Consider the following 72,089-nt stretch of genomic DNA (forward strand, 5'->3'; position numbering starts at 1 on the left):
GAGTGACTGAGTACACACACATGCACAAATATCCACAAAGAAAATTAGGAAAAAAAAAAGAAAAAACCCTATAAAACCAAAAAGTGAAAAATCAACTCCATGGGTAAATATTTTGCAGGAAAGTGAAGATGATCACATTGTATTGTATGGATCAACTAAGAAAAGTACATACATAAAAATAATAATCTAATCCTGGGTACTGAACTAAACAAAACTCCTTGATAAATATGTGGGGAAATAGCAATAGGAAATATGTGAAAGAGTAACAGAAAAAAAGGACAGGGACAGTGATGAGGTGGTGGATAAAAGAAGCCAATTTCCCTGTATTGGGAAGCCAGTGTATAATGTCTAAAACAGAAAAATCTAAAAGTATAATCATGCCACTTGGAAATTGTTGTGATTGTTTAGTCGCTCAGTTAGGTCTGACTCTTTGCCACCCCATGAACTACAGCGTGCCAGGCTCCTCTGTCCATGGGGATATCTAGGCAAGGATACTAGAGTGAGTTGCCATTTCCTTCTCCAGGGGATCTTCCCAACCCAGGGATTGAATCAGTTCTCCTGCAAGTCTCCCTCATTGCAGGTGGATTCTTTACCTCTGAGCCATCAGGGGAGCCCAGTTGGAAAATATGGACACAAATAATTAGCTAAAAAAGTTACAAGCCAGCTCCTTTAGGAAGAAGACAATGTCTAGCATGGGACAGGACCTCTATTAGTAAGTCGTATAACTATTTGATCCTTTTCAAATACATGCATATATACTTTTCATAAAAATTATATTAAAACTTATTTTCCAAGCTTCCTCTCCAAGACTTTTGAAATCTCTATTAACTGTCGTATATTAGCTGTTGTCTGAGTGTGTACTCAATTGCTTAGTCCTGTCTGACTCTCTGCGACCCCATGGAGCTTGCCAAGCTCCTCTGTCCATGGAATTCTCCAGGGAAGAATAATGGAATGGGTTGCCATTTCCTTCTCTAGGGGATGTTCCCAACCCAGGACCTGAACTGCATCTCTTGCTTTAGCAGGCGGACTCTTTACCACTGAGCCATCTGGGAAGCCCCAGTATATTCGTTACCTTTTGTCAATCGCCTTTCTTTGCAAGAACAAAGTATCCATCAGATCACTGAGTCTGATGCACTGTTTCATCTAGTTTCTTCCAATATTTATTAAATTGAAATCCTCAATACTAAAATGATGAAATGTTTCTTGACGTACTAGCTAAAATCGTCTAATGTAGTTGTTCAACAGTGCAGCCCACATCGAAAGCACTTTGAACAGAATCTCTCATGAAAGGCAAGTCACTGCTGTCCACTCACCACTAGAGGGAAATATTGGTCTTTTTACCAAACACTCACAGTCCAGTGAGGACCAGCTTCTTCCGGCAATGGATAGTCGTTATAAAGTCCTGACTTGTGTCGTTCTTTCCCTTCCTAGAGTGTGAAATACCTAAGCGTGAAGGGACCTTGGTGTCCATTTAGTCTCTGGCCTTTCCCTTTCCACACTTAAAGATGAGACACAGCGATGAATGGGGCTTTCTTAGGTCACGGAACAAGGATGTGAGAAACCCAGTTTCCTTATTTACTTCAACTGGGCAAATCAGGAATCAAACAGGAGAGTAACTCAAAAGAATTTGCTTTTTAGTGCAAGATTATTGAGCTGGAGTATGTTGATTTAAACTTTAATATCCGTTGAATGTTTACCATGTGCTGGGATTTCAGATTCTTTAATCTTCGTTCTTCATTCTTATCTTGTGAGGTAGGAACAATCCTTATCCCCATTCTTTAGATGATGAAACTAAGGCGCAGAGAGGTTGACTTACCTGCCCCAAATCACACAGGTAGTAGATAGTAAAATGCAAATTTATGATAACCATCATGTTTACTGATTATCCATGAAAGACGTGGCAGGTTTCAGTTAAGGTAGGATAAGCTACCTCTTCTCTCTGGGGAAAGTGGCCTCACTTCACTTTTTTGCTTAGATGAAATAATTTGTCCCATTGACCCCACAGATACGTCAAGATTCCATCCTAGTAAGCAGAGCTGTTTCTGGGTCTGATTTCCTTCTGTTCCCAATGCCTGTCTCCGTTAGATGAGTGAATAAACACGATTCTAATTATGTCACAAACAAATCAGTTGCAGAGAAAACATATTCATGACACGTCTCATAATTCATACTGTTTTAAGAAAACTCCACAAAAGCTATCATTGTCCTCTTGGTCTCTCTTAAGACTGTGGAGTTGATCCAACCAAATGCCTAATTCTTCCTCAGTCCTTCCCCCCATACCCCAGCCAGTTTGTAACACAGTTTTTCAGTCCATAAAACATAAGCATGTCACCGTGTACATGGGCAGGCTCCTAAGCCCACTGCATTGTATCATTTCATGAGCTGACATGTCACCGCTTTACAAAACACCTGGAGTCTGTATCATTTATTGCGCTGTGCCGGCCAAGCTCTCATCCTCCATGCTCACAGAACTTTGGGCTGGTTTAGCTCACCATCCTTCAGAACACTGGGGCTGAGGGAGGGGGAGAGCCCCTGTGCAAAGATGGAAACCACATTCAAAGAGAAGGGTTTCCTAATGGAGTTTACAGCCAAGGCATTTCCTCCCAAGGACTGGACACCTCTCTGCACAGAAGGAAAGCATGTTCTGTGAAGGATCCCTATAGATTTTCAAACACCTTTCTGGAAGATTTGAAGTCAGCCAATGTGTTTCTAGAAGTTTGGGAGGCTTGAAATATACCCTCATCTTGCCCCTCCACCGCCCCCCAATTCATCTTCTACATTCTTTTATTTTTTGCATGTTTTCAATTAATTTATTTTAGAAAAATGAAGTTTGACAATTGGTGCCTTAAGGCAGGATATCATGAATTCAGCAAGTTATTAATACAGACTTTCAAAAACCTCTACAGATTAGTCCAAAGCAGAAAATTATTTTTTGCCCATTCTTGGATTCAGACACATCAGAAAAAAAATATATATATATATTTATAAAAATAAAATGGCAAACCTAACACCTCCAATTAATTGATAGTCTTTAACATCCTACTCTTGTTTATTTGAACAATCTCTGTATAATAGGAATAGCTGATAGATTTTCCCCTGCCCTACCTGCATATCGTATGAGGCAATAATGAAAATACTTAAATTACTTTTGCAAAATCAAAATATGGTCTTTATTGGTATACAGCTTTGTGAATTGTAACACATGTATAGATTCTTGTAGCCACCACTGAATTCAGGATGGAACAATCCATCACCCCCTCCCAAAAAAATGATATTTCTTTATAGACACACCATGAGTTTTCTCTTCCCTGAACTTCCCTGATAGTTCAATTGGTGAAGAATCTGCCTGTAATTCAGGAGATCCCAGTTCAATTCCTGGGTCAGGAAGATCTGCTGGAGAAGGGATAAGCTACCTACTCCAATATACTGGCCTGGAGAATTCCATGGACTGTATAGTCCATGGGGTAGCAAGGAGTTGGACACGACTGAGCGACTCTCATTTTTTCTCCTCTTCCCTAGCCTCTGGCAAACATCGGTTTGATCTCCACAACTATAATTGGTTTCTTTTGTGACTGTCATATAAATGCAATCTTAGAGCACATAAACTTTGAGACAGAATTCTTTCAGTGTAATCCTTTTGAGATTCATTCAAATTGTTTTGTTTCTTCTACTGTTCTTTTTTTTTTATTGCTGAAAACTATTCCATTTTATGGATGTATCACAGTTTGCTTCTCCATTCTTCCAGTGAAACATATTTGGCTTGTTTTCAGTTTGAGTCAATTATAAACAGAACTATATGCAGTCATATGCAGGTTTTCTGTGTGTGTGAACATAAGGTTTTATGATATTAGGATAAATACCTAGAAATAGAATTGCTGTGTCATATGATAAGTGTGTGTTTAACTTTATAACAAATTTCCAAAATGTTTTCCAGAGTAGCTGAAACTTATTGCACTCTCACTAACAAGACATGAGGATTCCAGTTCCTCTGTATCTTCACCATAGCTTGGTATTATCAGTACTTTTTAAAGCATTCTAATAGTTATGGACAGTTTCCTCATGATGGTCTCTTTTTATTTAAATTTGTGGCCACACCCTGTGGCATCTGAGATCTTGGTTCCCTGACCAAGGATCGAATCCACATCCCTTGCATTGGAAGGCAGAGCCTTAATCATGGGGCCACCAGGGAAGTCCCGTCACATGATGGTGTTAATCCACCTTTCCCTCATGACTTATGATATTGAGCATCTCATAATGTGCTTGTCTTCTGTATACCCCCTTTGGCTAAATGTCTATGCAAATATATCAACCATTTTTAAAGGGTTTTTTTTTTAAATTTTCTCATTGCTGAGTTTTGTAAACCTCTTACGTATATTTTATACAAGCCACTTGCCAGACATGTGATTTTTCAATACCTTCTCCTAATCTGTGACATGTATTTTCATTCTCTTAATGATATCTTCCAAAAAGTAATTTAGAAACATTTTTGGCACAATTTATCTTTATAAAAAATTTTACGGATTGTGCCTTGGGAGTAATATCTAATAACTCCTTGTTAACCCTAGGACATATATTTTCAAACATTTTTACTGTTTGATGTTTTATGTTTAGATCTGTGATCTATTTTGAGTTAATTTTTATATAAAATATGAGATTTAAGTGGTTTATTATTTTACATGTGGATGTTCAATTTTTTCCAAAACAATTTATTAAGAAGATCTCCTTCTAATTGCCTTTGCATCTTTGTCAAACATAACTGACTACGTGTGTGTGCTCAGTTGCTTAGTCCTGTCTGACTCTTTGGGACTTCATGGACTATAGTCCACTTGGCTCCCCTGTGCATAGAGTTTTCCAAGCAAGAATACTGGAGTGGGTTGCCATTTCCTCCTCCAGGGGATCTTTCCAATCCAGAGACCAAACTCATGTCTCCTGTGTCTCCTGCACTGAGGCTGGATTCTTTACCACTGAGCCACCAGGGAAGCCCCAATGTGTGGGTCTATTTGTAGATTCTCTTCCGTCCCTTTGGTTTAGGTATCAATCCCCTTCAATATCACAAGGTTATGATCAGTGTAGCTTTACTTACAGTGAGTCTTAAAATCAAATAGTATGACTACTCCAAATTTACTCTACCTTTTTGGCAATTCTAGTTTATTTGCCTTTCTATACCAATTTTAGAGACATTAAATATGCACTACCGTTCGATTTTCTGTGTATGTCCTTTATAGGCTTAAGGAAACTCATTTCTATTCTTAGTTGGCTGAGAATTTCTATCATAAGTGATTCTACATTTTATCTTTTTTTATTGATATAAGGTTTTGTTTTTTCTTCTTCTTCTTCTTCTTCTTTAGATTTTAGTCTGGTAGATAACACTGATTGATTCCCAAATACTGAATCAGGTACCCAATCCCTGGAAAATTCAATTTGATCATCATGCATTACTTGTATATATTGCTAGATTTGACTTGTGGGTATCAGAGTAATTGTTGTTGTTCAGTCACTCAGTTGTGTCCGACTCTTTGTGACCCTCTGGACTGCATCATGCCAGGCTTCCCTGTTCTTCACCATCTCCTAGGGTTTGCTCAAACTCACATAAATTGAGTTGATGATGCCATCCAACCATCTCATCCTCTGTTGCCCTCTTCTCCTCCTGCCCTCAATCTTTCCCAGCATAAGAGTCTTTTCCAATGAGATGGCGTTGGAATCAGGTGGCCAAAGTATTGGACCTTCAGCTTCAGCATCTGTCCTTCCAATGGAAATTCAGAGTAATACCTGCAGCATAAAATAAGAACGGTTTTCTCCTCTATTTTCTAGAAGAGATTATCTAGAATTGGTGTTATTTTTCCCTTATGTGTTTAGTAGGACTCACTAGTTTATCTGTCTGGACCTATAGATTTATTTTTGGAAACTTTTAAACTATAAATTTAATTTACAAATGATAATGACACTATTTGAGCTATATATGTAATCTTCAGTGAGTTTTAGTGCTGGTGGTTTCAGAATTGATGTTCACAGAATTGTTAATACAACTATTTATTATTATTTTAATATTTGGGAGCTTTGCAATCATACTCATTCTTGATTAGTAAATTATGTTTTTCCTCTTTTGATATTGAGAGAAATATATCAACTTTATTGATCTTTAAAAAACTCCAATTTTTTGTCTGATTTTTTTTCTAGTTTTTCTATTTAAAATTTCATCGATTTCTTCCCCTATCTTTATTGCATCCTTTCTTCTCTTTGTTTGGTTGCATTTTATTTTTTTATAGTTTCTTAAGGTGGGAACTTAAGATGACACCACCTTTATGGCAGAAAGTGAAGAGGAACTAAAGAGCCTATTGATGAAAGTGAAAGAGGGTAATGAAAAAGCTGGCTTAAAACTCACCATTCAAAAAATGAAGATCATAGTATACAGTCCCATCACTTCATGGCAAATAGATGGGGAAACAATGGAAACAGTGACAGACTTTATTTTCTTGGGTTCCAAAATCACTGCAAATGGTAACTGCAGCAGTGAAATTAAATGATACTTGCTCCTTGGAAGAAAAGCTATGATAAAACTAATATGTCTCTGCATATTAAAAAAGCAGAGACATCACATTGCAGACAAAGATCCACCTAGTCAAAGCTAAGGTTTTTCCAGTAGTCACGTATGAATGTAAGAGTTGGACCATAAAGAAAGCTGAGCACTGAAGAATTGATGCTTTTGAACTGTGGTGTTGGAGAAGACTCTTGAGAGTCTGTTGGACTACCAGGAGATCAAACCGGTCAATCCTAAAGGAAATCAGACCTGAATATTCATTGGAAGAATTTATGCTGAAGCTGCAGCTCTACTATTTTGGCCACCTGATGCAAAGAACTGACTCATTTTAAAAGACCCTGATGATGGGAAACATTGAAGACAGGAGGAGACGGGGACAATAGAGGATAAGATGGTTGGATGGTATCACCAACTCAATGGACATGAGTTTGAATAAACTCCGGGAGTTGGTGATGGACAGGGAGGCCTGGCGTGCTGCATTCCATGGGGTCGCAAAGAGTCTGACATGACTGAGTTACTGAACTGAAGGTGGGAATGTAGATTATTGATTTGAGGTCTGCCTGCTTTCTTAATTTTTAAATAGTTAATGCTATGAATTCTTTTTCTATGAGCTAGTTTAACAACATCCCATGATTTTTTATATATTTTATTTTCACTTCTACTCAGTTCAAAGTATTGCCTTAATTATTGTGGGATTTCTTTGACCATGAATTATGTAGATGCACAGTGTTTAATTTTCAAGTTGTTTAAATTTTCTGCTGTAATTTTGATACTACTTTCTAGTTTAATCTATTATGAACAAATTTTGTATAATTGCAAACATTTTAGAGTTTCATTCTCCTTTGTAATCCAAGACATAATGATCTTGGTGAATGTTCTAGGTCCACTTGAAAAGAATATGTGCTCTTCTTTTATTAATTGGAGAGTCCTATAAATGTAAAAAAAAAAAACAGCTTATTGATGTGGTTGTTCATTTTCTCTATATCTTTGTTGACTTTGTGTCCTCTGATTCTGTTGATTAATGAATGCAGAGGTTGAATTATGCAAAGAAGAGGTTATGTATGCAAATACAATTTTGCACTTGTACACTTCTTTCAGTTCTGTCAAATTTTGATTCCTAAAATTGGAAGCTCTACTGTGAAGGCCTTTTTTTACACATTCAAAATCTATATATCTTCTTGATGATTTGGCTTTGTTTCCATTATGTAATGTCTGACTTTATCCCTGGCAATGTTCTTTGCTTTGAAGTCTATTTTGTCTGATATTCAGTTCAGTTCAGTCGCTCAGTCATGTCCGACTCTTTGCGACCCCATGGAATGCAGCACACCAGCCCTCCCTGTCCATCAACTCCCAGAGTTCACTCAAACTCATGTTCATTGAGTCAGTGATGTCATCCAACCATCTCATCCTCTGTCATCCCCTTCTTCTCCTGCCTTCAGTGTTTCCCATCATCAGGGTCTTTTAAAATGAGTCAGTTCATCACATTAGGTGGCCAAAGTATTGGAGTTTCAGCTTCAGCATCAGTCCTTCCAATGAATATTCAGGTCTGATTTCCTTTAGGATGGACTGGTTGGATTTCCTGGCAGTCCAAGGGACTCTCAAGGGTCTTCTCCAAAACCACAGTTGAAAAGCATCAGTTCTTTGGTGCTCAGCTTTTTATATGGTCCAACTCTCACATCCATACATGACTACTGGAAAAATCATAGCTTTGACTAAATGGACCTTTGTAGGAAAAGTAATATTTATGCTTTTTAATATGCTGTCTAGATTTGTCATAGCTTTTCTTCCAAGGAGGAAGTAGCTTTTAATTTCATGGCTGCAGTCACCATCTGCAGTGGCTTTGGAGACCCAGAAAATAAAGTCTGTCACTGTTTCCATTGTTTCCCCATCTATTTGCCATGAAGTGATGGGACTAGATGCCATGATCTTAGTTTTCTAAAATTTGAGTTTTAAGCCAACTTTTTCACTCTCCTCTTTCAATTTTATCAAGGGGTTTTTAGTTCCTCTTCACTTTCTGCCATAAGGTTGGCGTCATCTGCATATCTGAGGTTATTGATATTTCTCCCGGAAATCTTGTGCTTCATCTAGCCCAGTGTTTCTCATGATGTACTCTGCATTTAAGTTAAATAAGCAGGGTGACAATATACAGCCTTTAAGTATTCCTTTCCTGATTTAGAACCAGTCTGTTGTTCCATGTCCAGTTTTAACTGTTACTTCCTGACCTGCATACAGATTTCTCAGGCGGCGGGTCAGGTGGTCTGGTATTCCCTTCTCTTGAAGAATTCTCCACAGTTTGTTGTGATCCACACAGTCAAAGGGTTTGGTGTAGTCAATAGTACAGAAGTAGATGTTTTTCTGGAACTCTCATGCTTTTTTGATGCTTTTATAACGGATGTTGGCAATTTGATCTCTGGTTCCTCTGATATAAATACAGTGAGATATTAACTCTAACTTTAGATTAATGCTTGAATGGTATACCTTTTCTCCTTTTTCTACTTTTATTTTACAGTTATCTCTGCATTTGAATTGAGTTTTATATAAACAGAACATAATTGTTGTGGTTTGTCTGAAAAACTTCCTCGAGTGATTATTTTAGATTGGTTGTGATCATTTGACAAGTGCTCTTGGTTCTCTTTCACCTGAAGATGGCTTTATTTCACCTTCATTTCTGCAGGAATTTAAGGTTAATTGTTCTTTTCCTTCAGCCTTTTTAAAGTGTCGTTTCACTTCTTCTGGTCTCCATGCTTTCTGATGACAAATGTATAGCTATTGAAATTATTTTCCTTTTATTATTATTATTTTCTTTTTTACTTTACAATAGTGTATTGGTGTTGGGGGGGGGAGGTGGGGGGGTTCAGGATTGGGAACACGTGTACACCCATGGTGGATTCATGTTGATGTGTGAAATTACTTTTCTAAGTAATGCATCATTTTTCTTGGTCTCCAAGAGTTTTCTTCTGTTTTTAGTTTCTAGAAGTTTGATTGCAATGTGTTTAAGTGTGGATTTCCTTTTGTGGTTGGTTGGTTTGTTTGTTTTTAGTTTATTTCTTGTTTGGTGTTTGTTCAGCTTTTGAATCTCTACATTTCTGGCTTCTGCAAATTCAAGAGGTTTTTCTACCACTATTTCTTCAAATATTTCTTCTGCACACTCACATCTACTTTTGAGCCTTTTATTCCAGAAATGTTAGATAATTTGATATTGTGCCACAGGTCCCTAAGAAACTTCATTTAAAAAAAAAAAATCTTTCTTCTCTATGTTCTTAAGACTAAATAATTTCGATCAACTTCTGACTCTCCTCTACCACCTCAGTTCTTCTTTTGAGCTCATTCTATACTTTTCTCTCTCTTTAGTCACTAAGTCATGCCCGATTCTTGCAACCCCATGGACTGTAGCCTGGCAAGGTTTCTGTCCATGGGATTCTCCAGGCAAGAATACAGGAGTGAGTTGCCATTTCCTTCTCCAGGGGATCTTTCTGAGCCAGGAATTGAATCCGGTTCTCCTGCATTGCAGGCAGATTCTTTACCAACTGAGCTATGAGGGAAGCCCTAAAGTCATTCAGTCGTGCCTGACTCTTTGCGACTCCATGGACTCTACAGTCCATGGAATTGTCTAGGTCAAAATTCTGGAGTGGGTAGCCTTTCCCTTCTCCAGAGGATCTTCTTGACCCAGGAACTGGACCGAGGTCTCCTGCATTGCAGGTGGATTTTTTACCAACTGAGCTATTTCACTTTGGTTAATATGTTTTTCTGTTTTAAATTTCTGTTTAGTTCTTCATTTCTTTGTTGAGTCTTTCAGTCTTCCCACTAGTTTCAATGGTGTTCACCTTAACTTGTTGAAATATTTTCAAAATAGCTGTTAGATACTTTGAATATCTACTCTAGCATTTTTTGATTATCTGCTCTCCTGTGAGTTCATGACCTTGCTTCTTCCTATATCGAGGAATTTTTTGATTTCATGCTGGATATTTTGAACATTATGAGATGCTAGATCTTATCTAAAACATACATAAATTTTGAAATATTTTTGTGTGGGCAAATCTAGACATAGCAGCCAGGGAGCCCTGGAGTTCACTCTTTAAGTAAGTACTTCTCTCTGAAATCTTCTTAGAAAGCCCCAGTTCCTCGAACTTCCCTTTTCAGTCCTCCAACCTGAAAGCTGAGGCTTTATTTACTCCATTCCCCTACAGTTCTTTATAGTAGCACAAATTTCTGAGACTGAGATGTAGAGGAAAGAAAGAGATAGAGAGAGAAAAGGTGGGAGGGCTGGGGGTTGCTTCTTCTCCTTCTTGGAAGCACAGCTTCTCCAACCAAAAAGGAAGATTCCACTTCTTCAGAATTTTGGTTGTCCACAGCAGTATTAAAGAACTGATATTTTTAACAGAGTATTTATTCCATTCTTTCTGCTCATTAAGAAGTTAGTTTTCATATACCTATGGCTTATACATGTTGCTGCATGGCAGAAACTAACACAATTTTGTAAAGTGATTATTCTCCAATTAAAAATAATTTAAATAAAAATTGGGGAGGGAGGTGGGAGGGGGGTTCATGTTTGAGAATGCATGTAAGAATTAAAGATTTAAAAAAAAAAAAAAGCAGTTAGTTTTAACTACCTGAGCCAGAATTAGAGTGCTTCTTCTAGAGTTCTCTCTGTCCTCAACAGTCTAGACCGTACTTCCAAGATCTGGGCTGTATTTCATCCAGACTAGGAGACGCTAGAGTGAAAAGAAATGGAAAACTCACTGATAGGTTGGTGATACTTTGAATCTGGTCTTCTTCCTCAACCATTCTGCAACTATTTATTTTCTAGAGTTTGCAAAATAAAGCTTCTTCATCCAGTCTGTCAGGTTTTATAACTGCATTCCATGAGATAGCATGCTTATTCCATCTTACCCATATCTGAAACTCCCAAATTGTTTTTAATTTGAAAAACTTTCCTTTAGTATGTTTCAGAATGTCTTTCTATGTCCAGCCTTTGTTTATTTCCCCAGCCCTTATCTTTGCCAAACTTCAGTCAAATCAAACTGCTTGCTCATTGCTTGTACATTATTGCTACATTACACAAACCCAGAAACACTTAGAATAAAATGTTAATGGAATTTCCTGAAATTGTGAAATATAGAAGCCATGCAATTCAATCAGGTTTTGATATACACCCTTGACCATCCATGTTTGTCTGGTTAACTCCTTAGACAAAATTTCAGGTCAAGTGTCAACTTGAGATGGACTTACGTGCTCATCTTCTGGGTACACTCTAAATATTCTGGAATGACTGCTTAAGAATATTTATCTAACTAGCTGTGACTTCTTTGAAGGTTTGTGTCTTTTTTTAATCTGTGCATATCCAATATCTAGAAGAAGTGGATGTTTCATAAATGTTCATTGAATAAACGAAGAAGAAAGAGATGTAAATTTATTGAGTGCTATAAATATTGCAGTTCAGGAAGCAGCAGTTAGAACTGGACATGGAAAAACAGACTGGTTCCAAATAGGAAAAGGAGTATGTCAAGACTGTATATTGTCACCCTGCTTATTTAACTTATCAGCAGAGTACATCATGAGAAACGCTGGGCTGGAAGAAGCACAAGCTGGAATCAAGATTTCTGGGAGAAATATCAATAACCTCAGATATGCAGATGACACCACTCTTATGGCAGAAAGTGAAGAGGAACTAAAAAGCCTCTTGATGAAAGTGAAAGAGGAGAGTGAAAAAGTTGGCGTAAAGCTCAATATTCAGGAAACAAAGATCATGGCATCTGGTCCCATCACTTCATGGGAAACAGATGGGGAAACAGTGGAAACAGCGTCAGACTTTATTTTTGGGGGCTCCAAAATCATTACAGATGGTGACTGCAGCCATGAAATTAAAAGACGCTTACTCCTTGGAAGGAAAGTTATGACCAACCTAGATAGCATATTCAAAAGCAGAGACATTACTTTGCCAACTAAGGTCCGTCTAGTCAAGGCTATGGTTTTTCCAGTAGTCATGTATGGATGTGAGAGTGGGACTGTGAAGAAGGCTGAGCGTCGAAGAATTGATGCTTTTGAAGTGTGGTGTTGGAGAAGACTCTTGAGAGTCCCTTGGACTGCAAGGAGATCCAACCAGTCCATTCTGAAGGAGATCAGTCCTGGGTGTTCTTTGGAAGGACTGATGCTAAAGCTGAAACTCCAATACTTTGGCCACCTCATGCGAAGAGTTGACTCATTGGAAAAGACTCTGATGATCTTTTGGGATTGGGGGCAGGAGGAGAAAGGGATGACAGAGGATGAGATGGCTGGATGGCATCACTGACTCAATGGACATGAGTTTGAGTGAACTCCGGGAGATGGTGATGGACAGGGAGGCCTGGCGTGCTGTGATTCATGGGGTCGCAGAGTCAGACACGACTGAGCCACTGAACTGATATTTTTCTTATGTAATCTGCACAATCTTAAAAGAACATAATTGTATTAGACATGTTTTGCAAATGACTATCCTTCACATTTCCTGCTTATAAACCTTGTTAAAGGTGAATTGCCCTAACCCACAACCTCCGCTGTCACTGACAATTGGATCTGCACGGGCATTTGGGGCATTTGCTCAAATTCTGCTTAATCAAAGGTGGACTAACATCCTATGACAGGAAAGAAAAATATGAGCTAAGCCAATCATCATAAGCTTTCAGGAATTTTGGAATTAGAAAGCTGGGAAAATGTAACCAGCTGGAGCCAAAGGGGCACAGACAGTTGGGACCAGGATGACAGGAAGGGTTTTGTCCAACCTGATACCAATAAATTTGGTTATAAGGAAGAGAGAGTATATATAATACACATATACATTCATATAGGGGTTTCCCTGGTGGATCAGATGGTAAAGAATCTGCCTGCAATATAGGAGACCTAGGTTTGATCCTTGGGTTAGGAAGATCCCCTGGTGAAGGAAATGGCAACCCACTTCAATATTCTTGCCTGGAGAATTCCATGGACAGAGGAGCCTGGCAGGCTACAGCCCATGGGGTTGCGGAGGGTCAAACATGACTGAGTGACTAACAACAACATACACACACCTTTTTCAGATTCTTTTCCAATATAGGTCATCACAATATACTGAATACCCTGCAGTTTCCTGTGCTATACAGTAACTCCTTACTGGTTATCTGTCTTATATATGTCCGTGAGTGCATGCTAATTAGCTTCAATTGCGTCCATTTCGTTCATAAACCTAGTAAACACTACATACATATTCTGATTAATTTACTCAACAAAATTCGCCATTAAAAGACTATAATCCCACCTCACCTTTATTGACATATCTTGTTTTTCCTCCTGTTAGATCAACTGCTCCTCTTCAAGCCCACACCCTACATCCTCTTGCCCATATGAAGACCTTCCACTCAGGAAATTTTTAAATATTTGTCTGAGTATATGTCTGTTACCCAGAACTTTCCCTGCACCTCTGACAGCTTCCTATATTCTTAAGTATCTAACCCTTATGCTTTTGTTCTCATCCTCTTTCTCTCTGTTACACACACACACACACACATACACAGACACACACACACACACACACACACCCCTATTTCTCTCCTAATCTTCTCCTAACTAGCCAAAGTCACCCGCCTCCACCAAGATGTTTAACGTGAAAACCTAGGCAGCATCTCTGATCCCTCTTTTCCACTCCCATCTGATATTTAATCTATTGGACTGTGCGTGCTAAATCACTTCAGCCATGTTCAGCTCTTTGAGACCCAGCGGGCTGTAGCCCTCCATCCAAGGCATTCTCTAGGCAAGAGTACTGAAGTGGGCTGCCATTTCTCACACCAAGGGATCTTCCCAACCCAGGGATCAAACTTGTATTTCTTATGTTTCCTGTATTGGCAGGCGGGTTCTTTACTACAAGTGCCACCTGGGAAACCCAATCAATAAGTCCTACCAACTGTATTTACAAAACATGTTCCATATTAATCCCATCTCCCACTTTTCCCTTATCAGAGTTACTGAAAAGGACTTCAAAGTGATCTCTCTTGTGTTGACACTTACTCTTCTGCCACTGTGTTTTCCATTGAGCAGCTGGATAACACAATCTACATAAAACATTTCAAAGGTGTCCTAATTTTCATAGGATAAAACACAAAATCCAAAGTGCAAATGGTGTAGGAAAACAATGTCCAGAGGCCTGTTACTCCAGCATCCATATCCACCCCACCTGAAGGACCACAGCCTTGCCACAGCTTCTCAGATTCCTAAGACTCCACAGAACATACTGTGAAAAGCCTGCTTTTCAAAATACAATTAAAATGTAAAAATTGCTAAAATTAAAATTATGGTAAAGAACGATATTATAACATTCACAACATCAAGATGTAAAAAGTGCATTGGAATAAATCTAACAAAATGTGCCTGAGATCTTTATAGAGAATGTTGGTTAAATTTATGCAAATAAAAGTAATAGAACTTAAATGGAGAAAGATAACATGATTAGAGGTTAAAAGATTAAATATAATGAAGGTGTCAGCTCCCCTTTTAAATGAACCTGTTGTAAATGTAGCCACATGAAAATATCAACAGAAATTTCAACAAAATTTAAAAATCAATCCTAAAATTAATAGGAAAACATATAGTCAAGATGACCAAGATGATTTTTTAAAAGAAGGAAGGGGACTTAGCAACTAGATATACAGAGGTAGCTATCAAAATATAAGTGAAAGTGACAGGTAGCTATCAAAATATAAGTGAAAGTGAAAGCCATCGAAATACAAGTGAAAGTCGCTCAATCATGTCCAACTCTCTGCGACCCCATGGAATTCTTCTGGCCAGAATGTTGGAGTGGGTAGCCGTTCCCTTCTCCAGGGAATCTTCCCAACCCAGGAATCGAACCCAGGTCTCCCACACTGCAGGTGATTCTTTACGAGCTGAGTCACCAGGGAAGCCCAAGAATACTGGAGTCGGTAGCCTATCTCTTCCCCAGTGGATCTTCCCAACCCAGGAATCGAACTGGTGTCTCCTGCATTGCAGGTGGATTCTTTATCATCTGAGCTACCTGGGAAGCCCATGAGAATATAAAGAGTGCACTAGCCCCAAGCATCCAGTATCACGCATTGAACCTGGACTGGTGACTCGTTTCATATGTGATATTATACATGTTTCAATGCCATTCTCCCAAATCATCCCACACTCTCCCTCTCCCAGAGTCCAAAAGACTGTTCTATACATCTGTGTTTCTTTTGCTGTCTCGCGACCCAGAGGGATGGTATGGGGAGGGAGGAGGGAGAGGGGTTCAGGATGGGGAACACGTGTATACCTGTGGCAGATACATGTTGATGTATGGCAAAACCAATACAATATTGTAAAGTAATTAACCTCCAATTAAAATAAATACATTTATTTTAAAAATATATAAAGAGTCAATGGCTTAAAAGATCAATATTTCACAGTCCAGTAATAGACATGTATCTATGTTATATGTGTACATGTAAGTAATTGGATATATAACAGTCAACCAATCATTGGTATCTAACAAGAGCGTTGAACAATGTTTGTTCACTTATCAACTGCTTGACTTATTGAATAAACGAACAGGGGGTGATCACAGTTCTGTTGATTGCGGCTCACCTGGACTGCTAACTGGAGCCCAGGATTAGCTGTCACTTTAGCATTCCTTTCTTAGAAGGAAGGGAACAAAATAAGTACATGAGAGTAGAGCAGCGGGAAATCACAGAGGGCAAAGTCTATCTAAAGAAACTGCATATATTTAAACATGAGGACAGGGAGAGCTGCTTCCAAACCCCCAAGGTAATTAATTATTGAGTGGTTCCTTGGAGACAATTGCATGGAGGTTGATTTTGTCTTAGGGGGTAATGATAGCACTTTTTCATAACTGGAGGACACATGGAGTTGTGGAAATAGCAGATAGGGTTTAGAGTTAGTCAGGTTCAACTTACCATGGTGTGACCTGTGACCAGTCACGAAAGCTCCCTGGGACTTGATTCTCTTGTTATTAAATTCAGGATAGTCAGGGGCAGCAAAACATACCAGTAAGAAGTGTGGGTTCTGAATCCCACTGTCTGTTTTCAAATGCACTTTGCAGCTGTATGAACTTAAAACATTGAAAGTGAAAGTGTTAGCAGGTCAGTCATGTCCAACACTTTGTGACCCCATGGTCTGTAGCCCACCAGGCTCCTCTGTCCATGGAATCTTTCAGGCAAGAATACTGGAGAGGGTTGCCAGTCCTTTCTCCAAGGGATCTTCCCACCCAAGGATTGAACCCAGCTCTCCCACACTGGCAGGTGGATTTTTACCATCTAAGCCACCAGGGAATCCCCTATAAACTTTTGTTTAACCTCTCTGAGTCTCAGTTTCACTATCTATGAAAAGGAGAAATAAAAGTCCCCACCTCATAGAGTGTCTGAAAAAATTAAATGACAATATATTTAAAACACTTGAAAGTGTCTGGTCTGCGGTAAGCCTTGTGCATGATAGCAACAGCAGCAGTAGAACCTACCTCTAAGTGTCACAATGAGGAATCCATAACATTACACATATAAAGTTTGGGCACAGTGCCTAAAACATCTCAAGTGTCCTGTAAAGATCATTCCCCCTCTTTTCCTTAAGCTGTCTACAAGAAGAACAAATGCCGCTCCAGGGGTGGTGAGTTTCCCATCAACAGAAGTGTTCAAGCAGAAGCTGGTTAACCACATCTCCAGAATGTTACAGCAAAGCATTTGAAACTAGGTAGAGACTAGAACTGGGCGTCCCCGAGGTCCCCTTTGGATTAAAGATTCCATGATTAAATTGGAACCTTTAGGAAAGTCTGTCAAAGGGGAATTGTGGGTAACCAAAACTTTCCCGAAATTTCCAGCTCATTTTCCAGGATAAATGCAGCCCCCCATCTCCCTACGCAGCACATCAAATATTAACACACATACACACACGCACACACATAAACACACGCATGTACACAGAGGCATCATTCAGATGTCGTAACATAAATCTTTTCACCACAATGACCGCGGTTGTCAGTGAAAGAAATACTCTTGTTCAGTCCAATGCACTTGGGTAGCCCAAATAAACAATAGTATAATACCCAGCATTTATGCAGCACCCTTTGGGGCAAGGGCTCACACTCTATGCATATTTCTCGTTTATCATGGCCACATTCCTGGGAGACAGGCTGCCCCTTCGAGAGGCAAGGCGGCTGTGCTTTTGATTTCAAGCCCGGGCTGATGTAGACTCGTTGCTTTCTGCGTGTAAGAACATGCCGTACTTAAACGTCCTTCAGCCTTCTTTGGCCTGGCTAAGTGGCCCCTCATGACAGACTTCTGACACCCCACTGGGAGTTCACCGTGCCTCTGCTCTCAGCTGTTTCTCGTCACCACTGGGGCTTCAACCCTTGAGGGCGCAGAACAGCCAAGACTTAGAGAGGCAGCTTTGTGATGCCTTCCAACAAGAGCGCCCCCTCGAGTGGGCCGCGGTATATGCATCCAGCTTGGCCAGCCTGCGGGAGCTTAGGAGGTCAACAGGAATCCTAGCCTGTGCGGCTTATTAATTACTTAACCTCTCTTAGCTACTTGACCTAGAAAACAAGCCCCTTAAAGACATAATTTGCTAGGCTGCTATGACACTAACACAGCATATGGCATGTAAACTCCCTGGCATGTGGTGAGAACTAAATTAAAAGTATTTATTAACATTTTATAGGCATCGTTTTGCTTATTTGGGTTACTAACCTTACTGCCTTCTGCACATCCAATGTCCCCACTCCTGTCAAATCCATGAAGTCCAAATCCCAAGCACCTCAAAATGTGACTATATTTGGAGCTGGGGATCTTTAAAGAAGTAATGCAGTTAAAATGAGGTTATTGATGGAGGCCCCGATACAGTATTGCTGGTGTCCTTACAAGAGATTAGAACAGATACACTCAGAGAAAAGACCATGTGAAGAAACAAGGGTAAGATGGCCGTCTACAAGCCAAGGAGACAGCCCCTAGGAGAAACCAAGCCTGTCAACACCTTCTCAGACTTGTAGCCTCCAGAACTGTGAGACAATAAATTTATGTTGTTTACACCACCCAGTCCATGGCAGCCCTAGAAGATTAATACTCCCAAGTTTGGGTTGACAGCCATAAATAAGCCCCAAATCTCAGGTCATGAGATCCATCTTTTGAAAGATGGGGTCAATAATGTCCCAGGCTTCAGGAGAACACTTAAACAAACAGAAGCTATGATTGCTCACCAGAAGTTAGTTGGATAAGCCCCTTGGTAGAAAGCAAAATCAAACCATTTCCTCTGTCAGTGGGATGAATCAGAAATATCTCCAAATTTAAATCAGAGGTCAGGGTATGAAATCCCATTTTTACCAGGGTTTAGCTGAGGAAAATTTGATAGTCATTTATTTCTATGTGTTTCTCTATAACTTGGTGAATTCAGCTGTCTACCACAGCAGACCACCTTTAGCAACCTGAACCAAAGTAATAAACCTTGAACCTTCAGTTCAAATGACTGGTTTCATTCAGTCAGTTTCATTCAGACTGGTAAATTCATTACTGATTTATACAAATTGTAAATGGTCCTCAGATGTGTAGAACTCTGAGATTTTATTCGGAGTTATTCTGAAGCCTTCAATTCAGAGTTAGGTGAAAAGACAAATTTGTCTTTTAATGAATTTCACTATTTCTTTACAGAAGAAATGTCAGAAAATATAGCAAAGGGACCATTTGTCTGGGTATTTTCTACTCAGACCTCTTATTTGGGAATAGACAATAAATAATGTTTTAATGAATAGCCAATTGCGCCCTACGTGTTTTGCGTAGTTGGTGTAAAATAAATATTGGATTGAATGATGTACATAATTCTTGAGCTATATTTTCAGAAAAAAAAATTGGAGATAGGACAACGTGTTTGTTGAGAATGAATAGTCAACCTCAATAATCAGTACAAAAATTATTGCTACCCTCAAGCTATCCATCTATGGCAATTGATCCTAACACTTCTCAAATTTTGTTCCTGCTCCACTTTGCTTTAATACGTATCCTTTCAGGACTTTCCTGGAAGTTTGTCTTCAAGTGTAAGAGGTTCCCTGGTCTAGGAACCAAGATCCCACATGCCTCATGTCCAAAAAACCAGAACATAAAGCAGAAGCGATGGTGTAACAAATTCTAACCTAAGGAATATATGAAAGTCTTCACCCTTCTTTTTTAAGACAAATCTCTAACATTTTATGTATTGCTATTTTCTCATTATAGTTAATTTCCTATCAAAATAATTTGCAACCCACCTTGTGAGTTTTGAGTGTTAATTAATGTGTTTTAAGTGCTATGGGTTTCTGAGGTGAAAGTCCCATAAAAATTTCATGCTGTTATTAATATTATGTCCTGATTCAATTAAAAAGGGGTACCTTTAGACGACACTTTTGTGCCTTTGAGATCTGATCACAAATGCAAAGCAAGTCCTATCCCACATTTTCCCCAGCAGGTTTCAGAATCCTACAGACCAGCATTGAACTCTGGGTCTACATCCCAGCTCAGTTACTTGTCAATTTTGGCAATTAATGTGACTCCTAGGTGTTACTTTAAATTTCTCAGGCTCAGTTTCCATTTTCTTAATTAGCAAGATGGAAACGTTAATAAAATTCTCCCCAAGGACCACCATGAAAATAAAACAATAGCTGGCAAGTACTCAATGTGGGGTTTACATGACAGATTGAAATGTGTTACCCTCCTCTTCATTTAAAGCAGATATTTTAAACAAAATCCTAAGGATATTACTTATTAATCATTCTCTCCTCTACATTCAAAAGCAATGACTAAGTGTGTGTGTGTGTGTGTGTGCGCGCACTCAGTCAAGTCAGACTTTGCAACCCTATGGGCTATACTCCTCCAGGCCCTTCTGTCCATGCGATTTCCGAGGCAAAAATACCTGAACAGGTTGCCATTTCCTTCTCCAGGGGATCTTCCCCACCCAGGATTCGAATCCTCATCTTTCATTTTCTGCACTGGCAGGAGGATTCTTTACCACGATGTCACCTGAGAAGCCCTTAATGACTGTGTGAAGTGAAAGTGAAGATCACTCAGCTGTGTCTGACTCTTTGCAACCCAGGCCAGAATACTGGAGTGGGTTACCTTTGCCTTCTCCAGGGGAATCTTCCCAACCCAGGGGGTGAACCCAGGTCTCCCACGTTGCAGACAGATTCTTTACCAGCTGAGCCACAGGGGAAATCCAATGACTATGTGATTAATCTTCAAATATATATTAATTACTCACTACATACTGTAGAGAGTGGCTGCCCTCAGAAGCTCCTAAATTAGCCAAGAAAGAAGCTTAACTACAGGGCAGTGACTTCAAAGGTGTGTCCGCTGTTTTAGGCAATGGGGTCCAAGCAGCAAATACAAATAGAAACACACACAGAGAACCTAACCTTGCAAAGCTTACAGTTCAGTGGGGAAAACAAACATACCCAGAATAGATAAGTGAATATGCTATCCAGGAAACCCAAAGTGAATATACAGCATATTAATAGTGATTAGCGCTAAGGTGGTAAAGAAAAAGAAAATAAACAGAGAGTGCCAGGTGCGGGTTATGGATCACAATTTTAGCTGCAGCAGCCAGAGGTGCCTGACCAGCGAGATGGCATTTGTGAAATATGTTTGAAGGAAGTGAGATCTTTCGTCCTCTGTCACCTTCGCAGTGACAGGTTATGACAAGTGGCAAGTGCCATAAGTCACTGCCAAGAGCATGAAGCCTGATGTAGGGCAGGAGTGGGGTATTCCCTTCACAGTGTCCAAGTCACACCTACTCATTTGCAGTCAGAAAGCATCATGGCCCTTTCCGAACATGTTCTTTGTGCTCCATCCAGTGACCAGTATCTTTGAGAGCTACTAGTGATAAAGATTTCTGAAGTCTGTGCCCATTTCATGGCTGCCGATCTGTACCTGAAATATTTGAAAGCACACAATAGATGGCTCATACAGTAAAGAATCCACCTGCAATGTGGGAGACATGGGTTCAATCACTGGGTTGGGAAGATCCCTTGGAGGAGGGCATGTCAACCCACTCCAGTATTCTTGCCTGGAGAATCTCCATGGACAGAGGAGCCTGGCAGGCTACAGTTCATGGGGTCGCAAAGAGACAGACACGACTGAGTTACTAAGCACAGTACAGAGTGATAATGTTGTAATCTTAATGTTTTCAAACCCATCTTCATAAAACTTGCTGAGGCTGGGAGCCTAGAGGGTTTCTGATGACCTTTCTAACATAGTCAATCTGTTCTGATGAAATGAGCCCAGAGTGCACTGCCAAAGAGCCTCAGAAAATAAGCACTAGTTTCCTCCAGTTTTGCTCTGGAAAAATTTGTGTGGCTCAGACATCCCATCCCATATTAGACTCAATCCCAGAGGATAAGACACAAGATGTGATAGGTCTCACGCTCCTCATTCCTTCAGCAGAGCCCAGCTCTGCAGTCTGGTCCACTGTCTCACCTGGGCTTGGAGGAGTTGTGAGAATTTAAAAAAAAAAAATGGTTATAAGAAATTTCCCCTTAGGGTTGGGTGGCCTGTGCAAGCTGGGGTTTCTGTACAGCACGACTGTGGTTTCTGCTAGCTCTGAAGATTGCCAGAATGCTTGCAGGGATTAAAAACAGGAAATCCAATGATCCACATAAATGATATTTTCCTAATGGTAATATTCCGCACATTTCAAGGACACAAGCCCTAGAATTGTGCAGGGAAATGGACCCCTCCTGGTCTTCCTTTCATGTCAATAACTCCACTATGTGAGTCTTATGACATTTTTTACACCCACTCAACTTGGGACATGTCAACTTATGCAATCTGGGTGCTGAGAGTGTTGCCTTTACTGCTTGTCCCAAACTTGTGGGGTCATTCCATGTGTGTATGTCTGTTGTGCGTATCCAGCCACTCAGCCATGTCCTAATTGTTGCGACACTATGGACTGTAGCCTACCAGGCTCCTCCATCCATGGGTTTTTCTCAGAGAGTATACTGGAGTGCGTTGCCATTTCCTGTTCAAGATCTTCCAGACCAGGGATCGAACCTTTGTCTCCTGCATCTCCTGCACTGCAGGTGGACTCTTCACCACCAAGCTACTGGGGAAGCCCCATTCCATACATGTGTATGCTAAGTTATTTCAGTCGTGTCCAACTTTGTGCTACTCCATGGACTGTAGCCCACCAGGCTCCTCTGTCCATGGGATTCTCCAGGCAAGAATACTGGAGTGGGTTGCCATGCCTTCCTTTAGGGGATCTCTTAAGTCTCTTGCATTGCCTGCTGGGTTCTTTACCACTAGCACTACCTGGGAAGCCCATTCGATGTATGACGACACACCAAAGATGATTCAGAGATTTGGAGATAAATTTCCGATGTTAAAATATCATGTGTCTCAGTCTTGGAATTTTGTGTTCAATGTTATTTACAGATAGTTAACTGAGAGTCTACCTATCAGACACTTTGCAGGATACTCTGAGGATTGAATGAAGTGGAGAATCTGTGCATGCCTGCCTGCTGACAGATTATTATCTAGTATGCCGTTCAATTAAAAATATCAAGTTCTCACAGAGGAGTAAAAGTCAGCATAAAAATTTTAATACCAACTTGTACATATAATCAAGAGCCTTGAAAAATATCCTTATTCTTTAAAGTAACAAATCTGTTAGAAATCTGTCCTAGAAATTATTATTATATATGTATATGCATCCATTGCATGATTATTCTCATTATAGGAAAATTGAAAATATTCAGTTACAGGGAACAATGAATACATTTTGATACATCAATAAAATGGATGATTCAGTTCAGTTCAGTTCAGTCGCTCAGTCGTGTCCGACTCTTCACAACCCCATGAATCACAGCACTCCAGGCCTCCCTGTCCATCACCAACTCCTGGAGTTTACTCAAACTCATGTTCATGGAGTCAGTGATATCATCCAGCCATCTCATCCTCTGTCATCCCCTTTTCCTCCTGCCCCCAATTCCTCCCAGCATCAGGGTCTTTTCCAATGAGTCAACTCTTCACATGAGGTGGCCAAAGTATTGGAGTTTCAGCTTCAGCATCAGTCCTTCCAATGAACACCCAGGACTGATCTCCTTCAGAATGGACTGGTTGGATCTCCTTGCAGTCCAAGTGACTCTCAAGAGTCTTCTCCAACACCACACTTCAAAAGCATCAATTCTTCAGCACTCAACTTTCTTCACAGTCCAACTCACATTCAAGATTACACAACCACTAAAATTGTGTTTTTCAAGAATATACAACACCCCAAAATTACTTATAAATAACATTATATGAAAAAAAATCAAGATACAAAATTATAATAAATAGTAAGATTTCAAATTTTTGTCCTTGACCAGTGGTGTGTATGGGCATCCCTTGTGGCTCAGTGGTAAAGAATCTGCCTGCAATACAGAAGACGTAGGTTTCATCCATAGATCAGTGAGATCCCTTGGAAAAGGGAATGGCTACCCACTCCAGTATTCTTGCCTGGGAAATCCCAAGGACAGAGGAACCTGGTGGGCCACAGGCCATGGGGTCACAAAAAGGCAGACATGACTGAGTGACTAACATTTTCACTTGCAATGTGTGTCTATTCCAGTACTAAGAATATGACAGCAGATGTCTCTGGGTGGCGCTATTAATGATATTTCTAATATTCTTGAGTGGAAATGTTCTTTTTCACACAGTAATAGCATCTGATTGCATCATATGGTGCTGTGTTATTTCACAGTGATATAAATCTGAGGTAGGTATACCACAGCCCATGGTACAAAAACAGCCAGTGGTCTGTTTCATGAATAAAGTTTTATTTGGACATAGCCATGCACAACTGCACTCATTTCATGTACTAGCAAGGTAATAATCAGAATCCTTTAAGCTAGGCTATAGCAGTGCATGAACCAGGAGCTTATAGATGTACAAGCTGGATTTAGAAAAGGTGGAGGAACCAGAGATCAATTGCCAACATCTGCTGGATCATAGCAAAAGCAAGAGAATTCCAGAAAAGCATCTACTTCTGCTTCATTGACTACATAAAGCCTTTGCCTATGTGGATAACAACAAACTGTGGAAGATTCTTAAAGAAATGAGAATATCAATCAGCTTACATGTCTCCTGAGAAACTTGTATGCAGGTCAAGAAGCAACAGTTAGAACCGAACATGAAACATCACACTGAGTCAAATTTGGGAAAGGAGTACGACAAGGCTGTATATTGTTACCTTGCTGATTTAACTTATATGCAGAGTGCATCATGAGAAATGCTAGGCTGGATTAAGCTCAAGCTGGAATCAAGACTGCCAGGAGAAATATCAATAACCTCAGATATGCAGATGACACCACTCTAATGGTAAAAACCAAAGAGGAACTAAAAAGCCTCTTAATGAAGGTGAAAAGGGAGAGTGGAAAAGTTAGCTTAAAACTCAGCTTTCAAAAAATGAAGATCATAGCATCTGGTCCCATCACTTCATGGCAAATAGACAGGGAAACAGTGACAGACTTTATTTTCGTGGGCTCCAAAATCACTGCATACAGTAACTGCAGCCATGACATTAAAAGGTGTTTGCTCCTTAGAAGGAAAGCTATGACAAACCTAGACAGAATATCAAAACAACTGGGAATGTTAGTGGTGCTACCATCTTCTAATAGATGGAGGTCGACCGTGCTGCTGAATATCCTACCATGTACAGGATGACTCTCCACAACAAAGAATTGTCCAACCAAAAATGTTAATAGTACTGAGTCTGAGCTCTGATGTTCATAAATAGTAAAACCATTCTAACAGTCCCATCAGATTTTGAGAGTTTTTCAATCTATGCCTTTGAGATCCCTTCATGAGATGAACTTTTCATCTTTGTTGATGACAACTGAACTTAGTCCTTTGCTCTCCTGTGCCTTTTAAAAGAATAGTTTACTCATGCTTATTATCACTATTTGAATAGAATTCTGATTTTAGGAAATGAGATTGTTTTAGGAATAGGAAATTTCTGGAAATAAAATGTTGCTGCAACATTATACATATCATACTTTACCATACATTTTGGAAAGGTAGAGAAAAGAACTATTTAAAAATTTGAAGATTCATGTTGATGTATGGCAAAACCAATACAATATTGTAAAGTAATTAGCCTCCAATTAAAATAAATTTATATTTAGACAAATATTTACTTCTAAAAAAATTTGTCTTGAGCCTGCATCTTATTCTGAGGAAGCTAAAATACATATTATGAAAGAACAGGCAGACTGAGTAACCCCTGATTTCAAGTTACCTTTGAAAAGGCAATGTTGTTGTTTAGTCTCTAAATTGTGTCTGATTCTTTGCAACTCCATGGATACAGCAAGCTCTCCTGTCATTTACTGTCTCCCAGAGTTTTCTCAAACTCATGCCTATTGAGTCAGTAACACTATCTAGCCATCTCATCCTCTGCCGCCTCCTCTTTTTGCCTTCAATCTTTCCCAGCATCAGGGTCCTTTCCAATGAGTCAGCTCTTTGCATCAAGTGGCCAAAGTATTGGAGCTTTAGCATCAGCCCTTCCAATGAATATTCAGGGTTGATTTCCTTTACGGTTTTGACTGGTTTTATCTCCTTGCAGTCCAAGGGACTCAAGAATCATCTGGCAGAACCATAATTTGAAAGCATTATTCAGTCTGTAAAACTCAATGATCTTAATTTAAGGTGGAAGGAGGTGAATGTGATTCTAGGACTATGTGTGTTAATTCTGGAAGAAAATGATTGTCAGCTCTATTCAGTTTGGTTCAGTCGCTCATTCGTGTCCAGCTCTTTGCAACCTCATGAATCGCAGCACGCCAGGCCTCCCTGTCCATCACCATCTCCCGGAGTTCACTCAGACTCACGTCCATCAAGTCCGTGATGCCATCTACCCATCTCATCCTCGGTCGTCCCCTTCTCCTCCTGCCCCCAATCCCTCCCACCATCAGAGTCTTTTCCAATGAGTCAACTCTTCACATGAGGCAGCCAAAGTATTGGAGTTTCAGCTTTAGCATCAGTCCTTCCAAAGAACACCCAGGACTGATCTCCTTCAGAATGGCCTGATTGGATCTCCTTGCAGTCCAAGGGACCATCAAGAGTCTTCTCCAACACCACACTTCAAAAGCATCAATTCTTTGGTGCTCAGCCTTCTTCACAGTCCAACTCTCACATCCATACATGACCACAGGAAAAACCATAGCCTTGACTAGACGGACCTTAATCAGCAAAGTAATGTCTCTGCTTTTGAATATGCTATCTAGGTTGGTCATAACTTTTCTTCCAAGGAGTAAGTGTCTTTTAATTTCATGGCTGCAGTCACCATCTGCAATGATTTTGGAGCCCCAAAAATAAAGTGTGACACCATTTCCACTGTTTCCCCATCTATTTCCAATGAAGTGATGGGACCGGATGCCATGATCTTCGTTTTCTAAATGTTGAGCTTTAAGCCAACTTTTTCGCTCTCCTCTTTCACTTTCATCAACAGGCTTTTTAGCGCCTCTTCACTTTCTGCCATAAGGGTGGTGTCATCTGCATATCTGAGGTTATTGATATTTCTCCCGGTAATCTTGATTCCAGCTTGTGTTTCTTCCAGTCCAGCATTTCTCATGATGTACTCTGCATACAAGTTAAATAAGCAGGGTGACAATATACAGCCTAGATGTACTCCTTTTCCCATTTGGAACCAGCCTGTTGTTCCATGTCCAGTTCTAACTGTTGCTTCTTGACCTGCAGACAGATTTCTCAAGAGGCAGGTTAGGTGGTCTGGTATTCCCATCTGTTTCAGAATTTTCCACAGATTATTGTGATCCACACAGTCAAAGGCTTTGGCATAGTCAATAAAGCAGAAATAGATGTTTTTCTGGAACTCTCTTGCTTTTTCCATGATCCAGCGGATGTTGGCAATTCGATCTCGGGTTCCTCTGCCTTTTCTAAAACCAACTTGAACATCAGGGAGTTCATGGTTCACATATTGCTGAAGCCTGGCTTGAAGAATTTTGAGCATTACTTTACTAGCTCTATTGGAGTTCAGTTGTTTCTATTTATGATTTTTAAGGACTCTTCCACATTTCATATAATATGTGTTCAACCATTTCAGTCTCAGTATCAATGAGTTGTCCAGTCTTCTAAGAGACTGAATGAATAGATAGTTCTGAAACAACTAAAACTTAGGTAAGCAACACTTTATTCACCAACACCCACTAACCTGTGGTTTAATTAATCTTGATACACAAAGATATCTCAAAGGAAGACCTACAAACTCTAAGCCTTCAAGCTCCACCAATCTCCATGCCCAAGTTAAGCCCAAGTACAAAATGAACAATCTCTTCCTCTGTAGAATGAAGGTTATAAAAGCTATGCTCACAAATTTGTAAGGGAGTAGTGAGTTATACAGATATAGATTAGATATAGATATAATTCTGTTCAGTATATAGTAACCTATAAATGATATATTAGCATTAGCTATCTTTTATTACTTTTCAACTTAATGTTTCAAATGATTCTGTGAGGGTACCTATTATTAGGTCTGTATTTAAAATAGAGACATTGAAACACTAAGAGATTAAACCAATTATTCAGAGTTTACACAACTGATAAGTGATGATGCCAACTCAACACTATTTTACTGCAAAAGACTGCAAAAGCAAAGGTACTGATGGTGTCAGAACAGATCCAGCGGATCAAGTAGATGACAGTCCTTGACAAATTGCCAAAAGAGCCTTCAGGTACTTTCTTAACTCTTGTGTTTGACAGTTCAACCCTTTCTACACATACCTACCTCAGAGCCCCCGTCAAAGACAAAATGGCGGCCTGGGTCCACAGTGATCCCGATCTGGCATGGCAGTTCTTATGTTCTTAAAATCTGCCCTGAGTGGAAAGTATTTCACTCTACGTGCCTTGCCCTCATTTCAAAGGCTTCTAAGGCCCTCATTTTCAGGTTGCAACAACAATCCTAAAAATCAACTTCTGCCAAATCACAAGTAATTGAGCAAATTATGCTTCCTAATCACCCATCTTTCTTTGCATCTCAGCCGTCAAGCCCTTCTCCTGACATGTTCCTGGGGCCCCCAGCTTTCCAGCCTCTTCTCTGGTGTCATTCTAATTGGCACTAATAGCTTCACTAAAATTCAAGCATCAGAAAGGTCCCACCGATCAGTTTATCCTTTGACCCTGAGCACTGACTTCTCTGTCAGGTTCAGGCATTACTAATCCACCTACTGGTTAGTCTGGACAGCTTATTTTGTTTGCCCCTTTTCTTCTTCCACTAAGAACTAAAATGACGACCAGCTGCATTCATTAAAGTGTCCCTTCCCTGGCTGACCCACAAACCTGGCGTGTGGGGGAATGTCTATGACTCCTCATGGACCCTTGCGGGTTGTCTTCCGTGGAGCGACCTGCACAGTTTGGGGCATTCTCTGTAGTGCCCTTCCCCCACACAAGCCCTTTCTTCCTCACACCTGGAAGGTGAAAAGCCAGACTCCTTTGCTGAGCCCTCAATTTCATCACATTTGTTTCTGTCCCACAGTGAAAGATCAGACAGGGGACAAGAGCGAGGTCACAGTCCATGCTGTCAAAAGTGGAAAATAAGGGCCTTCTGAGAAGATGAGGCTTAACAGGGTTTTTTGCACTCTGCTTGCTCAAAGCAATTCCCCTAAAGCTATACCATAAACAAAACACCCTCTTTGCTAGATTAAGGGATGAATCAGATATCTGAAAGATGTTATGACTATCCCACTATCTGCCTTAGAGTAGTCAACCTGCTCACATGTTGAGAAATGTCCTCATCTTATCCCTTCAAACTCAAAGCAGAGTCAGTTCCTTGCCAGAGGCACTGAAGTCTTCCCATTCATGTGTAGTATCACCAGAAGCCCTAATATCCTCATAATGAAAAACATTATATGGCATACAGTGTGCAGATTATTTTGTTCTAGGAATTCAGGCGTGTCCAACTCTTTGCAACACCAGGGACGATACAGTCCATGGAATTCTCCAGGTCAGAATACTGGAGTGGGTAGCCTTTCACTTCTCCAGGGGATCTTCCCAACCCAGGGATCGGACCCAGGTCTCCCATATCGCAAATGGATTCTTCACCAGCCAAGCCACAAGGGAAGCCCAAGAATACTGCAGTGGGTAGCCTATCCCTTCTCCAGTGAATCTTCCTGACCCAGGAATCAAACCAGGGTCTTCTGCTTTGCAGGTGAATTCTTTACCAACTGAGCTATCAGGGAAACCCCTATCAACACTTTAATACCTCTTTGGGATAAATGATGTTTTGACTTAAGACGCAATAAAAAGAGCCACTATCGTAAAGACCATTGGAATCTCATGAACTAGAAAAACAATGAACTCCAGGTCTGAGCTGGAGCTTCTATGGCAGCATTACTAATTTAACCAACATAACCATGGAAGCAATATTTCTACTGGCCCTTCAAAAACGAAAAGCATTTTGTCAGAAGAAATAGGAAAAGGTGTGAGAAAAGATATTCAGAGAAAAGGAAATTCCCAGACAATAATAGGGCAATGCCTACAGACTCTCCCTACCTAGCCGACTCCATCCTTAGAAAGAAAGAATTTCAGGATGGTAGACGGTACTGGATTTTAGACTCAGAGGACTGGATTCTTAACCTAATTTCTCCACTATCTTTTCCCAATTGCCAAAGTATTCTGGGTGGATTCTCTTCTCTGTCAAATGAGTATCAATATGGATGAGATTTTATTTTATTTATTTCTCACAACAGCCCTAAAGGCAAATACAAAAATGATCCTTGTATTACCTGCAGTAAATTGAATTATAAACATGCTGGGAAATGTAGCTAGCATGCGGTGGGATAGCCTGTGAACCTCTGCAGATAAACCCCAATGCTACAATTTCTGCTGGCCCCTCTCCCTACCTAGCAATCTCTGAAGATGCATCAAATAGAGGGGATAAGAGAAGTAGAGCTGCACCTGGAAATCAGCATTTTCTCTGCAACAGTTTCTTCTCCTCCTCCTTCACCATAATTTCTTCAGCCCCTTTCAGCCTTGCTGCTGCCTGCGAGAGTCTTCCCTACATAGTCTTTTATAACAGGCTTTACTCTGAGGTCTTCCCTGGTGATCCAGTGGTTAAGACACTGTGCTTCCACTATATGGGGCCCAGGTTTGATCCTTGGTTAGGCTTCCCTGATAGTTCAGTTGGTAAAGAATCCACCTGTAATGCAGGAGACTCTGGTTCAATTCCTGGGCAGGAAAGATCCCCTGGAGGAGGGAAAGGCTACCTACTCCAATATTTTGGCCTGGAGAATTTCAAGGACTGTATAGTCTATGGGGTCACAAAGAGTCGGACAGGACTGAGCAACTTTCACTTTCACTTTCACTTCCAGGGAACTATGATCCCATTAACCGTGTGGCTAAAAAAAAAAAAAAAAACTAAAAGAAAGAAAAAAAGGAAAAATAAAAAAAGATCTACTCTAAACTAAGGTTCAGATAATTCTGGTAGGTTGACATTTTTTTGTGGGCTCAGCTGTTGCCTTTCACCCTGAAATAGTTCTGCTCAACAGATAGAAAGGAGATGTGGAGACATTTAGCTAGAGAGCTTGGTTAAAATTCAATCACATAGGAAGCAATGAATTAATCTGATTAGACCCCTCAAAATTCCAGGCATGACCCCTAAAGGCAAAGAACTTACAGGCCAGTAAGAGATATGAGGCACACAGGAGACACACACACACACACACACACACACACACACACACACACACACACAGATGAAAGAACTCACCTTGGAGGACAAAAAGACCTATGAAGACAGTTTTGCTATAAACTTGAAAAGAGGTGAAGTAATAGGAGTGATGAGGGAGTCAGGGAGAGTGGTTTGAGAAATAATGAGAACTTAGAAGTCTGGGGAAAAGAAGCAATAAAAGGGAGAGTGAGGGAGGAATAATGGATGCCGCAAATGAATTCACAGAAATAAGGAGAGTCCCTTGGACTGCAAGGAGATCCAACCTGTCCATCCTAAAGGAAATCAGTTCTGAATATTCATTGGAAGGACTGATGTTGAAGCTGAAACTCCAATACTTTGGCCACCTGATGTGAAAAACTGACTCACTGGAACAGTCCCTGATGCTGGGAAAGATTGAAGGCAGGAGGAGAAGGGGACTACAGAGCATTGGACGGCATGACTGACTCAATGGACATGGTTTGAGTAAACTCTGGGAGCTGGGGTGGCAAAGAGTCGGACATGACCGAGCGACTGAACTGACTGAACTGAAGGCATAGTTGGAACCACATAGTTGGCAGAGGTGGGAAACAGTGGTGCAAACGAAGATGATGGGTTCCACTTTGACATCTTAAGTATGACACAGGTCTGAGCCCTCATGGTGGGCGAGTCAGATGCCTTAGCCTGGAGATCAAAAAAGGAATTGGGCTGACGATGGACATATGGAACACATCAACCAACACAGAGGAGTCTGCTGGCTTGAGCCCCACAAACCCAGTTCGTTGGCACTTTCTAGGAATTAGCTATCTGTTTTTGTGTACAGACTGGCTCCAAGAAATGGCTGACATGAGGGACTGTCAAACAAAGTGCTTTGCAAAATGAAAATGTTTTAGGAAAACCGGCAGATCATCCCACTGATGACAGGGACAGTTACATAAGCCTCCATGCTGGGGAGCCACTGTGCCAAGTCTGTTATTTTTTTCTACTTAAGTGTGAATCCTCTCAGACCTTCCTAGCCAAAGAACATCATCCTGCTTCACATTTACCAAGGGCTTTTAGCAAATATGAAAGAAACTGCCAAATTGGTCTGTGACAGCCTCAATGAGTATGATAAATAGAACCTTGCTTTCCCTTTCTCCCAACTGTTCTTTTCCACAAAAGGCTTAGCTTTATATAATAACAGAAATGGGACATTAAAAATTAGGGTGCTAATGCCTGTGCTTACCACGTTTTAGGGACTTAGCTAAGCACTTGACATGAATTACCCAATTTAATCCTTACAAAAACCAAATGAGGTTGACGTATCAGTTAGCTATTGCCACCTTAATGCGGTGTAACAAATCATCTCCAAACCCAGTGGCTTAAAACTGCAGTCACATATCATCCCAGATCAGTGGGTTGGCTGAGATGCCTCTGTTGTTCCAGCCTGAGCTTCTCTGGGTATCTGCCCTTCTTACTGAGGATCTGGGGTCAGCTGGGCCATTTCTGCTGCCTATGTTCCACACTGCAGGACAACAGAAAGGGGTACCTAGGAGGAATGCTATGCTTGAAACTGGCACCCCCTCCCTTCCACCCACATGCTATTGGCCAAAGTAAGGGACATGCCCAAGATTCTGTCCACAGTGGCACAGAAGGGAAAGTGAAAGAAATGGGTCCTGTTGTTTAATCAACAACTTGCTACTTATTATCAGTTTCATTTTACAGAAATATAATTCTCTATAGACAGATGTTAAGCTTAGTGCTTCATCCTTTCGTATTTACTTATTTTTTCCTTTTATTTCAAACTATAATATTCCAGGTAAATGTTGCCAAATCTGCCAAACCAGAAATTCATGACCTTGTTGCTGTCTTAAAGGATCCCACAGTGTATACCGTGACAAAGACAAACTTGTAGGTGCATCATCACAGCAAACAACAGTGGTTTTTATAATAGAAAACTTTGCAAGATGCTAGCAAAGGAGAGTGCCAACTCATTCTGCTTAGAAGAGCTGGGAAGACTCCTGAGTGTTTATCCAAGGAGATGATGGAGATGACATCAGAGCAGGATCTTTGAGGAAGAAGAAGCGTTTTTATAAAAGAAGGGAGATGAGTAAGTTGTAAATAGACTACATGTTCTGTAAGAAGGTGTTTGAGCAAATGTAAGTCCATGAAAGTATTATAAGCAGAAGAATGACATTCTTGCTGGAATACAGAGTTTGAGTTGCAGGAAGAAAAGTGTAAGAAGGGGGACATCCAGAAAAATCATGATGAAGTGAGGTCAGAACTGATTGAGCACACAGGCATGCACAAGTGTGGACATGCACACACACCTGCACAGATACACGAATATATGCTGAGAGAGACACATATATGCACATACGGATACAGAGACATGCATATATGCATATACACACAGGGATACCCACAGACACATGTGCATAGACACACAGACACACACAGGCCCATACTCTTAGCATAGATATATTTAGAAGGAAACAAAACAGCATACAAGCAATTTCAGCCACTTTCTCTTAACTGCTCACTTGATGGCCCTGTGTGATAAGATTCCAGCCAGGATGTCACACTCAGTGAAATCCATGCTGTAACTTTAGCCACTTTTTCCCTTCTTACAGAATCCTCCCTTATCCTCACCTCTGAATTCCCATTGGCACCTCAGCGGTTATTTCCTCAAAGTGGCTGTATCATAGGTCAGATAGACCTAGGATAATGTTAGGAAAATTTAAAAAAAAAATAGTCTTGTTTAGGCTTTCGAGACAAAGCAGAGCAGGCCTCTGACCTTGCTTCCAACCTGCCTGGACACTGCCCTGGCTGGGAGTGACTGTGAGTGACTGCCTGCTAAGTGCAAGACTTGCAGCACCAGAGATAAGATGGGGGAGAAATCTTGAGATTGCTGAGCTCCCAGAGGGGGCCTGGCCAGCCAAGCCCCAGGTTTAGCATCATTCCAAGTTTAACAAGACAAAACCAACAGCCTTAACAGGAAACCAGGCTTATAATTTGGTTACAGATGGATGATGATATCAGTTTGCGTCCAACCTGGGATCGTAAACAGAGAACACTGAACTGCAGCCTTTGAAGTCTCACCCGTGGGACAGACACACTGCCTGAGACCCTTTCCCAATTGGGACCCAGATGTGCTGTGACATGGGACTTCTCAGCACTGTTTAATTCTGAATGTTAGTCAAAACCCAATTTGGTGATGTGTTCTCTGCTCAATTTCTCTTTTCTTTTAATGTTAGTATGTTGAAAGTAAGCTAGATAATTCTCTAATAGATATCTGCATTACTTATTTCTATATAGTAAGTGGCTTACTTTGTTAACAAATCTTTTGAACCTGAGATGAAAGTGAAAACTTTTGGCAAAACAGAAGCTGAAAGGTCCCTATGAGGTGTCCCAGAGGGATGCTGGGGCTCAACCCTGATGGATCTCAGATCTCAGCTTCCTGAATTTTACCACTGGACAGGGTTGAAATCCACAATATCTAATTTCTCTGAGTATATCTGATGCCCCAGATGTAGCACTAAGCACTTTATATACATCATCTGAAGTATATCACACAGTCTTAGAAAATGGTCAGGAAAAAAAAAAAATCCCCCAAATAACAGAAAGTCTAAAATGCCTATTTTTTCCTCAAGAAATAGCTACCATTTATCAATTACCTAATTGGACTTCCCTTGTGGCTCAACTGGTAAAGAATCCACCTGCATTGTGGGAGACCTGGGTTTGATCCCTGGGTTGGGAAGATCCCCTAGAGAAAGGAACGGCTGCCCACTCAAGTATTCTGGCCTGAAGAACTCCATGAGTCCATGGAATCGCAAAGAGTCAGACATGACTTTCACTTTCAATAGCATCTGGTTCCAAAGCCCCTAAACTTCAACTAGGTCAGACCCATTCCTGAGACACATTTATCATGAGGCTGAGTGAGCTGATATGCAGGCAGACAAGTTTAATAGAAAGCAGAAGTTTGCAAAGAGCATGGCTTCGAATTCCCACTCTATCATATCAATTCTGAGCAGCAATGGGCATATCCCATGGCTTTTCTGATCTTCAATTTCCTGATATCCAAAGTAGAGAAGATTAGAGCTATCCTTGAGGTTATTGTGGTAACTAAATAAAGTGATATATGGAAAATGTCATCTGATTTCAGCAAGCACAGCTTGATTTGAGATTTGCCTATACTGTGATTTACTCATGGAGTTCTCTTTGAAAGAACTTGGATAGGAGCAGAACAGGGAAGATGGAACTTCCACACAAAAATGTGGGACACATGATGTCTAGCTCCAGCCTGAGCCCCACAGGAACTTTGGTATATAAATGGCACTGGAGAGTTTGTCCTGCCTTAAGATAAGAGAGTGAAACGTTTGATCTTCTGAACCCCAAGCAGTCAGAATCCCTTGGAAGGTGAACAAGATGGCTTCAGTAACTGAAAGGTGATCCCCTTGACTTCACTTTCACTTTTCACTTTCATGCATTGGAGAAGGAAATGGCAACCCACTCCAGTGTTCTTGCCTGGAGAATCCCAGGGACGGGGGAGCCTGGTGGGCTGCCTTCTATTGGGTCACACAGAGTCGGACACGACTGAAGTGATTCAGCAGCAGCAGCAGCAGAGAAGGTTACAGGTATGAACCATCAGCTGGAGCACCTACAGTAATTGGAAGATAAGCATACTTACCAAACTGGCTAAAGGGACCCTGGGGTATCTGGCAGGGCTACAGATACATATGTTACAACCCCCCACCCCCACCCACCACATCCTCCAATTTCGTTTAATTCCCACATATCTGTATACAGCAGATACATCATGTTCTATGTATCTGCAGAATTTGGTTGGCCACAATATCTGGTGACCTGTTTCCTGCGGTGAAATGGAAAGAAAGACAGCATAATATCATGGACATGATACTGCAGTCCTGAAGATCAGTGTCTATAGTTTCTGAAACTTGACCGCAAGGCTTGGTTTTCCTCTTACCTCCCCTGTAACCTCTGTGATATACTTCTTCTCCTGTTGTTCAGCTGCTAAGTAATGTCCAACTGTTTGCCACCCCATGAACTGCAGCATGCCAGGCTTTCCTTTCCTTCACCATCTCCCAGAATTTGCTCAAATTCATGTCCATTGAGTCGGTGAAGTCATCCAACCGTCTCATCCTCTGATGCCCCCTTTCTCCGGAGTTTTGTCCTCAATCTTTCTCAGCATCAGGGTCTTTTCCAATGAGTCAGCTCTTCACATCATGTGGCCAAAGTATTGAAACTTCAGCTTTAGCATCAGCCTTTCCAATGAATATTTAGAGTTGATTTCCTTATGGATTGGCTGGTTTGATCTCCTTGCAGTCCAAGAGACTCTCAAGAGTTTTCTCCAGCACCACAATTAGAAAGTATCAATTCTTTGGTGTTCAGCCTTATTGATGGTCCAATTCGCACACCCATATGTGACTACTGGAAAAACCATAGCTTTTGACTATATGGACCCTTGTCGTCAAAGTAATGTCTCTGGTTTTTAATTATGCTGTCTAGGTCATTGAGCGCTGGCAATTTAATCTTTGGTTCCTCTGCCTTTTAAAATCCAGCTTGTACATCTGGAAGTTCTCAGTTCGCATGCTATTGAAGCCTAGTTTCAAGGATTTTGAGCACTACCTTGCTAGCATGTGAAATGAGCACACAGTTGTACAGTAGTTTGAACATTCTTTGGCATTGCCTTTCTTTGGGATTGGAATGAAAACTGATCTTATCCAGTCCTGTGATCACTGCTGAGTTTTCCAAATTTGCTGGCATATTGAGTGCAGCACATTAACAGAATCATCTTTTAGGATTTTAAATAGCTCAGCTGGAATTCAACCATGTCCACTAGCTTTGTTCATAGTAACGCTTCCTAAGGCCCATTTGACTTTGCACTTAATGATTGTTTGGCTCTAGGCAAGTGACCATCTAGGTATTCCATCACGGTTCCAAACCATCACGGTTATTCCTCCTTCAGTGGACCATGTTTTGTCAGAACTCTCCTCTGTGAGCCCTCCATCTTGAGTGGCCCTGCATGACATGGCTTATAGCTTCATTGAGTTACACAAGCCCCTTCACCACTTCAAGGTTGTGATCCCGTGAAGGGGTGATCTACTTAAACAGATTTCTATTTTCTCATCTAAAGAATGAGGGCATTAACTGTAGTGAATTGGATAATGGGCCCCAGAAGTAAATATCCATCTGGAATTTGAAAATGTAACCTTATTTGGAATTAACACCCTTCAGATATAATTAAGAATCTTTGGACGAGATCATTCTGGATTATAGTGGCCCTAAATTCAGTGTTGACTATCCTTTAAGAGCTGGAAAAAAGAGAAGAGACAGAGACACAGAGGCTGTGTGAAGGCAGAGACAGGAGTTGGAGTACAAACACAAGCCAAGAATGCCAAGGATTGCTGACAGCAGTCCAAGCTAGGAGAGGGGCACGGGCTGGATTCTCACTTCGAGACTGCAGCAGGAACCAACACTGATGATGCCTTGATTTTGGACTTCTAGCCTCCATAGTGGTGAAAGAACACATTTCCGCTGTTTTAAGCCACCCAGTTTGTGATAATTATATTACAACATTGAACAATAACCATGTTAGAGTGTTGTGAGGATTAAGTGAGTTAACACAAGTAAATTATAAGAGGCAGAGGCTAGAACAGAGTGCGAACTTTTAAGGTGTTTGCTTTCATTGTAACCATTAGATTGTATAAACACAAATGCACCCAGAGGTGGTATTGCTGACCATGTAAATCTACTGTACAACCAGAATAATGCGGGAGCCCACACATCATCCCAGTTAGAAAAATGACACAAGTAGACTAGAATTTTTGCAGGAATACTTTCAGTTTTATCGTCTCACAGTAGAACAAATGCTTTGCTCTTAGCAGCTGCTTGGTACATTTAGAGTCATTCAAATGGAATTCTAAGAAGTATCCTCCACTTAAATTCGCCTCTCTGAATATAGATGCAAGGTTCTTGAGAGTCTGGGATGTCTCAATGGATTTTACTTGACATAGAGTAGGTTTAAGTACTGTGCCTTATCCTTTCCAAGAATGAAAGTCTGCATTTAAAATGCATAGGCAATGAAAGCAAAAATACGTGTTAATAAGCCAGCACTTCCCTGATTCCATATTTTATACTTTTCGTGATGGATTCTCCTAGATAAGAAGACACAGAAAAAGTGGGAGGTTTTTTTTTTTAAGTTCAAGGAAAGAAAAGGTTTCTCTAGGACACCATTCCTGCTTTTTTTTTTTTAATGGACTAAACAGTGGTGGCCTTACCCAATTTCCAAAGTGCTGGAGATTATTTAGGTAAACTCAGTTATTGGCAGTAATGAAGGTCTCAATTCAAAACCCTCCTTTGGGTAAAGTGATTCAGAGTAAGAAGTGTTATGTTTGATTTCTTCTCACTGTGAAATCCAGATTTTGCACAGCTATAATATTCCCTTTTCTGGAAGGCTAGCAGGGCCAACATTTAAGTCTAGTTCAGCCATGCCTAATGCTATATCCTGCCATTTTAATGACCTCTCCCATTTCTTCCTTTACCCACCTTTCTTCCCTTACACTTTGCCTTTTAAGATGAATTGAAGAATCATTCTTACCCTATGATTTAGAGTCTCTTGATTCTGTTTTTAGATGCATTCAGAGGCAGTAGGGCATTTTTATTTTATTTTAATTTGTGTTTACCAAACCTGTATCATGCACTCCATCAGGCAGTGGGCTCCTCTGGGCTCTTTCCAGAAAATTAAAAACATAAATTAAGTATAAATGGCCAAAGCCACAGAACAAGCAAGCCTTCTTAGTATCCACAGAGAGGGGTTCTATTACCACTACTCGCTTTAGAGAAGAGGGAAGTTACCTGTAATTCTTGTTCTCTTGAAGGTGTGCATTTTATAATAGGTCCCCATTCACCACCCTGCCCTCCCCAAGGAGTTCTTAGCTGCTTGATTTTTTTGGCTGCAAAGAACTGGCAATGAGGGGTTAGTACATTCTTACAACCCCTGGGGTAGATACATTTCAGTTCTAGTGAGAGCTTATACTCTTTTTAACTGTTTTTGGATTTGAATTTTGCCTTGAGTTGTATGTTACAAGAAGTCCTTTCTAATGAGAATAATTTTGCACTTAGGGAAGAAAGGCTTCCCAAAAGATGTCAGGCCTTTATTAAAAGAAATCCTTCCCTTTAAATTTTTTTAAAAAATAATTACAATAAGACATATAGAGGAAATGTGAACATTTTTTAAGACCCCAGGCTTCCTCAAGTTTCTTCTCTATTACCTTGAACTTGAACCATACAACCTAATATACATAGGGAAATGTCTCAGCTTCTCTCCCTTCCCAAGACTAAAAACTTATTGAAGCAAGAGTGCTAATTCATCTCAACCCACATGGCATCTCCTGTTGATGGATAGTAGCTGCTGGTTGAGGAGGAGTCGAGTCCAGGTGCAGACTCAGCAGGAAGGAGTGCGGTGATTGATTAATGATGTCTGCCTGGGTGAAGGAGGAGGAAGTGGCGGTACATGTGCCATGGGCTTGCCATTTCTGGTAAGGACTGTATCTTATTCATCTTTGTATCCCTGTGCCTAGCATGGTGCCTGGCACAGAGGAGTGCTCCATAAATATTTGGTGTACTGAACTGAGCTAAACTTTCCACCCAACTCCCTCTTTCTCTGAGTCAGAAGGAATGGTGGTGGTAAGGACATTATCTGTTGCTGAGAAGCAGTGATGGTGAGACATACCTCTAAGCGTAGAGTTCTTCCGGAACCAATAGGTCCAGGTACCTTAGAGTCTGTTCAAGGACTCTGCCGTGGACCCAATGTCCACCTACTATATGAGACTTTCCTGGCCATCAGATCTTTATTGTTGATTTTTTACCTCCCCAAGGAATTAAATTATGGTCTCCATGTGCCTAGCTGCCAGGTGCTGTCCTGCTGGGACACATCTCTCAGGATCCCAACATGGCTCAGCCATGTGACGTTAACCACTGCCAACCAGGAGTCTTTTGCGTTTATGATTCTGTCTGTCAGATTAGACGTTTGCACTCACTATCCCACATCAGAACTTGGAACAGCCTTTGGACCCTGTGCTTAAAACTAACTGCATGGTTGCACTACAGAAGCACCCAATTTCTGAGCCCAGTCAAAGGCATTTTGTTCTTCCTTTGAACCCATCCCCCATCATCTTCAAGCTTCCTTGACTTATTATTTCTTGGACCCGATAGTGACACATACTCCATCATATTTGGCATAGCAACGAAGTGAATTGTGTACTTGAAGTTGAGAAATCCTGACTCAAGTCTATTTTTACCATTTTATTGAAAAAATAATTGATATACATCATTGTATATGTTTCAGGTGTGCATCATGGTGTTTGATTATATATATATATATATATATATATATATATATATATATAGTGAAAAGATTACCACAATAGTTTGTTAACATTGATGAGGTCATATAGATACAATGAAAAAAAAAGAAAAGGAAAAAAAATATCCTTGTGATGAGAAATGTTAAGATCTATTCTCACAAAATCTTTCTTGTGTATCATACAAGAGTATTAACTATAGTCATAATGTTGTACATTCCATCCCTAATGCTCTAGTTGTTCAGTCACTCAGCAGTGTCCGACTCTGCAACCCCATGGACAGCAGTAGGCCAGGCTTCCCTGTCCCTCATCGTCTCCTGGAGTTTGTTCAAGTTCAGGTCCATTGCATTGGTGATGTCATCCAGCCATCTCATCCTCTGAAACCCTCTTCTTTCCTAGATATTTCCCAGCATCAGTGACTTTTCCAGTGTGACATCTATTCGCATCAGATGATCAAAATACTGGAGCTTCAGCTTCAACATCAGTCCTTGAAGTGAATATTCAGGATTGAGCCATCCCTAATACCTTATCTTATAACTAGAAGTTTGTACATTACCACCTTCTTCCAAATCCCCCTTCCCCTACTTTCAACTGACTTAAGTCTTATCTCTGTTATTTGGTATCTGTGTGACTCAAAACCAGTTACTCACCTGATCTGTGACTTGTTTTCCTTTTCTAATTAAAAATAAATATGGATAACAAAAACACCTACTTCAAAGGGCTGCTGGGAGGATTAGAAATAATGTATGCATTTTATCTAATATCTAATAAAATCCTACGAATAACAGCATTTATTATTATCTCATCCTAGCATCTACATTGCATTAGAATTAAGGAAGGAGATGTACCCTCAAAAGGTATATAATAAGGTCAGATCCATAAATTATCACAAACACCAATACAGTGTACCAACGCATATATATGGAATTTAGAAAGATGGTAACGATAACCTTGTATGCGAGACAGCAAAAGAGACACAGATGTATAGGACAGTCTTTTGGACTCTGTGGGAAAGGGCAAGGGTGGGATGATTTGGGAGAATGGCATTGAAACATGTATAATATCATATATGAAATGAATTGCCAGTCCAGGTTTGATGCATGATACTGGATGCCTGGGGCTGGTGCACTGAGACGACCCAGAGGGATGGTACGGGGAGGGAGGAGGGAGGGGGGTTCAGGAGGGGGAACACGGGTATACCTGTGGCAGATTCATGTAGATGTATGGCAAAACCAATACAATATTGTAATTAACCTCCAATTAAAATAAATAAATTTATATTTTTAAAAAATACAATGAAAAATGTAAAATAAAATTTAAAAAAAGAAAAAAAAAACCTTATGAAACAGATTTTTCACATTCCTTTGGCTCCAAAATCACTGCAGATGTTGACTGTAGCCATGAAATTAAAGGATGCTTGCTCCTAGGAAGAACTATGACCAACCTAGACAGTACAATAAAAAGCAGAGACATTACTTTACTGACAAAGGTCCATCTAGTCAAAGCTATGGTTTTTCCACTAGTCATGCATGGATGTGAGAGTTGGAATAAAAAGAAAGATGAAAGCCAAAGCGTTGATGCTCTTGAACTGTAGTGCTGGAGAAGGCTCTTGAGAGTCCCTTGGACAGCAAGGAGATCCAACCAGTCCATCCTAAAGGAAATCAGTCCTGAATATTTACTGGAAGGACTGATGCTGAAGCTGAAACTCCAATGCTTTGGCCACTTGATGTGAAGAACTGACTCATTGGAAAACACCCCAATGCTGGGAAAGATCGAAGGCAGGAGGAGAAATGGACGACAGAGGATGAGATAGTTGGATGGCATCACCGACTCAATGGATATGAGTTTGAGCAAGTTCCAGGAGTTGGTGATGGACAGGGAAGCCTGGCCTTCTGCAGCCCATGGGGTCCAAAGAGTCGGACACAACTGAATAACTGAACTGAACTGAACTTATGAAGCAACAATGATTTAGCAAAGCAACTTCTTATTCTCCAGCAGAAAATCAGTTCTGGATAATTTACTAATAGATGAAATTAGAGTAATTAAAAGAATATCTGAAGAATATTATACAGTCTTAATTTATAACTTTTTCTTCTTCCCATTATCTTACTTGATCCTCTCCAAAACACTGGTAGTTTATAGATGAGGCTTTTGAAACTGACAGGTACTAATTAGCTTGCTCATGGTCAGATTCCCCTTAAAATTATGGTCCTCAATCTTGCTCCCAGGTCTTCTCTCCAGTCCTTGCTCCATCTCACCAGGTTGTCCCTGTACAGATATGTCTGAAGGGAAGATCTGAAACAAGGTCCCCACCAGGTTGATCGGGGAAAGCTTGGAAAGACAGAGTTTGCTACTCTCGTGAAGGACTTTCTCTCCTGCAGCCCAAGACAGGACAATGCTGGGCCTGGGGCTCCACAGAACCTTCTGCCACCAATTCATCCCTTTCCACACAAAACCCTGGGCCTCAGACTGTCCTGAGATGGCCCTGACAATTGAGGGAGCTTGGTGTCATCACTTCATCAAGCCACAGCCAGGCCCAGAGTGTCTGCCTCTGCAAAAACACACCTGAACAAGCATCAGGAGGAGAGCCCATTTCCCCATCCCGGTGTGAAATGTTTGCTGGAAGAAAAACAATAAATGTGTCTGCCATGAGGAGGAAGCTTCAGCTGTACCTGTTAGAGCAACACTGGCCTTTTTCAAAGGCACCAAGAGCCCAACACTTGGGTTTTTCAGCAACTCCTCAGAAATGTGTTTGAAGAGAGATGACTTCTGGGGAGCAGAGTCTGAAAGTAAGTCTCCTGTCTTCCCAGGAAGGAGAGATGAGTTACCAGCTCTTTTCTACAAGCTGATGACCTGTCCTCCCTCTAGGAGCTGCTACACAGAGAGTATGATCTTTGCTTTGCCCCTTGCAATTGAAGGTTGAAATGTGTTGTTTGTCATGTAACAAAAACCCATTCAAAATAACTATATTTCATCAGGGTTGGGAGATGGTTAGGATTATTGGAAAAAATAGCAGCCATGTCTTATGGAAAATAAGGGCAGAGAACTGGGCCTCATAAGTTGCTGAGGTCAATAAAAGGGAAATTTTTAGCTTCAAGACCCCTAATCTCTCCATCTCCCTCATTCTGACACCATATAGTTTGTTGGTGGTGGTGGCTGACTTTTTACAAATCTCTTCGTCTTGATTTACTCATTTCTCTTTTCATATGGCTGATGCTGTGCTCAGTCACTCAGTCATGTCCAGCTCTTTGTGACCCCACAGACTATAGCCTGCCAGGCTCCTCCATCCATGGAATTTTCCAGGCAACATTTCTGGAGTGGGTTGCTATTTCCTGTTTCAGGGAATCTTGCTGACCCAGGGATCAAACCCACATCTCTTGTGTTGCATTGGTAGGAAGATTATCACTGTGCCACCTGGGAGTCCTTTGCATATGCCTTCATTGATTCAGTCGTGTCTGACTTTTGCAGCTCCACGGATTGCAGCACACCAGGCTCCTCTGTCCTCCACTATCTCCCAGAATCTGCTCAAATTCATATCCATTGAGTCAGTGATGCTATCTAACCATCCCATCTTCTGCCACCCTCTTCTTTTGCCTTTAATCTTTTCCAGCATCAGAGTCTTTTTCAATGAGTCATTTCTTGCATATGGCCCTTGAATAAGCCTTATATATAACTATGAAGCAGGCACCCCTGACTACACATCCCACCAGGTAATATATTCCATAGAGTTTGATTAGAGCCATTGTGGTCCATGCAAGGGTTCTGGATGAAAGAAACTGAGTGAGGTGTCCCCATCTATAGACAGAGGAAGTCAAAAAAGTGAATATGGCTACAGGAATCACCTGTGCGAATGAGAGGTGGACTGTTGTCAGAGCAGGGTCAGGGGCTGGTAAACATCCTAAAGATATTCGTGTAAAGCATCATAAAACTTCAGAGCAGAAAGGGGCTTTAAGAATATATCAAATCTCAAAAACCCACACAAAACTTGAAAAATGAGCTCCTCTTTCTCATGGTAAGAGAAATATAAATCTCGAAGAGGTTAAATTGCTCAAGGTTACACTTCGTGGAGGAAAACATCATGAAAATCAACCCCCACCTCCTTTGCAGAGAAGAATGCAACCCCCATTCTCTTTGCAGAGAATCAGTGACCACTATGGACTTACCAGCACCCAAACTCTAGCTATCAATCTTCAGGCCTAGAATTCTGCCTTGCCAACACACAGAGAATCCATCTGTCTCTTTAGGTATGTACACACTGTTGAGCTCAGGGACATGAGATGCCCCTCTGCTCACCTCTAGGAAGATGTTCCACCATAATTCATTTTGGAGTCCCAAAGTAGCCTAGATGCATATTGCCTCCTGACAAGAAGATATTCATAGGAGAACATTGTCAAGCACATGGAATCAGAATGGGGGTATTTCTCATATAATTCAAATATCTTAGCTTATATGGCAGTAGTACTCTGATGTGACTGTCTATATAATTAGGATGGCTCTGCTCCTAGGTCCTGGTAGGTTGTCTTGGGATCTGAGTATCCTCTATTGAGTGTACCTCTTGTAAAGTCATCCTTAAGGCTTATCTCTGTGACTCTGTTTGCTTAGTTTCTGCACAGAGGCCCCTTTCTGATTGGCATATTTTTTTGATAGATTAACCTGCTTAATTATTGCTTGAACCCAGTTGAAATCTATCTTCACAAAACAATCTTTCGTATCTCTCCTTTGACCCATTTGTCACTCCATTTTACAACTTAGCTCTCTATCAGAGGGAAGGCCAATCTTGGGGTGTGCTTCATTCTTGCTGCTTGTACCTAGCACCAAGGCCCAGATCTACATATTTAAAATGCAACTGAAAATTAAAACCATTACAGAAGCTTTCCAAATGGGCAAATATTTGCCTCAATTATTCTATTTACAATTCCAAAAATATTTCTTCTGTTGAAGTCTGTGTACAAGAAGTGGCTCCAAAACCATTTTTAAGGGAGTTTTGACATCAATGAAACGTTATGCTGGCAGGGCAAGTGAAGTGCTTGATTAATAAAGAGTCTCACTGTTTTCAAACACATATTCCAAGCAGCCTCATTTGAAGAAAACCACAAACGGAGAATGCTTTGCTGCTCACAGTCACAAGGGGGTTGTGTATTTCATTCCCGCTTACACAGTCCGCTTACTTTGGAGCTTGGGTAGGAAAGAAACATGGCCAGCAGAAATAAGGCTACATTCAGTGACCCTACCCTTCCACCCATTGGCCTGATGGGAGAGCTTTTTTACCCCTCTTTGCTACTGTTTTCTTAGTTTTTAACCTTTTAATACTTAATAATTTTCTAAAAGACCATCTTGAGAGAAGAGAGGGGGGCTACCTTAGGACCTCGTTGTGCTAGCTGTTGGGAATTCTGAGATTCGTAATTTCAGAATTTCCAGGCAGCAGTGTTGGCATGCTATACAGAAACGTAATTGAGCATGTTCATGTTAATTACTTTGAAGTGCTTTCCTCTTTTCCAGTGCTTTGCAAAAATACAGCAACTTAAATTGGGTCATTATTTCACATGTCTAAGATTCTACTCAGCTACTTAAGGCAGCCATGGAAATAGGGTCCGAAGAATTAATTAAAAATGGGTTTCTTTTAATTCCTCACATAGGGGAGGAAAGGTAAGTAAAAAATAAATAGCTTAATGAAAGAATATATCAGCAATGTAATTACCAAAAGAGGGATACCAAATATCATTTTTAAATCTTCATTTCATTCTACTAATATATTGTGTGTGTGTGTGTGTGCATGTGTGTGCACGCGCACTCAGCCACTCAGTCGTGTCTGACTCTGTGACCCCATGGACTACAGCACACCAGGCTCCTCTGTTCATGGGATTTTTCTTGGAAGACTGCTGGAGTGGGTTGCCATTTCCTTCTCCTTGGTTCCCACCCCAGGGATCAAACCCATGTCTCCTGATCTGGTAGGCAGATTCTTTACCACTGGGCCACCAACTAATATATTTTGGGTGCCACCAATTGGTGCTATTTATTCACCTGTGTATTTCATTTAACTCCATCAGAAATCCTAGAATCATCATTCCTATGAGGCACAGAGAGAGGTTAAGTCACTTATCTGAAGTCACATATCTAATTAATGGGGACCAGATTTATGGACACAGATCAAAATTCTTCCACCAATGCCCCTACAGTTCAGTGATAAATAGTCCACTTATCTGGCTACTAATACTTATGTTTGCCTACACTTTAATTCCTACTAAAAAATTTGCAAGAATAATCAGTACCCGTAAAGAGAATGTAAGTGTATGTGTACACGCACTTGTATTTAGCTTTTGCTTTTGTGTTCGCCTCAATCAGAGGTTGATGCAAGGTAAAACAGAGAAAAGTGAAACAAATTTTATTAATTAATCTGTTCAACCATCTGTATAGTTTACCTACTGTCTCCCAGATAACATGCTATGGTGCTAGAAATCCAGAAATGGATAAGAGGAGCCTAGTTAAAGATTCACAAGCAAGAGAGAAAAATGAACTAAGGTCATTCAGCTCACTTTTCCATATTACCCCAGTTCATGGACTTCAAGGAGATAAAAACATTCAATCCTAAGGGAAATACACCCTGAATATTCATTGGAAGGACTGATGCTGAAGCACCAATATTTGGTTACCTAATACAAAGAGCCAACTCATTGGAAAAGACCCTGTTGCCTGGAAAGATCGAAGGCAAAAAGAGAATGGAGGGATAGAGAATGCGATGGTTAGACAGCATTACCGGCTCAATGCACTTTAATTTGAGCAAACTCCGAGAGAGGGTTAAAGATAAGGAAACCTAGCATGCTGCATTCCATGGGATCACAAAGAGTCATACACAACTGAGCAACTGAACAGAACAGAACCCCTGTTCAAGATTTTATCACTTATATTTGGTAATGACAATAAAATCTATTGTTGCCCTACCTTCATTCTCTCCCATTCTAATCAATTAAGCTGTGCAGATTGTTTTTATTCATGTGATACCACATTTATCTATTGCTCTATAACAAAACTACTTCTAAGCTTAATAACTTGAAACCACAGCCACTTTATTTGTATACTGTATCACTCTGAGCCAGGAATTCAAGCAGAACTCAGCAAGAAGGCTCATCTCTGCTCTGTGTTAACTGGGGCTTTAGCTAGGATGGTTCAAATGGCTTGGGACTTGCCTGGGAAATCTGAGTTCTCCCTTTTCAAGATGTCACCTCAAGTGACTTTACTGTGACTGGAAGATTCAAGACAGCTGCCCTTATATCTATAGTTAGGGAGCTGGATGTTGGGAGAAATGCCTTGTTTCCCATTCTCCTAGTCTTTCTTTCTCCAGGAGGAAAGCCTGGATCACTTTTCATAGCATGTGGTTCTCCCTTCATGCAAAGCTGAAAAATACAAGTACTTTCAAAACCTATGCTTAGATGTCCCAGAACTTCATTTCCACCACACTCTATTGATTAGTGCAAATTCCAAAGGCAGGCGGATTCAAGTGGTGGGGATGTGGACTCTACCTTTTCATGGGAAGAGTAGCATGCATACTTATGAAGGGGACAAATTACTGATGACCATCTTTTTAGCTAACCTATTGCACATCAACTCTGCCTATTCATTGGTTCTTTATTGTTTGAATAATAAAACCAAATACCTTTGCCAGTCATTCAAGAAATTTGGAGATGATAGGGCTTAACTTTCTTGTCATACATTACTCATGAATTACTTTAGCACAGTCAAATTCCCAACTAATCACTTTATAAGAATTTCCCTGCTGCTTTATCTATTTCCTTCATTCTGTCATTCCATTTGTATATGAATCTCTTTACCTCTTACCTGTCATCTATCTACCTATCTCTCTACTCTTCTCTGGGCAGGCTCCTCTCTCCTACTCTTCATTCTTGAAGTTAATCATTCCCCACTTCACTGATGGATCTCTGAACCAGACCTGGCCACCCAGAGCATACCTGTTTCTCTGGCCACAGCACTGATTCAAGAATGGTAACATGACTAAGGCAGATCCAATTTTGTGCAACAATTTGGAAAAGGCCTGATTATAACCTCTAAGACTACACAGAGAAAGAACCAAGAAAATCTGGAGCTTACAGAGTCACCTTTTGCCGGGGTCCAGCCCCAGTGGATCCAGGGAATTCGAAGGGTGGACGGTGTCGGCGTGGAAAGACTTGTTTGTTTATTAATGTAAGATTAGATTAAGAAACTATAGTGTAGTAAGAAGATTAAGTGGAGGAAGAGGGCTGAATAGCTTGGTTTACGCGGAAGGCCAATAAAATTCCAGACAAGGTATTTGCACCATCTACTTTGGGCCACCGGCGCCCGCTTGAATATCTAAGGGTGCCTCGCCTTAAGCTCCCTTTCGTGCGGGTCTTAACAGCCAGGGCAAGTAAGTAGACCTGGCGAGCCTCCGCGCCCCAGGTGGAGATTCAGCCTGAAGTTAAAGTAAAGAGCAGAGAGAAGGAAAGGGAGAGAAGAAGAAAGAGAGAGAAAGACATGGGGGGAGCCAGAGTCCCAAGAAACCAGGCCAGGAGACTAGTTCGAGAAACTGGTCCAAGAAGCTGGCCCCATCCTTTATTGTTCAGAAGGCCTTTTATACTTTTGATAAAACATGGAGATCAATGGGTAACACAAAATTACGTAGCGTTCGCAACCCAGATTGTTTCCGTATGTCATTTTGTATACAAAAGGTCTCAGGTGATTTACATTATCTTCTGGCCAAGAGGCTTGTTAACACTTTTTGGCTCTCTTCCTTAATGAATGTTAAGTTTGTTTCCCCTGAAGTGTTTTTCTTTAATCTACATCTCCTTAAAGCATTAAAGTTGCATCTCTATAGAACAAAGGTGCAGTGGGATATAACAAAGAAGGTACTTAACTCAAAGATCTAATGTTGCTAATACAAGGTCTACTACTTGTTTTTCTGTATACCAACTATATCTACAAATAAAGGATGTGAAAATTTGGCAGCAAGCATTGACTCTACAAATGAAACCTTTAATCAGTCCTATTCTAAAGATTTTGACTCCTCGGAAGCCCCTACATTCCTAGGATGTTTTAAGCTTCCTGTGCCTCCTGCGGTCAGGAGGCCTCAAACAATCACACGCGCAGCTGTACGAGTCCTGCAGGCAGGCTAGAAAGCCATCAGAGGGTTTTTTGGATTGAAACACTCTTTCAAATGCAGAAGACTAAAGCCCTGAATTGACTTTTTCCAGAAAATGTCAGAAGAGTGGAAAAGCAGAGCACAAAAGCCGGCAGATTTTTGTTGGGGTACATGCTTAGGAATTTCCAGAGGGGCCCCTGAAGTCTGAGCACGCCTTGTGTATGTCAGCTTCCTTCCTCATGACCTTGTCACGGGCAGGATTCCTCACACTGGCTTCCGGCAACCTTTAATGCCACAAGGAGACAGACTACCTGAGAAGAGAATAAAGCAGAGACAAGAGGGAAAGAAAGAGGAGAGCATTTTCCTCAGATCATCTTCGCCCTTAAATAACTTCCAGCCGCATGAGCCAATCCACCTTCTTTCACTAATTTAGTAAGCTTGTGTTGTTTTAATCAAAAGAATCATGACTAACATCCTTTTTGTGTGTCCATCTCTCTGTCTCACAGAACCACAGGACATTGAAATATTCCTATAGAAACCCCTCAGCATCCAGGATCTTGGTTCTTGATCACCTCCCATTCAACTCATCACACACAGTCAGTTCTGTTTCCTCGGCTTCTGATCTCTTTATCGCATCTAATGCTGATATTTACCTCCTTATCTCTTGACTCTACTCTTTGTGTTTCTCCTTTACTATCACGTGTCTCTTTGCCAGCTTTTCTGATTCCAAACAATCTATCAGGTCTAGCACACCTGTTCTATACACTAGAACCTTCTAGCTTTAACCCAATCACCCTCCTCTACCTGCCTCTTCATCCTTGATTTTCTCACCCTCAACTAAATTCTAGAGTTTTCTCATTTCTGTCCTTTCTCAGGCCTCATTTTACTGTGTCATTTAAATCTAGGAGTCATACTGAAATCCTACAAATGCTTTAAATAAATATCTTTTTAAAAATATTTAAAAAATAAAAAACTAAAAAGTAAAAAAAAAAAAAAATACATTTTCCTAAAGTGAGCCAGTTCATGCCTGGTCACTTGTGAAGAACCTTACCTGGCTCAGCTATGTTTCCAATTAACTAAACTAGAATCCTGGACTCCTGTCCCTTTAATTCATATAATTAATCAGTTATCATATTCTCTGGGGTTTGCTTATACTGTATTCTTAGTCTTCACTTCCTTGTCTCTCTCCTTTTTTCTACTGTCTTATTTCAAGTCATCTTTATCTCCTTCAGAAACCATTACCAAGACTTCTTAAACTGTGCCCTTACCTGTAGTCTCTTCCCATATACCCCGTTCCATCAACAGCTGTCAGATTATTATTGTGCTACAAATATCTCCTTGATGATGTGACTATTCTGTCCTTTATTCTTAAATGGATCCACTTTTCAAGCACAGTGAAGTGCAAAATCCAAAAGTCAACCTGACAATGCCAGGCCTACACAATGAATCTCAACTCTCCCATCTTCGTTTTCTGATATTTTACTTCAGTTCAGTTCAGTTGCTCAGTCGTGTCCGACTCTTTGCAACCCCATGAACCACAGTAGGCCAGGTCTCCCTGTCCATCACCAACTCCCGGAGTTTACCCAAACTCATGTCCATTGAGTCGGTGATGCCATCCAACCATCTCATCCTCTGTCATCCCCTTCTCCTCCCGTCTTCAATCTTTCCCAGCATCAAGGTTTTTTCAAATGAGTGAGTTCTTCACACCAGGTGGCCAAAGTATTCGAGTTTCAGCTTCAACATCAGTCCTTCCAATGAACACTCTGGACTGATTTCCTTCCTGATTTCCTGATATTTTTCTAAAGTCAAATGAAATCATGTGCTGTTCTGTTCAAGATAATATGCATTGTCGCCCTTCAGCTTACCCAAAATGCCTTTTTCTCTTCTCATTTCTTACAATCATCAGGCAGCCAAATCTAACTTTTATTTGGGAGCCAACCATAAACACCACTTCCTTCTGAAAGCTGAGCTTCCCTGGTGGCTCAGCTGGTAAAGAATCCGCCTGCAGTGAGGGTGGCCTGGGTTCTCTCCCTGGGTTGGGAAGATGCCTGGAGGAAAGAAGGGCTACCCACTCCAGTATTCTTGACTGTACAGTCCATGAAATCACAAAGAGCTGGACATGACTGAGTGACTTTCACTTCTGAAAGCTACCCAAAGAATCTGCTCCTTCTGCAAACCCTGCACTTCACCTCTGTCTATCTCGGCACACTTGAGACGTTCTATCTGTGTTTTCGTCGCATATGAGCATGTTTTCCCTTTCCATCTAGATGTAAGCAAGCTGTGTGTCCTGTTTTTCAGGACAACTAGGATGGGAAAAGTGGATGGTTAAGCAAAAATGGAAGGCTAGAGCCAGACCAAGATATTTCCAAATTCAGCCCATTAAACTTGGGAAGATAGATAGGGTGTGGCCACTGAGAATATTTCTGAGAAGCCCCTTTATGTATGATGACATCGTTGAGCTTCTAACTCCTTCTGTGAATTGTGTGGTCACAGCCCAATGACCAATGTGGTCAGCTGAAAGCATGCCCACAGCCACACAAGTATAACGAACTGCCAAGGATGAATGATAGCAGTGCCCCTGTTGAAAGAAGCTAAATGCAAAATGCTCATCATTCTTTAGACTTACACATCTAAGTCTTCTTTATTTACTCAGTGGATGACATATCTCTAAAAGGCCCTAATACCAATAATCATAGAGAGTAGATTAGGTAGAGGAGAACTCAGGCTTTAGAACTGGACAAATATCAATGTCATTCCTGGTCCAGTACGTATGAGTTATATGACTTGTCAGTCTTTTTCTTTAACCGTGAAATGGGTTATGATGATATACCATTCTGAGGATCAAATGAGATCATGCTTGTCTGATGTCTACCACTGCTACTGCTACTGCTAAGTCACTTCAGTCGTGTCCAACTCTGTGGGACCACAGAGCTTAGCAATTTTCTTGTTCTTGTCAATGGTTGTCTTACTGTTATGTATGCATTTATTTCAACTTAATTTTAAAAAAATACTGCAAACACTGAAAAAGTTGTATCCCCTACAGGTGGGTACTCATGTTAAAGTAGGCTAAATAATTGTCCCAAAGGCATCAAGTTGTAATTCCTGGAACTTCTAAATGTTACCTTAACTGGAAAAAGCATCTTTGCAGATGTAATTAACTAAAGATCTTTGAGAGAGTATCCTGAATTATTTGGGTAGATTCTCAATGTGATCACAAATGTCTTTATAAGAGAGAGGCAGAGAGATGTTACGTACAGAAGAGGAAAAGGCCTTGTGATCATAAAAGCAGAAATTGAAGAGATGCAGCCACAGGGAAAGGAATGATGGATCCACCAAAAAATGAAAGAGACAAGAAACAAATTACTCAAGGAGGGAAGGCTCTTCCAGTGGCACCTTGGTGTGGGTTCAGTGCTGTGGATTTCATACTTCTGACACCCACAACTGCGAGGGAATACATTTCTGTTGTTGTAAACTATCAAGTCTGTTGCAATTTGTTATAGCAGCCACACACACAAAGACTAACACATATTTTGACCAAAAAAAAAAAGTGGGGCATTACTGTAATAAATATCTATTAATGTGGAAATATGTACATTGATGATGGACAAGGAGGCCTGGTGTGCTGCAGTCAATACAGTCGCAGAGAGTCGGACACAACTGAGGGACTGAACTGAACTGAACTAAACTGGGCTTTGCCTGGTGGTCACTGGTAAAGAACTGGCCTGCAATGCAGAAGACACAAGAGATATGGGTTCCATCCTTGGGTCAGGAAGAGCCCCTGCAGGAGGGCATGGCAAACCACTGCAGTAGTCTTGCTGGGAAATCACATGGTCAGAGGAGGCTGGTGGGCTACAGTCCATGGGGTCACATGGAGTCAGGCACAGCCGAAGTGACAGCACGCACGCATGCGGGCAGATGCTGTAAGAAGCTTGAGATGTCTGACAGAAGTGACCTAGGTTTCCTAAAGCATACGATTGGTTGAAATATGAAAATTAAAACCATTATAAAAATACAGTGAGGATTGTGTTATTGGAAACTGAAAAAAGGCACTCCTTGTTACGTGGGGCAAAAACAAAAAACAAACAAACAAAAAACACCTCAATGGTATTATGTTCTACTGCTGTGTGGAAAGCAGGACTTGTAACTGATGAAATGAAGAATCTGGGTGTTCAGCTAAGGAGATTTCCAGTAATATGTTGAAGGTCTTGTCTAGTTTCTTCCTGGTGTTTACAGTGGAATAGAAGAGAAAAAAGACTAGTTGGGGGAGAAACTTATAAGCCAAAAAAAAAAAAAAACCAAAAAAACAAAAGAGAGAGAGAGAGATAGAGACCAGGATTTGAAAATTTGTGACATCCTCAGCCTATTCACATTACAAAAGATCTCAGAAAAATATGTTCTGAAGAGAAAGATAGCTCACAGTAGGATGATACACTGAAGAGAGACGTTATAATGATGCAAAGGAGCGCCATAAAAGGAGGACTGAGACTGAAGAATTAAATCAAATGAGTTAACCTTGGATGGAACTTTTTAAGTTAAAAGATGTATGTGAATTAGTAAATTTGTCATTGGTAAGAACTGCAACAGAGAAGGCAATGGCACCCCACTCCAGTACTCTTGCCTGGAAAATCCCATGGGCGGAGGAGCCTGGTAGGCTGCAGTCCATGGGGTCGTGAAGAGTCAGACACAACTGAGCAACTTGACTTTCATTTTTCACTTTCATGCATTAGAGAAGGAAATGGCAACCCACTCCAGTGTTCTTGCCTGGAGAATCCCAAGGACGGGGGAGCCTGGTGGGCTGCCATCTATGGGGTCGCACAGAGTCGGACACGACCGAAGTGACTTAGCTGTAGCAACAAGGACAGCAAAGTGAATCATTTCACAACTGATGATCTGGTTTTTTGTTTATTTGTTTATTTTTTGTGAAATGGTGGGGGGGGAAGGGGTGGGGAAAATATGTTCGGCTAAAAGTGAAAAGATAGGTGGCCATGTAGAAAAATCCAGAAACGAGATCAAAGTTATTAGCTATATTGAAATAATGGTGATAGTGAAGATGACAAATATAAAAAGACCAATACATGCCAGTAACTGCAACTAATAATCTGTTGAGCATTTACCCGTGCACCAGACACAAAATTGAAAATTTTAAGAGTTACTATTATACAACTACCTCATTAGCCCTAGGAAGTGGATTCCATTATTAACTTTAATTTGTATTATAGGTTACATATGTCATATGTACTATCATATATGCAACATATTAAAAGTAAACATATAGTTTTACTCTGTTATATATACTTAATATAACATTATTTTTATTTTGTTATTATTATTTTATGGATGAGCAAACAGGATCTGAGAATTTGGGTGCATCCCTGAAGATGGCAGTCCATGGAATCAAATCATGAACTGTCCATTTCAAAGTCTGGTTTCTTAACCATTACATAATATTGCATAATCAGCTTAAAACACTTTCTCAAAAAGCCCTCTCAGAAGTCTGCATAACTTTCTGCTAATACTCTTTGTCTTCTCAAATCAACAACAAAAAGTGCTCTTCATTCCACCAATGCAATCCTCCACTGCCAACTCCAGTAGTCACATCCAAGTCCTCATCCTTCTTCAGCATTCTCTTTTCCATGTACCTCTGAACTCCACTGACACCATACTTCCTTTTGGTAGAGCCAGGCATGCCACTTCTTGAGAGGTCTTCAGGTTGCACTGAAAGGAGTACTGGCTTGGAAGCCTCCAGAGCTGATCCTCATCTTCACCCCATCACTGAGTCACTGAGTGGCCTTGAGTACTCGCCTCCTCTCCTCCATGTCATAATTTTCTTCCTTCCAAATCAGGAAGATGACCCACAGAGTCTAAATCAGCTCCCACCGTCTATAATTCCAAGTTCATAGAAAGGACATTGAAAAGGAAAATTCTTGGCTGTCTGCCTTAGGGAATAAAATTATGAAGATATCATTCTGCAAAAGGAGCAAGTGAATTTCAATAGCATCATGCCTGTCTCTGTCTAGAATTGGCTGCCTCTCCAGCTCTGGGTTCCCTTTTGGACACTATAAGTGATCCGAGGACATAGGCTAATTGACACTGTTGAGAGAAGAGAGACACTATTAGTCCCAGACTTGGAGAGCATGACCTTCATGGGGAGGTTAATAGAACTGGAACGGCTCAGTCTTGAAGAAGGGCCTCTGAAGGCAGCCATCATTCTGCCGACACATCCATAAAAAGATACTGTAAGAAGGGCAGGAATCAATCTTTTTATTAGTCAATAAGGCCAGAAGGAGAATTAACAAGCTACAAGCTGCAATGAGGAATATTGCAGATAAATATCTGGGGAAATGTTAGACCCCTGGGAGCTGTTAAGCAATGGAACAGACTGCAAGAGAAGCCATGAAGTCACTCTAATTGGGATGTTCAAGACAGAGTACAGATAGACATCTGTCATAGGGGAAGGAATTCCAGGGGGGATGTGAGGGATTGGACTCAAAGACAAATCTCAATGACATCAGAGTAACCAGATCTAAACTTTAATAGCACCATTTAAGATTTGCTGTGAAGGTGGAGTAGGCCAAGAGTAGTGGTGGTAGGGTGGAGATAAACACAGAGCCAGGATAGTGTAATTGTTTTTTTTCAGTAGTCATGTATGAATGTTGGAGTTGGACCATAAAGTACACTGAACGCTGAAGAATTGAAGCTTTCAAATTGTGGTGCTGAAGAAGACTCCTGAGAGTCCCTTGGACTACTAGGAGATCAAACTAGTCAATCTTAAAGGAAATCAACCATGAATATTCATCAGAAGGACTTATGCTGAAGCTGAAGCTCCAGTACTCTGGCTACCTGATAGGAAGAGCTGACTCTTTGGAAAAGACCCTGATGCTGGGAAAGATTGAAGGCATGAGGAGAAGAAGGCAACAGAGGATGAGATGGTTGGATGGCATCCCCCATTCAATGGACATGAGTTTGAGTGAAATAGTGAGTCTGAGGAGATAGTGAAAGACAGAGGAACCTGGAGTGCTGAAGTCCTTAGGGTCACAAAAGTTGGACACAACTTAGTGACTGAGCTACCAGTTGTGTCCATCCCTTTTGTGAACCCATGGATTGTAGCCCACCAGGCTCCTCTGTCCATGGGATTTTCCAGGCAAGAGTACTGGAGTGGTTGCCATTTCCTTCAGAGGATCTTCCTGACCCAGGGATTGAACCAGCATCTCCTATATTGGCAGGTGAGTTCTTTACCACTAGGGCCACCTGGAAAGCCCTTAATGAGGCCACATGTGGGAAGGCAGAATACTTTTCAGAACTGCTCATGAGTTAGGCAGTATCAGGAACCAGAACATAGAAGAAGAACATGGTAATATCCCAAGGGTAAGGACTGATGCCTGGAGCAAATGTTGCTGGTCCTTTATAGCATACCCCTCAGCCTACAGGTGAGTTTACCCACAGTGATAAACACTTCTGCATGAGCCTACGTGCATAGCGCACCAAAGCCCCACTTCTAATACCAATCTCGCCACTTTCTGCATTAGAAAAAGTGCCTTTGCTGAAGCTCTGGTATCAGTGAACTTGTGAAAAAGTGCTGCCCAGAAAAGCAGATTTGTTGATTCCCTGAGGTAACCCTCAAACAACACAGGATAAAGGCCAAAGGATAAATTGTCCCAGCTGTCTGTCCTTTGGGTAGAAATTCTGGGATATACTGATTGTTCAGAGGTTCTTGTAGAATTAAGCACCCCCTGCCTACAGCAGAAACACCCCTTTTATTAGACATTCTTCCTGCTCTCAGTCTCCCCACAGCCTCTTTCCAGCTCCCTGAGATCACCTCTCAAATAAACTATCTGCACTCAAATCCTTGGACCAAATTCTGCTTTTAGGGGACCCAAACGAAGACAGTGTCTGCAAGGGACAAAAATTCAAAAGATCAGAAACTAGAGGGAGACTTCAACAGAGAAGTTTTCTCTAGTAAGACATTCCATAACAGATAGAAGTATGTGTCCTCAAATCTTTCAGTTCAGTTCAGTTAAGTTTAGTTACTCAGTTGTGTCTGACTCTTTGTGACCCCATGGACTGCAGCATGCCAGGCCTCCCTGTCCATCACCAACTCCCAGGGTTTACTCAAACTCATGCCCATTGAATCAGTGATGCCATCCATCCAACCATCTCCTCCTCTGTCGTCCCCTTCCCCTCCCACCTTCAATCTTTCCCAGCATCAGGGTGTTTTCAAATGAGTCAGTGCTTCATATCTGGTTGCCAAAGTATTGGAGTTTCAGCTTCAGCATCAGTCCTTCCAATGCATATTCAGGACTGACTTCCTTTAGGATGGACTGGTTGGATCTCTTTGCAGTCCAAGGGACTCTCAAGAGTCTCCACCAACAGCACAGCTCAAAACCATCAATAGTTTCAAATATATGTTGTCATCTGTTTGTTTGGTTTTTATTTTTTATATAAATTTATTTATTTTAATTGCAGGTTAATTACTTTGCAATATTGTATTGATTTTGCCAACATGTATTTGTTTGTTTTTTAATTAAGCATTGTTCCTTCTGATAAGCCTCTATCCTCTAACAGAAATAAAAGCAAAGATTTAACACTTCTAAGTTCCTTCCATCCTTTTCTCATCCCACATCTCTCAAGGCTCACATTCAATCCTGGTCCTTGAATAAACATTTTTCTAGTCCAATCTACTTAACCATCTGCCTTCAAAGATACACAGTTTATTTTGAACTCAGAATTAGTTCTCATTCCTTTCTGCTGTATATGTATATTTGTATTATTTTCCTAAGAAATAGGAATGGAGGGCAGAGACACCCCTAGCAGACTATAGCTTTCATTTTAAAGGCTGTACTTATGTGTTATAGTTGCTCCTTGCTCTGAAGGAGGTAGGAAATTTAATATTCTCTTCTTCTAGAACGGAGACAATAGTGGACGTCATTTTCTCACCCTCCTTTCACCTAGGTAGTGCTGGTACTGATAGACACCATTTTTGCATTCCCCCTACGCTGTGGGGGGATGCCCTTGCCTGGCCCCCTTGCTTTTCCATGATCTCATAGCCAGTATGCTTGTCCTGGTCCCAGGCTCCACTGAGATCCTGCTGAAGTGGGCGAGTTTGCCAGACCCGCACACCCTCTTGTGGCTCCACTGTAGTCAGTGGGTTTGCCCAGCCCACACATTCTCAGGTGGGGCTCCCCTTGTGGCTAGTGAACTTGACCTCCTCATGTCTTTTCCCCTGGTCCTGCCTGCCCTGGGCTCCTGCACAACCCTACTAAACCCAACAGTTACATGCAGTCCACACCAGGGGATATCCCTCGCGATCCTGGCTCTGGGGGCCATAAGAGCTTGTGTTTCTGGGTCACAAAGGACTGAAACAATCAGAGAGACAGTTTTTAGGCTACCACACCCAGGACACAGCACAGAGAGAAGACTGACACACACCCCATTCTTCTCATGTAAAAGAGCCTATTTACTTGTCCTGGAGCTTCAGCCTGAGGGACAGGTTTTAGGTTTACCACACATCTAGAGGCCACAAAGACACTCTCAGGGAATGTAGGCCAACTTTGCACTCTACTTTGGCCTCACTAAGGCCACCAGTACTTCCCAAGAAAGAAGCTTATACACTTGTCTGGAGCCTAGATTTTTGCAACTGTTGCCAAGAGGACACTTCCAAACTGCCTGGTCTGGAGACCAGACAGGGCCTCCCTGATGGCTCAGATGGCAAAGAATCTGCCTGCAATGTAGAAGAACTAGGTTTCATCCCTGGGTTGGGAAGATCTCCTGGAGAAGGGAATGGCTACCCACTCCAGTATTCATGCCTGGGGAATTTAATGGACAGAGGAGTCTGGTGGGCTACAGTCCCTGGGGCTGCAGAAAGTCAAATATGACTGAGCGATTAACACCTAACATACTTTGAAACCAGAGGGGGTTACAACAATAATCTCACAGAATGCATGCATTTGCATATTTTAAAAGCTGCTGCCTGAAGATCTGGCTTCCAATCAGCCTGAAACTTGGTGCTCACTGAGATCTCTCCCTTTGGAATATCTTTAAGGGCTGGCACAAAAACTGGGACCCGTCAAGAATAAGACAGGATGCTTATATGATGACAAAGATGGGACAGACAACCAAGAGCTTGGGCAAGATTGAATAATAAGTTTCATCACCACTCTTTCAAGACTGGAAAAGGTAGCTGTTTCACTTAACATTCAGAAACAAATGAACAAAAACAAGCTAATTGAGGAAATAGAAGAATATGTTCCAAATGAAAGAACAAGATAAAACCCCAGGGGTTAGCCTTAATGAAATTGAGATAAGAATTTACCTGATAAAGGGTTCAAAACAATGATCATAAAGACACTTACTCAACTTGAAAAAAGAATAGATGAACAGAGTGAGAATTTCAACTAATAAATAAGCAAATTAAAAATAAAAAATCAAAGAAAAGTCACAGAGCTTAAGAATATAATAACTGAACTGAAAGCTATCTATCAGGGTTCACCATCAGACTAGATGAAGCAGAAAACCAGATCAGTAACCTGGAAGACAGGGCAATGAAAGTCACCCAAATAATCCAGCAAATAAATAATACATAAAATTAAAAGCTATTTTAAAAATAGAGATAACTTAAGGGACATAAGGGAAAATATTAGCATGTTAACATTTGCATTATAGGGGTCTCAGAAAACTTATTTGAAGGTATGCTGCCTTAGAACAACCCTAACTAAGGGAAGAGACAGACATCCAGGTTCAGAAATCAAAGAGAGTTCCAATGAAGATAAATTCAAAGAGATCCACACCAAGATACATTGTAATTAAAATGTCAGAAGTTAAAGATAAAGAGAGAATCTTAAAAGCAGCAAGAAAATATCAACTAGTTCCATATAGAGGAACCTCCATAAGATTGCAGCAATTAGGCAAAAAAAAAAAAAAAAAAAAAAAAAAGAAAGAAAGAAAGACATCCAAATTGTAAATAAAGAATTAAAATCATCACCATTTTCAGATGACATAGTACTATATAAAGAAAACCCTAAATATTCTGCCATAAATTCAATAAAGCTGTAGGATACAATATTAGTATACAGAAATCCATTGCATTTCTACATACAGATAACAAAATCTCAGAAACAGAAATTAAGAAAGCAATATCATTTAAAATTGCATCAAAGAAAATATAACACATAGGAATCAATTTAACCAAAGAGATGAAATACCTGTACACTGAAAACTATAATATATTTATGAAAGAAATTGGAGGCACAAAATAATAGAAAGACCTTCCATATACATGGATTGGAAGAATCAGAATCATTGAAATTTCCCTATACCCAAAGCAATCTACAGATTTAATGCAATCTTCATCAAAATTCTAATTGCATTTTTCACAAAACTAGAACAAGTAATTCTAGTCTAAATGAAACCATTGCCTTCTCCAAAATGAAACCACAAAAAGACCCAATTATCCAAACCAATCTTGAGATACACGAACAAAGCTACCAGGAGGTTTCTCTCTGATTTTAAACTATTGTGCAAAACTCTAGTAATAAAAAAAAATTATGATAATGGCATAAAAATGGACACAAAGATCAATAAAACAGATTAGAGATCCCAGAAATAAACCCACACATATATGGTCAATTCATTTACTATTAAGAAAATGAAAATATACAATAAGGAAATGATAGTTTCTTCGATTAATGATATTGGAAATCTTGACAGATGCATGTTAATGAATAAAATTATACCATTATCTTATACTATATACAAAAATCAACTCAAAATGTATTAAATACTTGATTATAAGTTCTGAAATCATAAAACTAGAAGAAAGTGTTGAAGATAAGCTTCTTGACTTCAGTCTAAACATGGAATTTTTGGATCTAACATCAAAGCAATGGCAACAAAAGAAAAACTAAACAAGTGGGATTAAATCTAACCAAAAAACTTCCCCACAGAGAAAAAGACCTTCAACAAAATAAAAAGGTACCTAGTAAATGGGACAACATATTGTAAATCATAAATTTGATAAGGGATTAATATCTATCTATCTATATATAAAGAACCCAACTCAATATAAAAAAATCTGTATTCAAAAATGGGCAAAGGATTTAGATATTTTCTCAAAGAAGACATACAGATGTGGAACAGGCACATGACAAAATATTCAACACCACTAATTAGCAAGTAAATGCATATCAACACCACAGTAAGGTATTACCTCATACCTATGAGAATGACTATTATCAAAAAGACAAAATCTAACAAGTGCTGGGAAAGATGTGGAGAAAAGAGAACCACACTGTTAGTGGGAATGTAAATTTGTGCAGCCACTACAGAAAACAAAACACAGTTTCCTCAAGAATTTAAAAGCAGAACTTCAATATGATCTAGCTATTCCACTTTTGGGTATTTATTTGGAAAAAATTAAAACACTGATTTGAAAATATATGTGCAACCCTATATTTACTGCATCATTATTTACACTAGCCCAAATATGTAAACAACCTAAATATCCATTGATAGATGAATGGATAAAGAAGATGTGAAAGTGAAAAGTGAAAGTCACTCAGTCATGTCCGACTCTTTGCAACCTCATGGACTATACATCCTATTGAATTCTCCTGGTCAGAATACTGGAATGGGTAGCCTTTCCCTTCTCCAGGGGATCTGTAGCATACATAAATAGTCAATGGAATAGTGAAAGTGAAGTCACTTAGTCGTGTCTGACTCTTTGCAACCCCATGGACTGTAGCCTACCAGGCTTCTTCCTCCATGGGATTCTTCAGACAAGAGTACTGGAGTGGGTTGCCATTTCCTTCTCCAGGGGATCTTCCCGACCCAGGGATCGAACCCAGGTCTCTCCCATTACAGGGAGATTCTTTACCAGCTGTGCCACAAGGGAAGCCCAAGAATACTGGACTGGGTAGCCTATCTCTTCTCCAGCAGATCTTCCCAACCTAGGAATTGAACTGAGGTCTCCTGCATTGCAGGTGGATTCTTCACCAGCTGAGCTACTAGGGATGCTAAGGAGTGATCAAATCCAAACCATTTTTTAGAGCTACTATATGCTACTGCACCTTCCCTCATAGCTCAGTTGGTAAAGAATCCACCAGCAATGCAGGAGACCTGGGTTCAAGTCCTGGTTTGGGAAGATCCCCTGGAGAAGGAAATAGCAACCCACTCCCATATTCTTGCCTGCTAAATCCTATGGACAGAAAAGCCTGGAGGGCTACAGTCCATGGAGTCCCAAGAGTTGGACACGACTTAGCATCTAAACCACCACTATATGGTACTGTAGCTCTACTGGATAAGATCTATTGCTGGGAAAGATTGAAGGTGAGAGGAGAAGGGGACAACAGAGGATGAGATGGTTGGATGGCATCACTGAGTCAATGGACGCAAGTTTGAGCAAACTCTGGGAGATGGTGAAAGACAGGGAAGCCTGGTGTGATGCAGTCCATGGGGTTACAAAGAGTTGGACACAACTGAGCAACTAAACACAACAACAAAATGCTACTGAATTGAATATAAAATAGAAGGAAAATAGAAAAAAATGGTACCTAATCTTTTCAGATGAATTAATTGGAAATGTGTTTGTTTCTTAAGATGGAAAAGACTGTAGTATGGATTAGTCAGGAAGAGGAGTCTCTTGCTCTTTGAGTTATCCACTAGTTAAAGGAGTATAGATATCAAGTAGACAGTCTGGTATTTAAAGGAAAGTCTCAAGCCCTTGGAGCAACATGGGCTTCCTTTATAAGATCTTTCACGATGCCTTCACCTCCAAAGTCTGATTTTTAAGTGCTCCTCTTTGGGTTTTGGGCTCTTTTAGAATTTTCAGCATAGCTCTTATCCAGCTCTGCCATGATTCTCTTTATCTACCTTCCTCACTGGTCTATAAACATGGTGAACTCAGTGATTACAATTTTTTTATCTTTGCAGCCCCATCACAAGATCCAGCATAGGACAAGGGTTTCACATGTATTTTTTGATGGTAAACTATATGTATATATATATATATATAAATATATATATATATATATATAAAATAAATGAGGATCCGTGTCAAGTAGAAAAAGCATAAATTACTATAATATAATCATTGTCTCATCATATATATTTTATAGATGTTAAATGTGAAGTGTCAGGGACTCACAGCCCATCTTGTAATTTTAAATATATTATTCTTGCCACTATATCTTGCAGAATCAGGTACATAGTAATACAAAATTGACTAAATTGACTTATTCCCATGATATTTAAAAAGAAATATCTCATTTATTAGATTTTTGTGATGTGTGAGATATAGCAATGGAATGCTCATCCCTGATTATCAAAGCCACCTGGTTACAGATGTTATTACATAACTTTTATTAATATTTAATAAGATTGAACCATTGAGGAAAAACGAGCTTCCCTGGAGGCTCAAACAGTCAAGAATCTGCCTGCAATTTGGGAGACTCTAGTTCGATCCCTGGGTTGGGAAGAGCCTCTGGAGAAGAAAATGGCAACCCATTTCAGTATACTTGCCTGGAGAATCCCATGGACAGAGAAACCTGGTGGTCTATGGTCCATGGGATCCCAAAGAGTCGGACATGACTGAGCAACTAACCGCAAATACACACGTTGGAGAAAAATATGTCTGCACTGAGGAATATTATCAATGATAGTCCATATATATTTCCATTTCAATTACCATTTTTATTCTTTTAATGTTTTAGAACAAAAAGACCAATATCTTGCACTAAGACTTTGTGCATCATTTAAAAATGAAGTGGGACTTTGGGTCATACAATTTGATATACATTTTTCCATAGCTTTTCTGAAATAGAAAATAAAATCTATTGAAAATCTTACAAGATATATTATTTAATTCAGGGAACTGTGTCCAATATGGAGTCATATATTCAGATAATAAATATTTTAAACTTGCAAGTTAGGTGTTTAGTTTGCTTTCCTTTTTAATTAATATGTTCTCTTAAAATTTTACTAATTATGAATGTACTATGATTATGACCAATAAATTAGGTTATTTGCTTGGGATTTTCAAAGTTGAAACTTTACAATCATCAACATCAATCTGAAGCCTGTTCCCACTACACTCATTTGCAATGATTAATTAACCTTGTAGAAAAGTTGACACCACCACTGGGAATAAATTTTTGTTACTTTTTAACCATGCTTTCTTTTGTATTTAACTACTTAATGCATATATCTCCTGAGGCCATAATTTAATACTCAGTGATTTCAGATAGATTTAATTGGTGGAAAATCTTATATATTATTGCTAATGTAAGAAGGGGCTTAGGGAAAGCCAAATTGAATTTATAAATTATCATGCCACGGTCTGTAAGAGTCTGCATTTTTTTTCAATTATTTTTCCTCAAAATAAACTAGGTTAATTCTATGAAAGAAAAGTGTTCTTGTTCTCCATACCTAGAACAATGCCTGCCACATAGTATATGCATAATAAATTCACATAAATTCATTTTTGAATGATTGATCCAATCATTTAGTTATAAGCTATCATTACAATTGTGATAACCTTGTTTCTCTTGAAGTTAGCATCAGTTGATAATTGTTGTAGCATTAGTTGTTGTTCAGTGGCTAAGTCATGTCTGACTCTGCGACCCTGTGTATTGCAGCATGCCAGACTTCCCTGTCCTTCACTATCACCTGGAGTTTGCTCAAATTCATGTCCATTGAGTGGGTAATGCCATCCAACCATTTCATCCTCTGCTGCCCCCTTCTCCTCCTGCCCTCAATCTTTCCCAGAATCAGGATATTTTCCAGTGAGTCAATTATTCACACCAGGTGGCCAAAGTATCAGAGCTTCAGCTTCAGTATCAGTCCTTTCAATGAATATTCAGGGTTAATTTCCTTTAGAATTGACTGACTTGATCTCCTTTCAGTCCAAAGGATTCTCAAGAGTCTTCTCCAGCACTACAGTTCAAACCCATTAATTTTTCAGCACTCAGCTTTCTTTATGATCCAACTCTCACATCCATGCATTGTAGTGAGATAATAATGGTCAGTTAAATTTGTATAACACTTTAAAATCAGCAATGTAACTTTCAATTCTCAAAGTGCTTTCATTCATTTGAGACTCACAGCAACTTCATAGCAAAAAGAGCATCCATGCCTTAATTGCACAGCGATGCAAACCAAGACTCCAGCAAAATGGAGGCCTTGGATTCAGCACATATCAGAATTCAAACCCATGTTCTTTTGATTGTGGCATACTTAGGGGATAGAGGACATCATGACATTGGCTTCCAGAAGGAGTTCATTATCTTCTACACAGGATTAATGAAACCTCATTGTGTCTGGTGGATGTCTTTTGAAGGAGAGAGTATTCATATTCTTAAAGAAGTAAAGCTTTAGCAGAATCTTGAAGAATTAACAAAACTGGGGAGTGGGAATGGGGAGGAAGAGAGTTCCAGGCTCAGTCAATAACCTGTATCCCTTTTTCCACAGTTATCTATCCTTTCATCCTTTTTTTTTTTTCAAGTAGCTCTTATCACTCACCTGATATTACAATATATACTCATGTGCTTCTTGACAACCTCACCAACTAGGATGCAAAAAGTCAAGTCAAGTTTAGCATACTTCCCTAGCAACTCAGTCGGTAGAGATTCTGCCCACAATGCAGGAGACTGCCTGCAATACAGGAGATGCAGTTTAGATCCCCGGGCCAGAAAGACCCCTTGGAGAAGGAAATGGCAACCCACTCCAGTGTTCTGGGAAATCCCATGGACAGAGGAGCCTGGTGGGCTACAGTCCGTGGGGTCACAAAAGAGTTGAACATGACTTAATGACTAAATCACGATTTAACATATGTATTTACCATATTTAACATATTCACCACTGCCTCCCCAACTCTGAGAGAGATTCTGACACATTCTGGGCACTTAATACATATCTGTAGGTTGAATAAATGCTGAAGGAACCACATGTGCAGTTACAGGGTACATGACATAGCAGCGGTCCTTTTGGAAAACTGCAAGTCATTCTGTTTCCTTAATAGGTTGAACTGTGTGAAACGCTGATACTGGTTCCTTTTGATGGATTTACATGAAGACTTCGTACAGTTCAACTTGATATAATGTGGAGGAGATCAGGAAGACAAGAGCCCTGGAGGTTGGAAACAATAGAATTGACCCCAAGTTTGGGATGGACTTACTTAGCATGTTTAAGGTAGTTGAATAAGTCTAATTGGTAGTCAATGATAAGCTTTAAGTAGAGAATTAACATGATCAGTAAATCCCTCTGATGAACTGTAGCAAGTGGATTCAAAGGGAGAATAATGAAAGCCAAAAGACAGCATAGAAGTCACTTTGCCTTCAGCATAGAAGGCAAAAAATAGTAAAGTCTAGAACCTGCTGGTTGGTAGAGGCCCTCACTCAGCCCCACGTAGCAGTGATTTTCTCTGCAGCCTCTCCTGAATTCCTTTTGTATCACTGAACCTCTATAGTCTCCTGAGTAGATACCAGTGTTCCTTTTTTCACCTTCTTCCCAAGCATGGAAGAACTCAATATATATACTCCTTTTCTCATAGCTCAGACAGATTAGATTTACATAAAACTTGAAAGATACATGAAATGGAAAGGAATAAATGAAAACAGCTGAGTATTGGTTTCTGATCTGGCTAAAGCCAATTCACACATCACAAGCTCTCTGACAGCCCACCTCCCTACCCTTTTGAATTCTAGATCCTTCTCCACCCTCTTCCTTTATTAACCTGCTTTGTCTAAAAAAATTTTAATCAGGCTTTTTTCCATACAAAGCTGTTATAAAAATGTTCTTTTCTTTAACTTGATACTATTTAAGTATAAAAATGATTGCTGACATCTGATTACTATGAGAAGCAATGGTTTTTAAAAATCTATTTTTTATTAGCATCATCATTTTCTGCAACATCTATCATCCAACTAGAAAACTATATAATTTTAGTACAAGTTAAGACATTTTTCAAGAGGAGAAAGATGCACTATTTGTAATTAGCTAGAAATGATACCTATAGACCAGGACACCCTGAGGTAAACCAGACATAGGTCACCATAGATATGACTAAAAACTTTAAATACAGACAGTTATATTTCTTTCCCTTGGAGTGTATTTTGCAACTAGTTGGTTCAGTATATTTAACCGGGACAATGCAATGTGCGAAGTCTAAGTATTCTTTAGTTAAGGTTGAGCTCGCTCAGTAGTGTCCGACTCTTTGCAACCCCATGGACTGTAGCCCACCAGGCTCTTCCATCCATGGGATTCTCCAGGCAAGAATACTGGAGTGGGTTGCCATTTCCTTCTCCAGGGGAACTTCCTGACCCAGGGATTGAACCTGGGTCTCCCGCATTGCGGGCAGACACTTTACCCTCTGAGCCACCAGGGAAGGTTAAGGTTAAGGTTAAGGTTAGTCATGCTTATTTTAAAACTTACCATGCTGCAATTGTTAGTGCTTTGTTCGTTACAGCTTTCACATTTCTACTTTGTGTCTTCTGAATGTTGTAAGAATCATATGAAGGAGACAAAGGAAAGGTCAATATGTGCATTTAGCAGATAAAGAAATTGGGACTCAGAGACGTTAGATCAAAAGAGCAATGATGTAAAGTCACAAAACACATGCTGAGCACTTGTTCTCTGTCACTGGTGTTTATAGCAGTGCTGCCCAAAGCAGGACCTGTGAATATTTAACTTATATGCAGTGGAAGTAGACCTATGGAATCTTTCATAGCAATCAGTGGAGTTATTGTCTATTGAAGTTAATTTAAAAAAATCAAGTTTGTACTTTGTAAGCCTTTCTTATTTAATTTGCTTTACTAGTAATTCATATTTATTTTAGTATACAAAACATTGGTCCATGACAAATTAAAACCTTTAAATATAAATCCTTTACTATAGCTCATTTGAGAAATACTGGGCTCCAGATGATTAGGCAATTGCTTCAGCATTCTGGATTTTAGTTTCTTCGCAGTTAAAAATTGAAAACATCTCACTCCATGAACCCATTATTTTCCTGATTTCTTGGATCATCTTTATGATCATTACTGAATTCTGCCTCCAAGAGCCAAGACATGGAAACAACCTACATGTTCACTGGCTGATGAGGCAACAAAGAAGATGTGGTGCGTATATACAGTGGAATATTATTTAGCCAAAAAAAAGAATGGAAGATTCCCACTTGCAGCAACATGGGTGGGTCTGGAAATTACCATCCTAAGTGAAATAAGCCAGATAGAGAAAGACAAATATGATATGGCTTCTATGTGCAATCTAAAAAAATGATCCGAATGAACTTAATATATGAAACAGAAATAGACCCACAGACATAGAAAACAAACTTATGGTTCAAATAGGAAAGGGGGAGGTAAGAGGGATAAATTATGAGTTTGTGATTAACAAATACACACTGCTGTTGCTGCTGCTGCTAAGTCGCTTCAGTCGTGTCCAACTCTGTGCCATCCCAGAGATGGCAGCCCACCAGGCTCCCCCATCCCTGGGATTCTCCAGGCAAGAACACTGGAGTGGATTGCCATTTCCTTCTCCAATGCATGAAAGTGAAAAGTGAAAGTGAAGTCACTCAGTCGTGTCAGACTCTTAGCGACCCCGTGGACTGCAGCCTACCAGGCTCCTCCATCCATGGGATTTTGCAGGGAAGAGTACTGGAGTGGGGTGCCATTGCCTTCTCCAATATACGCACTACTATATACAAACTAGATAACCAACAAGAACCTACTGTATAGCACAGGGAACTCTACTTGATACTCTGTAATGATCTATATGGGAAAAAAGTCTAAAAAAGAGTGGATATATGTTTATGTATGGGTTTCCCTGGTAGCTCAAATGGTAAAGAATTTGCCTGCAATGTGGGAGAACCAGGTTCAATCCCTGGTTTGGGAAGATCCCCTGGAGAAGGGAATGGCTACCCACTCCATTATTATTGCCTAGAGAATTCCATGGACAGAGGAGCCTGGTGGGCTACAGTCTATGGGGTCACAGATACAACTGAGCAACTAACACTTTTAATTGTCACATGTATATGTATAGCTATGTCTATAACTGAACCTCTTTTCTGTACACCTGAAACTAACACAACATTTTAAATCAACCATACTCCAATAAAATAACTGAAAACAATACATCTTCCACCACACAGTGCTGCTGAAATAATTTAAAAAACAACTAAGATTTGCATTTGTCCTAAGAGTAGTGATTTAAAAATATGCTCAGTAGTAAACTTCAGGAATTGGCAGAAGAAGGGACTTGGCAAGTGATTTCAGCACCACAGTCTCCTTAACTTTTCATAGCCTCTTCAAGTCAAGCCAGTTTGCTTTCACTTTTCTAAAGTATTGATTTGGGTTTTAAGATTGCAATTAGGGAGAAGAGTCCATTTTAAAAAAATTACCTTTTCTCCAGAGCATACAGAATTATTTTGTATCCATTATTTCAATCTTCAGGAAAACCAAAACTATGTAATGTTGGGTTTTATTATTTTGTGAAAGTGAAAGTCACTCAGTCATGTTGAACTCTTTGCAGCCTCTGTCTGGAATTCTCCAGGCAAGAATAGTAGAGTGGGCTGCTATTCATTTCTCTAGGGGCTGTTCCCAACCCAGGGACCACACCCAGGTCTCTTGCATTGCAGGCAGACTCTTTACTGTCTGAGCTATTGAGGGAGCATTTATCATTTTATAGATCAAAGAAAGGACTTGCACAGGGGTCTGGATCTCAGCTGGTAAGTGATAGAGCCCGACATCAGCCCAAACCTTAGACTCCATGCCCAGGCCTCTTCCTGGCCATCTGGCAGATATAAAAAGGGCCTACCGTTGCTGGTGTACTTTCTCTTCCTTTCTACTTCTACTTTTCCTTGGAAAGTCTTGGTTCATGAAAAGAACTTTCAAAAAATAAGTTCAGATTACCAAAAGTACATATTGTGCTCCCAGGTATGACTTTCAGTCCCTCAGTCATATCCAACTCTTTGCGACCTCATGAACTGGAGCCCACCAGGCTCCTCTGTCCATGGAATTTTCCAGGTAAGAACACTGGAGCGGGTTGCCATTTCTTACTCCAGGGGATCTTCCCAGTCCAGGAATGGAACCTAAGTCTCTTGTATCTCCTGCACTGGCAGGTGGATTCTTTACCACTGGCTCAGATGGTAAAGCGTCTGCCTGATTGCAGTGCAGGAGACCCAGATTCAGTCCCTAAGTTGGGAAGATCCCCTGGAGAAGGAAATGGCAACCCACTCCAGTGTTCTTGCCTGGAGAATCCCATGGATGGAGGAGCCTGGTGGGCTACAGTCCATGTGGTCGCAAAGAGTCGGACACGACTGAGCGACTTCACTTTCACTTTCACTTTCTTTCACCACCTGGGAAGCCCTGTACTGGGGAAAATCAAATTTGTATTTCCTAAGCAACAAGCACAGACACGTCTCCCTATTGAATTTTAACTCCCTCTGTGTGTGTGTGTGTGTGTCTGTGTGTGTGTGTGTGTGTGTGGTGTGATGGCGTGAATTGTGTCCTCCAAAAATTTGTATGTTCATGTCCTAATTGATAGGACCCCCAAAAGTACCATAGTTGAAGAGAAGGTCTTTAATGAGATAATTGAATTAAATGGGATCATTAAAGTAGGCCTTAATCCAATATGACTGATTATCTTTATCAGAAGAGGAAATTAGGACACAGCACCAAAAGAGGGAAAATTATGTAAGGACACAAAGAGAAAACACCCTTCTAAAACCAAGGATGTGTGTTAGTCACTCAGTCGTGTCCGACTCTTCATGACCTTATGGGCTCTAGGCCTCCAGGCTCCTCTGTCCATGGGATTTTCTGGGCAAGAATACTGGAGTGGGTTGCCATTTCCTTCTCCAGAGGATCTTACCAACTTAGGGACTGAATCTGGGTCTCCTGCACTGCAATCAGTTTCATTACTATCTGAGCCACCAGGGAAGCCCTAGAACCAAGGATAGGTGCCTAGCAAATTTTTCTTCCCACAGAAGGAACTAACCCTGCCAACACTTTGATCTTAGACTTCTGGCCTCCAGCACTGTGAGAATATAAAATCTTGTTGCTAAGCCCCCTAGTCTGAGATACCTTGTTATGTTAGCCATCTTGAAACAATGTAGTGAGTGTACGATATTTGTAATAGCAGTGTATGGAATCACTTAAGTTATTTTTTATGTGTTCAGTAATAGAAACACATCATATTATTGTCAGTCCCATATTTTCAAGAAATAATTTGTTTACATTCCATGGCAAATGAGTCACAATTTTGAGCTGCTTCTTCATTTTTTTTTTCTTTCCGAATTCTGCTTTTTCAGAGGAGTGCTGAAGCCCATAAACAAGTATTTTGTTAACAGAAACTAACCATTGCTTTAATGTCCCTGAACTTTTATTTACTTCTAAAATCACAGTAGAAAGAAAATGAAGTCGCTCAGTCATGT

Source organism: Ovis aries, chromosome 6 (assembly GCF_016772045.2).
Source record: "Ovis aries strain OAR_USU_Benz2616 breed Rambouillet chromosome 6, ARS-UI_Ramb_v3.0, whole genome shotgun sequence".
Lineage (NCBI taxonomy): Eukaryota > Metazoa > Chordata > Mammalia > Artiodactyla > Bovidae > Ovis > Ovis aries.